Genomic DNA, 62,326 nt, shown 5'->3' with positions numbered 1-62,326 from the left:
CCCCCCCCGCTTATTGTGAGTCAGTATTTGCATATCAGAGAGAACATTCAGCCTTTGTTTTTTGAGGATTGGCTTATTTCACTTAGCATGATAGTCTCCAGTTCCATCTATTTACTGGCAAATGCCATAATTTCATTTTTATTTATGGCTGAGTAATACTCAATTGTGTATATGTACCACATTTTCTTTATCCATTCATCTGTTGAAGAGCACCTAGGTTGGTTCCATAGCTTAGCTATTGTGATTTGAGCCTCTATGAACTTTGATGTGGCCGTGTCATGATAGCATGCTGATTTTAAGTCTGAGGAGTGGGATAACTGGATCAAATGTTGGTTTCATTCCAAGTTTTCTGAGGAATCTCCATACTGCTTTCCAGAGCGGTTGCTCCCATTTGCAGTCCCACCAGCAATGCATTAGTGCACATTTTCCCCCACATCAAATTAAATTTATTGTTACTTGTATTCTTGAAAATTTCCATTCTCACTGGAGTGAGATGAAATCTCAGTGTAGTTTTAATTTGCATTTCTCTAATTGCTAGTGATGTTGAACATTTTTTCATATAATTTGTTGACTGATCGTATTTCTTCTGTTAAGTGGGAAAGAATACTCATTTGCAAAGCATATGACCACTCTTTAATTTATCTTTCTTAAGATTTGGTATTTTTATGTTTTGTATTTAGATGGGGGAAAATGAAATTCCCTTCAGTAACTATTTTCCATTTCCTCTGGTGGATATAACCATGTATGCATGCTGGGATGAATAAGGGAGAAACTCACTGTATGTGATCAGTAAATCCAGGCCACGGGATACATTTTCTTCTTAATATCAGATATGTGACAAAGAAAACCAGGCATCCAGGATGCTGGGAGCTGGGTTAAGAATCTTCAGAAAGAAAACAACTGGGTAAGGATTCTGTGATCCCTCTCAGATCATGTTCATCTTGTGCTTTAAGTAATAGACAGTTACACACAGAATGTGTAAAATGCAATTAAGATGGAGATGTGTGTCAATTTTATAATCACTGGTTCAGGAAATATATGCCTTCTCATTTCAGAACTATAAGGTTTGTCATGCCATGCAGCATGAATTATACACATTAAACTTTTCTTTACATTAATAGTTTAATTGAACAGTGTTCTGCATTTCATCTACACTAAGCTCCAATCTGCCTGTTTGCCTCCACATGAATAGCAGTTCTACCTTCAACACAAGATCCCTCCCAGAGTATTTTCCTACTCTCAGAGTTCCAAAGTTATAGTCACTCCACATGTGGTCCTATGAAAGGAATTCTGAAGATCTGAAGAAATTTTCCCTTCTTAGCCAGTGCAAGTTTCTCAAAAGTATCATGCCTCTGGACATTTGAGTTCCTGAGCAGGGTGGGCACTCTCATCCATTTCCCTGGGAGATGAAATAACACAGATGCCTGGTCTTAAAGAAGTTGCAGCAGAACTGTCTCGTTCTCTATAGCAGGGAAAGCAGAGGTGATTTCTGTTGAAAGCTGCAGAGGTCACAACTGGTCTCTGTCCCATTCTTAATGGAGGGTGGTTTTATGGAACATCCTTGAACTGTGGCCACCATGCTCATAGGGAGGAAGCAACAAATAAAGAAAAATCCATCATGATTCTGGAGGATAGAGAGACCAGCATGTCAGCAGGGCCACATTTCCTTCAAAGGCTTGAGAATCTTTTCTCAACTCTTCCAGGCATTCGCTGACTATGGTTGACTCACTCCAGATTCTACCAGTCTTCACATGGTCTCCCCCACCCCTGTGTCTCTGTGTATCTAAATCTTTCCCCCTTTTCTCTCACAAAGATGCCAATCATTAGATCTGGGGTCCACCTGAAGTCCAAGAGGATTTCATCCAGATTTTCTCAACTACTTACATATGCAAAGGCCCTGTTTCCAAATAAGGTCATATTCTGAGGTTCTGGGTGGACACAAATTTGGGGGACACCATTCAATCCTCTAAGCAACCACAGATAAAGATGTGAGTGGTACATTTTCCAGATCTGATCTTTTTTGAGCCTCATCTCCTTCATTTCTAAGTGGAGGTTGATAGTGACACTTGCCCTCACTACCTCACAGGGCTGTTAAGATTAAACAAGACAATTGATGTGACAAGTCTTTGTAAACTATTACAGGGATAATGGGACTAATAGGAAATGGAGGGACTTGGCTGCTGGCAATAAGAGTTACTGTCTTTGTTGAGTCTCTAGAGCTTGATGTGGCCGCTGGGTGACAGGCAAAGGGTGACAGGCACAGGCTCCAGACCGCTGTGGGCAGTAGCTGAGGGAACACACGTGAATGCTTAGCTGCTTTTGGTGTGTCAGGAGAGGAAGACGTGGCTTCATTTTTTATTTTCCTGAAGAGGAGAGTATGAACAGGGAAAACCTGGGACACTATGTTCAAAGGTGGCATCTGAAAACAGGGAAGCTCTGACAGTTCTTAAAAACAGAAATTGCTGGTTTGTGTTTTATTTGCTCTGTGTCATGTCATGTGAATTCCTTCTTGTGATGCCCAAGTCCTCAGAAATGTCAACTGTACTCAGGGGTGTTTTGAGAACATAGTATTTTTCTGACTTGTTTTGGAAACGATGTCAGGAGATTAGTTTTTAGCTCAGGCAGATGTGACTTGGGAAAGAAATTGCAGATGTGTGAATAGGAACCAAGACATAGAGGCTATAAGAACGTCATCCTTCACCCCATGCTCCAGAATGGGTAGAAAAGGAGGGAGAGCTTTGGTCTTAACCAAGGCATGGAATTAGAGTTGAGCCTATCTAATTCAGATTTCCTAAGGTGGGAGAGCCCCAGATGACACTGGGACACACTGCACTGGATGCAGGTATGAAGACACTGCAATGGAGTGAGGAGGGACACAGAATACTTACAAGCAGCAGAGGTAGAGGCACTGGGCTCATTTCCCTAAAAGGCAGGGTCTTCATTCTGGAGAAGCTCAGGGTCTATAAGGAGACATGGACCCATGTGGTCCACATAAGGGTTAGTGGTGAGGAGAACTGTAGACACCCAGTCTAAGGGGTAAGAGCTTTGGGCAAGAGCTGCCATGATGGCCTCCAGGAGGCTGACACTTTCTAATTGTCTTACGTGATGATTAAGAGTTGGCAGGAAGAACGAAGGAGGGGAAAATCCTTCTCATTCCTCTTGCCTTGTTTGCTGATCTATCTGTACCTCTCTTTTTCATACTATAGGGGCTCAGGGAGAGAGCTTGTGGAGAAGGCAGGGTCTAGTTGTGTCTTTACATCACACTTCAAAGATAATACCACTTCTGCCTACGGCTAATGCTTTAGTCACTTTTTCACTGCTGTGACCAAAAAACCTGACAAGAACAATTAGTGGAGGAAAAGTTTATTTGGGGGCTCACGGTTTCAGAGGTCTTAATTCATAGATGGCTGACTCCATTCTTTGGGGCCCAAGGTGAGGCAGAACATCATGGCAGAAGAGTGTGTCAGAGGAAAGTGGCTCAGAACATGGTACCAGGAAGCAGAGAGAGAGAGAGAGAGAGAGAGAGAGAGAGTGCTCTGCTCAACAAGGACAAAATATAAACCCCGAAGTAACACCCCCAGAAACCCACCTTCTCCAGTCACACCCTACCGGTCTATATTACCACCCAGTTATTCCCTATCAGTGGATTAACGCACTGATTAAGTTAAGATTCTCATAACCCAATCATTTTACCTCTGAATATTCCTGCATTGCCTCACGCATGAGCTTTTGGTGGACACCTCATATCTAAACCATAAAAGTTAACGACCAATTGCATTCAAATTGGTTGATTGTTACTTCTCAGAAGTTGACACGAAAGAAGGTACACAATTTTAATAATGGTTATCATAGAGTAAAAATAGTTACAAGGCAAAGTATAAGCAATAAAATATCTTTATAGTAAAGTAAGTCTAAAAATTCATTAGGTAGCCAAATAAATTGCATAAGAAATAAGTTGCTGAACCACTAATCACTTGCTTAACCATGAAGGAAATAGCTGCTGATGTTTCAAAAGCCTTGGAGTGCCAATTGAACAGTTCCTTCCAAATGTGGCTCATTACTTATTCAGCTTTTATTGCACCAGCTGAATCATCGGTTGTTAGAGTGGGTTCTCCTGCCACTCAGGAGAATTAGGCTTCGACACATAAAACTATGAGTGTGCATACATACATATCAGTATGAATAAAAGCATATGGTTTACAAATTCAGGTATGAGAGTTTATAAAATGTTTATACAAAGTCAATCTTCACCATTCACAAATTCTGTATTGTAACCCCCAAATCAATACTCTCAGTGCTTGCCAAGTGCTACAGTTTAAATGTGTCCCTCACAGTTCAAGTGTTGGAAATATAATCCCCATTGCAATATTGTTAAGAGCCACAGCTAAAGGGGCCCCAGCAAACTTCCAGCTGCCAGCTGATTGGCTCCTCTGCGGTGATGCTCATTGGGCTGTTTCCCCGCCCTTTCAGACCACGGAGCTGCTCATTGGGGGACTTTTTTGGCTCCGCCCACCCAACCCAGACAATCGGCCTCAAGAGCAGGAGGAGTGGGGGGTTGAGAGGCTTGTGGGAGAGGCTTGTGGGAAGCCGGTGGTGGTAGTTGGGCTCTGAGGGAATTCCTGATGAGTTCGTTCCTGCTTGATAAGTGGCTCGTGAATTGTGCCCAGTCAGACTGCAGCACAATATTGTCCAGAGGTGAGCACTTAAGAGGTGATTAGATCATGAGGATTCTGCCCCCATGAATGGATTAATACTGTTATCTTCTAGTGGGTTCACAATCACATGGCGTCCTTATGAAGGGTGAGTTCAGCCTCTCTTTTTCTTTCCCTTCCTACTCTCCCCAACCCCTTCTCTCTCTCCCTCCCCCCGCTCTCCTCTTTTCTCCCTCCTTTTATCTTTTTCTCTGTCTGTCACTCTCTCACCATGTAATGCCTTCCACACTATTATGATGCAGCAAGAAGGCCCTCGCTAGGTGCAGGCCCTTGATCTTGGACTTCCCAGCCACCTCCAGAACCACAAACCAAATATATTTCTGTTGTCTATAAATAACACAGTCTATGGGCAATACATTAGACTCTTCTGGTTACAGCATCAATAAGTGGAGTAAGACATCCATCATTCAAAATGTGTGAATTATGAAAAATTTGGGTCTCCTGGGTATTCACATTCCCAGATGAAGTTTAACAAGGCAATTCCTCTACTCCTTTGTTTCAGATCAGGATGGTGGTACATGCATATAGTCTCAGCACTTGGGAGATTGAGGTAAGAGATCCCTTGATTCCAGGAGTTCAAGATCAGCCTGGGCAACATAGTGAGACTCCATATAAACAAAACAAAACAAATTAAAAACCCCAAACAAAGCAAAACAGAAAGAAAAGAAATGATATATATGATATATACAAATGTATATATAAATGTATATTTATATATATATTCGTATGTACATATGTATAAATATAAGTATATACATACATATACACCAAGGTGTAGTTGTTCAGTTTTTACTAACCTGGTATTCATAACTTTGTAGAAATAACTTCCATGAATGATGAGAATTGCCTACTACATTTGTAAATGCACATACACACAGACATATCTTGAAAAAGGTACACATACATGTTTGCATATAAATGAGGATAGAGTGTATTTGTCCATCTTGCTATATATTATAAAATCCACACAGGTATAATCAAGAGAATATTGAGAATATTGCTAATGGCTGGTGTTTCTTCCATTTTTTTAGAAGTGAAGAAATTAGTTCTCAAAAGAGCTTTGCTCTTTATAAAAAGGGAGAAAATTGCTCCCTTTTTTTTTTGTAGGTGCATTAAGTCTGTTGGGTAAAGTCTACTTGAGTCTACTCAATAATCTACCTCTTTCAACACATTGAATAGCATCCCATTAGTCTGACCAAGTTAATGCAGCTTCAAAAGGGAAATAGTTCAGTTCTTTTCCATAAAGAACTGAAATAGTTCAGTTCTTTTCCATCATAAGTATGATGAGAACCATAATGCATTTTTTCCAGCTGTTTTTCTATATTTTGCTATTCATTGGCTAAGATTGCTAGATAAGGATTACATTATTATAGGAAAAGGATGGCCATCCATTTGGTAAAAAATGATGCCACTAACTTAATATTAGCATGAGAACTTCAGGAAATTTTCTCAAAAGTTGTAATGGGTTTGTAATATTCTATTCCTGCTTTTCCTCTAATGGCTAAGGATGGACAAAGGAACATTTTTGCATGACAGCTGAAAGGCATCAGGGCATTTAGCCAGGATCTGAGTGAACTAATGGGTCCATGATAGCTACCGATCTTCAGTCTTGACCTCTGAGGCCTTATCACATTAAACCAGTGAGCCTGTAACAAAAATTCAGAAATGAAAGTGTGGCATTTCATTAGATGCAGCCAAGGGTAAAAACTGTATTTACATTTGATGTAATAAAGAAAGAATTATTGTCTACATGTGTATAATTCTTACAAGGTGAGGATTAAAATTCTCTGTGTTCTTAATGTATTCTTAAAGTAGATTAAGTTCAAGAATAGACTCCCAAATGAATGATGGCTCAGACTAACTGCAAAGGATCCTAGGAGCTGTGGTTTCCCTATGGGTCCAGGAAGAAAAGAAGATGGTGGATTTTTGTGAGCAGGCAGCTATTTCTGGCATGGATATTGTTATTCTCTGGATCTGAAGGAGAAACATAGATCCCTCCCCATTTACCACACCACCACAGGTAGGGCAACAGATCTCAGAAGAGGAGTGGGACCATTTATAGTATTAATATCCTGGGGGAAGATGCTGGTTAGTATTCGAAAGTGAGAAGTGAAATAAAATGGTTAAAGGCAGAGGATGATCCATGGCCATCTGTCTTTTACTTTTTTTTCCTTTAAGAATTGACTAAAAACAAAAGTTGAGGTGCTTTAAAAATAGTTCCTCACATGAAAGTGAGGAACCCAAGCAACATATCTATAAAATTATGCCAGCAAGTACTAGAAGTTTCTCTCTTCTTGTATGTGGACAAATCGTGCCATTTGTGAGAGTGAGTGGACATTCTCATATATTTTTAATGCCACAGGATGCAGATATGTGCCTTAGATTTTTCCAAACAATTCATGAAATTGTGATGTGGAAGCAAGCTACCAAAGGGATCACTGGGGCATCTGGGTTGCTGGTTGGGAGTGGCCAAGATGGGGGCATTTGTGAGACTGACAGTAATAGAGGACAGCTCCAGATCACAGAAAAGAATTAGTAGTTCCAGAGCTGATGGCAGCACCTACTTCTTTACCTGGCCAGTCCTGTGGACTAGTTCTGGGCACTTTCCCTGGTAGCTAAGTCCAAATGCTTTCCCCCAGGGCCTTCCAGTATTTCTGTGAGTTTCTAATATTCCTTAAATTTCTTTTTCAACTAACTAGAATGAATGACATTGTCTTCAATTAAGAGCTTTGACCAATATAAAGAACCAGGTAGCTGTAGTAAAATCAGAACTCATTTCTTTGCATGTAGAACTATTTCCCTTTCTCAAACTCTTTACTCACATTTTCTTTCCCCACTCACATTTGTTAACAGTGCTGTGCTAAAGCGTGCAGATGAAAATTTCTGTCTACATTGTGTGGAATATTAAAGCTAGAGCAGAATGCACTTGGAAGCAGTATGTTTTTTTGGGAATTATTCAAGTAGGAGAACCTGAAGCAGGTGGTGAATTTCAGGAGAATGTGCTAGTTTAGTTCCACTGGTGCAGCTGCCCCTCCACACTGGAGAGTTCTCCTTTGGAGTTAAAGCCTGAAGCTTCTGGACTGGAATTTAATCAAGGAGGAAAATTCCTGCAGAGATAAGACTATGAAAAGAAATCACCTTCTCTTTATAAATGAATATCTCAAATTTTATTGTTTGTTCTAGAGTTAATGATTATTTGAGGCTAATGTTTCAAGAAGTTATGTATTTTCATTAAAATTTTTATAACCCAAATCATGTTCCTAGTGTAATATAGGCTTAACAGGGACAGAGATCAAGAGCACGCCATCAGGACAGGACAAGAGAAGAGAGATGGTCTTGGTTTGTGAGAGGAAACTTAGCACAGGGCAAATAGCATTTGAGTTGTTACTTGCCAGCTATGTGTGACTGTAAGCAAGTTCTCCAACTTCTCTGAGCTCCACTTCCTCCTCTGCAACCTGGGGATAATAATGGCAGGGCCTTCTTCACTGGACTGTCATCAGGCCTAATTAAAAGCATTTAATGGCTCTTTGTTGTAGGCATTGAAACCAATTCTGACTTACATGATCAGAAAAAGGTTTTTGGGGGGGTGACTGAGATGCTTACAGAATTGAGGAAGGTGAAAGAACCAGGATAGGAAAATGAGCAGGTGCTAAGGGAAGCCAAGGGAAAGAAGAGAGAACAAGGCCAACAGGAGGAATAGTTACTTGGGTGACCCCAATGGCTCCTCTACCACTGGTCTTAGTTACTGCTGTGGCCTGGTCCTGTCATAATGCCATGGAACTCTTACTTAGCTGCCCTGCCTCAGCATCCTTCCCCTCTGCATGAAGTCCTGAAGCTGAATTGAACCTGCTTATGAGAGACAACTATTAAATGTGCATGAGTTTTGCAAGCTGAGAAGTTTTTAGTTTGAAATCATCTACAGTAGGAGTTACTTTCATCATGAAAATTGGCAAACCTACAAATCAGGACTGGTTTTTGTTTTCCCAGAAAGCCAGTTTATCAGCACACTACTGCCTCGGGTACCAAACCTTGGGTATGAGCACCTACTTGCTGTGTCTAAGATATGTGACTGTGTTTAAGCTTCAAGGGGATTGGGAAGTGAGAGCTTGGCCTTTTAAGACTTTTAGGCCATCGAGAAAGAGAACCTCTCTCTTACCAACACTGCAACAGTTGGAGGATTCTCCCCCAAATGATGAAGGTTTCAATGCTGACTAGTCTTCCCAAATTTCATATAGTCACTGCAGTATGTCAAGAGCTTACCTAAATTGTGACTGTTCTTGTAACAAGTACCCAGTACTTTTTGTGTATCTTTTTCTTTATTTTCCTTCTTTTCCCCAGTTTTTACCACATTTATAACCTTTCCTTTTCTGTTTGATGTGTGATCTTAAATCCTAGCCACAACAAAAATAAAGCCTCAATCAAACCTTGCCCTAAGTTATATCTAGTAAAGGTGTAAGTTCAGTTTGGAGATTTTCAGTTTTGAATTTCTAACTGTAACATTATGTTCCCTGTTAAGGAAATGAGCTTCTCTTTTAGACAGAATTATTATTGTCTTGAAATATTCATGTTTGTTTTTGAAATAATAATAAAATAACATACAAACCAAGATAAATTTCTGAGACACTGAGAAATCTTTCTATTTGTTATCTGAAATTCTATCAGAATAATTTTTATTTAAAAACCCAAAGGTAAAGTAGTGAATCTTCTAAGTGAGAGGAGATTATAGGCAGCTAGTATTATTTTTATCCCTAATTAATAAGTGTAAGGTATCTGGCTAACCAAATGAAGGTTAGGCACAGAAAGAATAAAAGTAAAATCTTTTTCATGGAAACTGCTTCTTTGTATCAGTTGCAAATGCTAAGTGAAGTAAGCCAATCCCCAAAGGCTGAATGTTCTCTCTGATAAGTGGATGCTGATCATCCATAGGAAAAATGGAGGAACTTTGACTGGGCCAAGGGGAGGGAGGGTGGGGAGGGGGCATGGGGGCGGAAAAGATGGTGGAATGGGATGGACATCATTACCCTAGGTACATGTATGTATGTATGACTGCACATATGGTGCAACACTACATCATGTACAACCAGAGAAATGAAAAGTCATGCTGCAATTGTATACAACAAATCAAAATGCATTCTGCTGTCATAAATATCTAATTAAAATAAATAAATGAATTAAAAATCTTAAAATAAAAAACAAAACTTGGAGGTTGAGGACTTGAGAGTCTACTGGGTTGGGGGAGGACAATGCATTCCACTCTGACCTTGGTAGAATGCAGTGACTTGAGCTAGTTGTCTCCTTCCCAGGTCATTCAGTTTCCTCATCTGAAAAATAAGCTTCCATCCAGAAATTGTTTTGGCCAGCTTTCTGTTGCTGTCACCAAAACACCTGAACAATTAGGGAAAAGTTCATTTTGGTTCACAGTTTCAGAGGTTTAGCTCCTGGTTGTCTGACTCTGTAGCTCTGGGCCTGAGGCAGAATATTATGGGGGGTGGGGCTTGGCTGAGGAAAGCAGCTCAGGATATGGCCACCAGGAAAGAGGGGTGGAGCACCAGTGCTCTGCTCACTAGGGATAAAATATAATCCTTAAAGTCTTGCCCCCAGTGACCTACCTTCTCCAGCCACACTCTATCTGCTTACAGTTACCACCCAGTTAATCCATATCAGTGGATTAATCCATCGATCAGGTTACAACTCTCAATCTATTCATTTCACCTATAAACTTTCTGCCATTGTTTCATGCATGATCTTTTTTTGGGGGAACCACATATCCAAACCATAACAATTCCTTTGTAAGCCCTTCTCAAAATTTTGCTTCTTAATTACTAATTCCAATCCTACCTTTCAGTTAAAAAAATGAACTTAATTATTTTCAGTTCAGCTGGGCACTAATGGAAACTCAACACACTTCTAATCACTGAAGCCCTATTCACACCTGCATCACAGAATTCCCCTCCTTTGGTCTTTCTGGATGAGTAAAGCCTTATTTTTGGCAATGCTGGTTTGGGAGTTGCATCTCTATAGAAACCACTGCCTAGGTGAACCCTTCCCTGTGACTGAGAATCCTCTCCACATTAGCATGTCATCTTAATTGATAGAACAGGTATATCTTTCTAGATCTCTGAGTTGTTTTGTCAGTTTCCGAGTCAAATCCTAAATTAGATGCAACACCTAAAAAAGCGTGCACACTGAGAGAAGCATCAGGGTTGTCATGACAACTGGGAAATGCCATGTCTCCCCCAATATTAATTTAACTGTCATCGTGGGGTTTTACAAACCAATAATCATTATATTTTTCAACTTTGAGTAGAAATGAAGTAACATTTGGGGTTTTAAATAGTTTTAAAACTATTTGAGGTTACTGTAGGTTTCTTCCTCTGTTATAAAGCCAACCTGGGTGTTTGCAGAGTTGTGGAGTCTAGTGAGAATAGGTTCCCTTGGGACATCACTAGAGGTTCCTGAGCAACGTATGGCTGGGTCTGAAATGGTGAAGATCTAAAGCACTTACCATTTCATATTTTGGAGTACCTGTTCTCAGAACTCTGGAAACTAGTCTTATAAGATGGTTTGAAGAATAAACAGAAATGGGGGCTAGGGTTGTAGCTCAGTGATAGAGCGCTTGCCTGGCATGTGTGAGGCACTGGGTTTGATCCTCAGTACTACATAAAAATAAATAAATAAATAAATAAATAAATGTATTATGTTCATCTACAACTAAAAAAATACTTAAGAATAAACAAATGAATGGTAGCCTCCAAATGCATTGCTGGTTCTAACACTGTTACAACCAGGAATAGCTTTCATTTGATACACAACAAGAGGAATAAACTCTATAATGTGTAATGTCATTCAGTTTTTCTTCCTCTACCTCCCAATGTGTGATAATTATGAGCTCCAGGTACCCCCTGTTCTCAGAAAAACAGTGGGATGGTAAACTCTGAACATTTTCTCATGGATCAGCTACAATTACCAGTCCTACTAAGCTGAATTTCCTTGTACCGGATATGATTGAAGCAAAATGTTTGTGTGGTCTGGTTTGGAAATCCCAGCATGGTTTGGGTGCAGGTAGAATGATAGAAAATATATCTTGTTGTAAAAACGATGATATGTTGGAACTATTTATAATTTTTTTGAGAGGGAGGATACCAGGGATTGAACTCAGGAGCACTCAACCACTGAGCCACATCCCCAGCCCTATTTTGTATGTTTTTATTCAAAGACATGGTCTCACTGAGTTAGTTGCTTAGTGCCTCACCATTTCTAAGGCTGGCTTTGAACTTGCGATCCTCCTGTCTCAGCCTCCCAAGCTGGAAACTACTCATGATTTTGAATTAGGTACTTTCTTTGGAATGTTAGTAAACAAGGAAGTTTTGGTTCAGAGATGCTCAGGACTTCCTGATGTTTGCCTGTGTCACAGGTAGCTTTAGCCTCTTTCAGAAATGCCAATTCTAATTCGAACCATGTAGAGCTCCCCCATGTTCTGACAAGAGGAACACTCTCTGCTGTAAAGCGTGTGCTGTCCCTGCTCTTTAGAAAGATGGAGAAAAAGAGCCCAAATGGTACACACACTGTTTTTAATAGTTTGGGAGCAGTGTGTGCCTCTAAATTCACTTGATGCTTGCTCAATTTTCTATTTCCTGTGTAGATTCATTCTCAGATTGGAAGCAACTTTATTACCCACACATTCAGATTAATTCCTGAGTCATGCCTGGCTTCTCTTGAAAGCAGATCACAAAATCTGGCCTTTGAGAGTTGGAGTTTGACCATTTTTCAATCTAAGTGTTACAGGATAAGATGTTCTATAAAGATCAACTTTGATGAAACCACTTCTGATTTATTAGGCAGACTGAGAATTCAAAATGATGCAGAGAAAAGAAACAATAATAATGCAACAAAACCACTAGCATTTCTTAAGTGTCTGCTAGATTCTAGGCATTTTGCATATATTAACCTCATCTAATCTGCACAACAACCCTGTGAGTTTGCTTTTGTTTTCGGATGAAGGAACTTGTTTCAGAGATTAACTTGCTTATGTAACACAAACAGCCCTCAGTGGTGGAGCTAAGATGCAAATCTGAGTCAGACTGATTCTTAGCCAGAAATCCACACACTAAACAATGCTGTATCACCAGTCAAAAAGCCACATGGGATGGTATATTTTTGCTTGTGCCTGTGAGTTTAGTATTTTCAATATTTGTATTCTAGAAGACTCTGGCTGTCTATTATAGTTAAGGCAGTTGTGGAAAGGCAGGCCCTGGATGAAAAGAAGTGGAATGGTGATAAATAGAAACAATATTATGTGGAAAGGAGAGAAGATATTTCTTATTAACTAAATGAGACTAAGGCCTGGGATGTGAGAGTCTATCCTTCAGTGTTTATTGAAATGCCAACATAAGCAGAGCCCCATATTATAATCCTTAGCAAAAAGGAGTTCAGTTTTTTCAGAGATGCTCAGGACTTCCTGATGTATGACTGTGTCACAGGTAGCTTTAGCCTCTTTCAGAAAGAGGTAAATGTCAATTGGAATGTGTCAGGTAACATCTTATTGGAAAGAAGACATTTCAGAAAAATATTGGGGCCTGAAATTTCCTTTTAGAAAATCTCTAGTTTTTTGAATAAATAGGATGAAGAGAAGCATTGTAGGGCAATTATGTTGCGTAAGAAAAAGGGGTGCCATTTACATGGATTGCAAATGGTGTCCACTGGATTTGCACAAAAGGGCAGCCTTCACTGAATTTGGAGAAACACTGACAATCTTCTAGACTCAGGCATATGATGATTCTGGTTTGTTTGCTTCTCTGAGCAACTGAGTAGATGATGGTACCATTTAGAGAGATACAAAATATTAGGGAAGGAATGACATTTGGGGCAGGGCAGTAACCAAGAGTTTTCTATGGGGAGGTCAAGTTTGAGAAGTTGAGGATGCCATTGGATACACTAGGTTAAAGCTAAGGGGAAAGGTTGAAGCTAGAGGTAAATTTGGGGAGTTATCAGTGCATACAGAATCCTTAATGCCATGGGATTGAATGAGATGTTTCAGAAAGGGAGAATGGAGGAAGAAGAGAAGAGGGCCTAGAATTGGGCCCAAGTGTCCTCTAACATCTAGAAGTCAGGAAAAGGAAGAGAGCCAGCAAAGAGATTGAAATGAGCAACTACGAGTTTAATACCTAGACAAGTGCTTTAAGGAAAGTCCTGTGCTGGGCCATGTGCTGTGGAACGGCACTGAAGTCCTACTGATTCTTTCCCCTGTGGATTTTGTAATATGTCCTCTTTCCCCGCAAAACTGATGACTGTTTCTGGAAGGATCCTTTTGCATCTCAATTAAGTTTCTCACAATCCATGCTTATTGCTATTACCAGAGTGGGTTATCCCTCTAAAAGTGTAAATACTATCAGTCACATACTAGCTTAAAACTAGGCAATGGCTTTCCATTTCCCATAGAATTTATTCTAAATCCTTAATTTATTATGAGGCCCTTTTTCACCTGAAATTTTGCTCCCCACCAGCTTATCTCCCATACATCCTGAGCTGTACCCCAATGAACTGCTTCTAATGTGCATGCTCCCCCGGCCCCTACCTCCACGTAGTTACTTTGGCTGCTGCTATTCACTCTGGTGGAAATACTTCTCTCTACATCGTTCTCCTAACACTTCTTAGTATACAGAACTCAATTCCAGAGTTATCTTCTCTGTGAAAGTCTTCCTTGACTTCCCTTAAACAGAATAAGTAAGTATTTCCCATTCTACTGCCCTAAAACTTATATATCTCAATTATAGCACTATTTGTATTGCAATTGCTTATATTAGTATTATGACATCAATAACTGCACATTCCTTAAGAGTGGGAGCTGTGCCTTTTTTTTTTAACGTTCCCAGTGCTGTGTAGAGCACTTAGTTCTTATGAGAAACCTGTAACTACACTCAGAAAGCAAGACGTCAAAGTTTTCATGAGAGTCTGCATTTCTATATTGACTCTACTTCAACAAAATTTTCTGTTTCTTGGGGAACTACTTACTTACTTAAAGTCAGGGATAACTACTTACCTGGCTCTCACCTTCATGTTCTGGGGGAACACACTGCTCCATTATTCCCAGATTATGGGTCACTGGTGATTGTTCTGTTTTATGATTCACCAGAGGCTGTTTCCAACCATTTACTTGGGGCTCAAAATCATGAGTCACACAGCTAGTTCTTTACACTAGGAAAAAAAATTGTACTCACCCCATTTTTTGGAAGTTCAGAGCTCCATCATTTCAATTAAATTAATTTAGTGTTTGTCAAAGTTCCCCCAGCTACAGATTGTACCTTGAAATCTAAGAAAACGTTCTCTGTGAAGACTCCACATTTTTATTAATATAATTTTTAAAGAAAATTGCTTATATAACCCAGCCCTAATCCATCACAGATAAGATATGAGGAGGGAAAAGAAGTAGATTACATAATCTTGAAGCCAAATTAGTCTGTAGTGGAAATTTATGAAGAGCACTACCTAAGTCAGACTCTAGTGTTTAAATATGTAGCAAAAACTTTAATACTTCCCTAGCATTAGGTTCCATAATGGTAGGAATACACTTATTCCTGTCTTGTTTTCTTTTGTCTTTGCATCTCAAAAAAAAAAAAGCACAATTTCAAGAGAATCTATTGCTGAAAGATTAAGAAGATAAAGTTCAGGCTTCACAGTGTTATTTAAGCAGATATTTTTGACCTCTCAAAATTAGACCTTTTAGAGGTCAACCATTCTAATCCTTCTCTCTCTTTCATCTGGAGTAATTGAAACAAGTCAGAAGAATGAGAATCTGTCCTATTTTTAAAATCCTAGAAAATAAATCTCCATTGGTAACTCATTTCACTGTATAGCAACCTTCTGGAACTTCCTTTTCTTGTGTTCTCTAAGGGCCTCATGTTTCCACCAAAGTCCTTTGCCTTCTTCTAAACCTGGACAACACCATCCATAAAACCACATCTTCATATTGGAATGCCTTTAGCTGCCTCCAAAAGAAATGGATTCAAATGGACTTTGAGTCAACAAACTTATCATCTCTCTTTGCAGCAAGTCTGTCAGGTGGGCTCTGGGGTTGTTTGGTTTTTGACTCAAGAATATCTTTGAGGATGCACATATTTTCATCTTCCCTTGACCATCTAGAACTTGTTTCAATCTCAGTCTGTAAGCAAAATCTGGTCCATATCCAGATAGGATAAAATCCTGAGGAAGAAGAAGAATGGCCGCTTCTTCCCAAGTCTCCTTGGAAGGGAGGAAACATCTTCTAGGACTCTTTAGCAAACTTCTCTTCATGTTTCTTGGTCAGAATTGGCTATTCTTGGGCCAGGTTTTGACAAAGAAGATAAAATGTTTATAACTGACCGATCACATGGTATAAATCACTAGGGCCACTACATCTGCCTGTCATTCCATCCAGCATTTTCTTCTGACTTCTGGTCCTCTCCTGTACCTTGTGCCATGTCCTCCATTAAGCAGGGAGGAAGGACCAAGAAGAGGACAAGAGAGCAAACACATTGGAAAGCACAGATAGCCTGAGATTGTAGTGGGGATATGACTTATAAATTGGAGAACAGAATTTATGTCATATCCGCATTGATTATGTAAGGGAGTATGTTCCATTTAACACTAAAATGTTGTGACTAGACTGATAGGAAGGAACATTGGCAGTGAAGTCAGACAAATCTGTCTGTCTTTAGATGGATTCATTTAATTGTATGGAGACTAAAATTCCTTGTGTGAAAAATATAAATAATAATAGCCACCTGGTGGGATGCTATGAGTACTATACATAGTATACAAATAGTGTATCACACCTGGCACTTTACATGTAGTAAATCACAGAAGATAGTTTTCTATAATAATGAGAAGGAATTGGAGATGCTGTGAACCCCGAGAGTTAGCAGCAGGGACCACGGAAAAACTGAAGAGCCGACTGATGACCATGAGGGGGTAACTGCTAGTACTGAATGACTCGCTGTGCTAAACACTTCACTCCTGTTGCCTCACTTATCTATTATGGTCCCCATTTTACAGACGAGACTATGAAAGTCAAAAAAGCTGGTGAGTGAAAAGACCTAGTTCACGATTTGGATCTGCCTTATGCTGAAGTCCAAGCTTCTGACCAGAATATGATAATTTTTCTAGACATAAGCCCCTCCCCATGGTTACGCAGGTAGTATGTTCTCAGCAGACTAGATTAATACATACTCTAAATTTTGGATTTCTTTGCTTTCTTTATCCAATTACATTGAATCATTCAACGTGCATGAATAGTAATAATTTATTTTCATATACTGTATATTTTTTATAAAGGACATTAAACCCCTCCACATTCCCTAGACATGATTAGCTGGCACCAAAGGATTAGTAAGAAAATGTAGATTTCACCAAAGACTTTATGGAAGGCACAGAGGAGGAGGGGTCAGTTGCACACTGCACAACAAGCTATTGACAACTCTTGTTCAACCTTTCTGTTCTCCAGGTTCCTTCTTCTTCCCTGAACTTGCAGAGTGTGGGGGTTCTTCTCCCCATAGTAGAACCCCTCTCTGGGTCCTGCTCCTTTTACCATGTTCCTTTCCCCACTCTGACTTATTGTTCCTGCCTATGCAGAACACTTAGCCATTCTCCATCTTCTACCTTTGACTTATACACTCAGCCTCTCTCTGGAATCAAGTAAAAGTTCTGTTTTATGCACAAGTGAGTCTGGCATCAGCTGTATAATTTTAGTTGAGGGTCAAGAAGACCTCACTACTCAAACCTCTTAACATGCTCTCCTCTTTGAATTGGGGTATAAATGGTATCTTAGGAGTGACCTGTGAGAGGGAGGTATGGTTGAGAGGAGGCATGTCAAGCCATTATCAACAAGTGATATTTTATCTTGAATTGATTTATTGATTAACTCAGTTGCTATTTCACAGGATTCATTTCCTCAATGAAAATCTATTTCTCAGGGTATGGTATGGAAGGAGAGCCTCTGGGAAGCTGTGGGGGACATATGCAGACAGAAGAAAAGATTCACTGCCAAACATCAGTGGTGGAATGAAGCTTAGAGATGGGGCTCTCTATATAATTCCCCCCTAAATTAGTAGTTGTGTCCATGTTTGACCAACATACTAAATGTCCTTATCTATACAGAAGACCATAGTCTTGAGATAGAAGATCCAGGAGAAACTTTAAAACCTTGCTTAGCTTATATTTTCATCATGAAGAACTTGATGAACAGATTTTTGTAAGTATTGGGTATTTAAATAATACAGAATTATGTCTTAATAATTGGATATGAAGTTAATAGAAGCCCAAAAACAAAACTGAAAAAAAAAATCAGATTCCCACTTCATACCACACCTGAAATGAATTTCAGATGATTTTGATTTTGATATTTTAAAGAAAAAAATTAATGAAAGAAAATGCATGAGGTTATATTTATTGAGAATACTGAGGTAGGTTAAAAATTTCTCAACATGACACATATAAGGCAAAACTAAAACTGAAATGATCAAAATACCCTTCTATGAGTGGAAAGGGACAATCTATAAGCACATATACCAGGAGGCAGGGATGCCACAATAGGATGTAGCAGTTCATAAAAGTAGACAAGGTCAGATAATGTGAAAGGGGCCTTCATGGGGAACATGTTCCTTATGGCATAGTCCAGAGCAAATTATGGGAGAAATCAGGATCAGACTGAGTTGATCCCTAAAAGTTGGCATAAAGCTTAATTATCTTAAGAAAAAAACAGAAAAACAATTTCCAAGAGGTGTCTTTGGGTACATAAATGATGAGGGGTGATTGATCAAGAAATGGTACAAGAGATTCCGGTTTAGGAGTTAGATCACGCAGATGGAGATCTACATTGCTGGAATTCCTCATAGCCACAGAGGAGTAGAATGATAAATGTTACAAAGAAACTCAGAAAAGCACAGTTCTAAAGTCCAACCCCTTTGCAAATAGTTCTCTTAGAAGGCGTTTTTACATGCAAAGAGAATTATGTTGAGAAAAGTTAAGTATTGAGGGCAAACAGATTTTGCTGTTCAGACGTATGCCAAGATTCAAGTCATCAAGAAAATCACAACTTTTTGTATATTCCTGAAGGAATGAGCATATTCTAAAGATACATGCTTACCCATGTTTTTAGCAGCATAATTCACAATAACCAAGCCTAGGTACCCATCAACAGATGAATGGATTAACAAAATATGGTATATGTGCACAATGGGGAACTATTCAGCCATAAAGAAGAATGAAATAATGTCATTTGACAAAGGAATAAAAATGGGTAGAATTGGAGATCATCATGTTAAATGAAGTAAGCTGGACTCAGAAAATATCATATGTTTTCTTTCATAAGTAGAATCTAGAAAAAAAGATAACATGAAAGTAGAAGGGAAACAGAGAAGGAGACAGGGAAATGGGGTAGTGGGGGGTTAAAATGATCAAAGTACATAATATGCATGTATGAATATGCCACAATTATTCTGTATAATTAATATGCACTAAAAAAAGCAAAATAAAGAAAGTCAGTTTTAAACCATCAACGTCTATTAAAACTAATTGAGGAAGTTATTTATTCTTTGTTGGATTTTGTCATGAAAAATCTTCGTCTTGGTGACATTTCATATTCCTCTAGTGGCCTTGTTCTAAGAGCACAAGGAAAGACTAAGCAATTAAATTTTGATATTGAAAATTTGAAATGAATTTTCAAAAAAGCTAACAAACAAAATAGACCAAAACGATTCGGTTCAGTCTCGTACAGAAATTCTACTTCATTCTGTCATTCAGATTCCTTCATTATTAGATGCTAATCTCTTTTTAAAAATCTTAACGCCCACTTATTTCACAGTCTTCCTTTCTTCTCATCACCCATAGTAATCTACTCTGCGTCTTTCCACATTGTCCTTCCTTCTTTTTCTCCTCCCATGTAATTCTCAAACTACTCGTGAAGACTTGTCTCAAATACCTCCTCTTCCATAAAAAAATTTCACAGAGAGTTCAGCTCTTTCTATTCTCTAGGCTCAATAGCACCCTTGGTCTGATTTCTCGTTGATCAAGTAGGCTGTCCTTGTGTAGCTGTCATTTACTTCTGGCACTATCACATAATGCTGGGCATGGATATAGACCACTACATCCTCAAAAGATTGTAATGGTTTGCAGAACAGAGCTCTATGGGACTTTGCCCTCATGAACTCATTCTAGTGCTTAATGACTCCCTCTTTGTCTCCATCCAGGTAGTAGAAGAAGAGCACCTGGAAAAAAAGTAGGTACTGGCTGGATTTATTTATTTATTTATTTATTTATTTTTATTGTGACTTATTATTTTTCAATATTTGTTTTTCGATTGTAGTTGGACATAATACCTTTATTTTATTTGTTTATTTTTTATGTGGTGCTGAGGATCAAATCCAGGGCCTTGCATGTACTAGGCGAGCGCTCTACCACTGAGCTACAACCCAAGCCCTGGATTGATTTATTGATTAAAGTGACATTGCAAGACACCAGACAGTAGCTGGTCCCTTCACAGCAATGCTTTACTGAGGGTGATGGAGGACTGTGTGCAAGCCAGTGTAAACCTGGTGGAAGCCAAGGTGGCTCGTTTTTTGCTATGAGCTAGATATGAAATCAGCAGGAGTTATGCCAAGTCCAAGAAACTCTGGGAGAACGGAGGTGATAAATATGCCATCACTTGGTATGCTCAGAGTGATCCATTTCCATTGACAGCTCTACAAAGTTGGGCAATTTTTCATGACTGCCAGCTTCAAAAACCTGCTCTTCTGATTAAATGGGATTCATTAAACATATTTATGAGTGCCTGTCAAGGGTGAAGGCATTTATATCAAAAACTGGCACATAGTAGGTGCTCAGAAATCTTTCCTTTCTCATTTGCTTGGCCAATGTTGCAGTTATTTCCAAAGTTGCCCCTTTATTCCCTCTTCCCCACCTTCTGACAACATTTTTAAGGGATGAGCTTTTGGTCATGGAAAATGATAGTTCCTTCCATAGGAAGGTATGGAAAGCAATTGTAAGTGTATATTTTCATTTGTGCATCACACAAATCCAAGCAGGTGGTTATTTTTAATGTCTGTTTTTCAGATGGTAAAACTGAACCTCAGAGAACTGATTTGCTATTGGTGAATAACTCATACTTGAATTTCTTGATTAATAAATTAGGAATGAAGAGGTAGAGGGGACATCCTATTTCTTCTTTTTAAAATGTCATTGCCTTAAAAATACCAATGTTGAATGTTGTAATTTGCCTCCCAGAGATTTGATTCACCATGAGCTGAACAAGCCCAAGTCTGAAGGCCCTTCACTTAAATGGTCTTTTAAAGCCATTGGAGGGAACTCCATGATGTGTTTACAGCATCTCAAATATCTCCACTTCTTTAAAAAACCCACAGTCAGTTCTTTCTATTCTCTAGGCTCCAACAGCACCCTTGGACTGATTTGTATGTTTTTGTAGAATTTGCTAGCAAAAAGATTGAGTTATAGTCTACACCCCCCAAACTGTATAAGCCTCAGACTCCACAACCTGTCTTTGTCACTAGCAGAGCCTTGATTTTTAGCTAGGTACATTGCCACCCAATCAGAAGACTACATTTGCCTGTATTCCTTGCAGGTATGGCTACATGATCAGTTCTGGCTCATGGTACGTAAGCCAACAGGAATTTTTCTAAATAAAGAACAGAGGACAAACCTTCTTTGTTCTTCTCCCCATCCAGCTGCCTGGAACATGAGTGCAATGACTGGAGCTTTAGTGAGCATCTTAGACCACTGGAATGAAAGACCCATGCTAGGGATGGTGAAGGGCAGAACTGGAAGAAACTTGATCTCTTATAACTGATGGACTGCCATATCTATCTTGGATTTCCACCAGACTTCTTTAAGTAAAATAAATAAATTTTATAGATTAGCATCTTTATACCCTTTGGGGTAACAGAAAACCAGGAAAGTTCTCAGAGTGGCAGGAGACATTTAGTATACCTTTTCATCTTGTCTTGCCTTAAGTTGCCCAGGCTGGTCTCAAATTTCTGGGCTCAGTGATCCTTCTACTTCAGGCTTCTGAATGTTGAAACCACTGGTGTATGCCAATGCACCCATCAGATGGGACTTTTTAAAAAATATTGCTGAATAGTGTTCCATGGTATGGGGGTACCATGGTTTGTTTAACCATTTACTCATTGGAGAATATTTAAAGGACAAAGGATATTTGTTTCCAGATTGTGGCTATTACAAATAAAGATGCTATAAACAAACATGTATATAAGTTTTCATCCTCTGAGATAAATGACTAGGAATACAATTGCCAGGCCTTATGGTAGTTGCATATTTATTTTATTTAAAAATTTTTTTTGTAGTTGTAGATAGATAAAATGCCTTTATTTTGTTTATTTTTATGTTAAGCAAGTGCTCTGCCACTGAGCTACAGCCCCAGCCTGCATGTTTAATTTTTTTTTAAGAAACTGAAAAATTGATTTTCAGAGTGGCCATTTTATAATCCCAATAGTAATATAAAAGATTCAATTTTTCAGTATCTTCACCAGCATTTGGTATTGTCATTCTATTTTTGTTAGTTGTGCTAATGGGGACATAGTGATATATCATTATAACCTTAATTTGCATTTCCTTAATGACTAATCATCTTGAACATGTCTTTGTATGCTTATTTTACATCTGTATATCCTCTTTATCTAAATGTTTCTTCATGTATTTTGCCCATTTTATAATTGATCACTGTTTTTTTTGATGTTGAGTTTAGATTTTTAAAAATCCTAGATATTCTAGATATAAATTCAGATATATGGTGTGGAAATATTTTCTTTTATTGTGTAGTCATGTCAAAGAACTCTTTACTAAGTCCCCCAAATTTTCTCCTGTATAATTTTGTAAATCTTTCGTAAATTTAATTCTACATGTAAACCTAGGATCTATTTTGAGCTAACTTTATATCATGGGAGATTAGATCAATGTTTTTGCTGATGGATATCAAATTATTTTGGCATATTTTTTGAAAATTCTGTCCATTGAGTTACTTTCACACCTTTGTCAAAAATCAAGTAGCCATAAATATATGCACCAATTTATTTGTTCTCTATATTGTTCTATTAATTTATGTATTCATTCCTCTGCCAATATCACACATCCTTGATTACTTTAATTATAGAGCAAGCCTTGAGATCAGGTAAACTGATTCCTCTCACTTCATTGTTTTTTAAAAAATCAGGTCTGAACTATTCCAGTTTCTTTATCTTTCCATGTGGATTTTAGAATAATTTTGTCTATTTCTAAAAAAAAACATTTCTGAGAGATTAATAAGGGTAATGTTCAGCTGTGTATCAACTTGGAAGAATGGATTTCTGTACTATGTTGAGTCTTCTTTCAATTCAGAAAGTTGGTCTATCTATTTTCATCTTTGATTTCTTTCATGAACTTTCAGTACATAATTATGTATTAGTAGATTCATACCTAAATAACTCACTTCTTTGAACGATTATAATTTTAGATTTTTAAATTTTAGTTTTCAGAAATTTGTTACAGTATATGGAAACACAATTGATTTTTGCATGTTGATCTTGTGTTCTGTGACTTGTTGAACTTGCTTATTAGTTCTAAGATTATTTTTGTAGATTCCTTGGGGTTTTCTGTGTAGACCATCATGTCACCTGCAAATAAGAACAGATTTATTTTTTCCTTTTCAGTTCATATAAACTTTATTTCCCTTTCTTGCCTTGCCATAGTCTAAAACTTCTAACACTCTGTTGAATTTCAATGATAAGAGTGGATATTCTCACATTATGTCTGCTTTTAGGAAGAAAGTATTCATTTTTTTTTTGCCATAAAATGTACCATGGTAACTATACACATTTTGTAGATTATTTTTATTAAGATGAGGAAACTCTTGTATTCCTAGTTTTTAAAAGTCAACTTTTTATTTATTGATAAAATTGTGTAGTTTTTCTTCTTCAGTCTGTTAACATGGTAAGATCACACTCACAGATTTTTGAATATTGAACCATCCTTGCCTCTCTGAAATAAATCCCACTTGAATGTAGTATATAATTCTTTTTATATGTTGCTGCATTCTACTTGCTAATATTTTGTTAAAAATTTTTGCATCTGTATGCATGGGCGGTAGTCTGTAGGTTTTTTTTCCCACCATCTTTATTGAGTATCAGATAACACTGGCTTTATCAGTAAATTCTGAAGTGTTACATTTCCCTTATATTTTTTGCAAAAAGATTGTGTTGAACTGGTATTAATTCTTTTTTAAATATTTGGCAGGATTCTCTAATAAAATCATTTTTATTCTTGCAGGCTTTCAAAGAACACAATTTAAAAGCAGAGAATAAAGGAAAGAAACTAATACAAGTCCATGTAATAATGTAGCATGTTCATTCATTGTGAGAGAGGCACTTTGCAAGTTGTGAGCATGTTCTCTTTAGTGTCAGAGGGGTGGCATAGTTCAGAGGAAGAAGACCTTATCATGAATTGGAACAGTCAGAAAAGATCTGTTGGATGAGATGGACACAGCTCTGTGGACAATGTGAAGAGTTGGTGAAATAATTAAGAACTTGTACGATACTTTAGTAAACAGAATCAACTGTAAACGCAGTGAACCCATAATGCTTAGGACCCTGAGACAAGTATTGTCTAGGGATAGAAAGAAGTTTAAAAGGTGCTTACCCTCAGTGAGTTTTTATTTTGGGGCTTGATATATCTAACCCCTAAAATGGCAAGTCCAGCTCTTAAGAACCATAGCTTTGGGCTGGGGATGTGGCTCAAGCAGTGGCGTGCTTGCCTGGCATGCGCGGGGCTCTAGGTTCGATCCTCAGCACCACATACAAATAGAAAGATGTTGTGTCCACCGATAAATGAAAAATAAATATTAAAAAATTCTCCCTCTCTCTCTTTAAAAAAAAAAAGAACTATAGCTTCATGCCTTTGAATCTGCCACTTTATAAAATGCCCAATCCCTGCAGATTACTGAACATATAAGAACATACAGCATTCAGATCCTCCTGGGAGTGGACACTGTGGAACACTTCATCAGAACTGTAAGGAACCCTCGTGAATGAGACCCTGTCACCTTGTCATGAAGTGGTTGGGGATGAAGGGTGGCTATTATTGCATTTCTCTCACTGTTAGTGTTCTAAGTGCTCTGACAGGGCTGCCTAGGAGGAGGAATGGCACAATATTGTGACAAAATTGATTAACATTTGCAGAAGTAGACACAGCCCCCCAGGAGACTTAGAGATGCTTCGCCATGCTCTCCTCCCATCCTGCCATTGCTGCCTTCTGCCTTCCCCCTACCTTCAGATATCTGTGATGTGTCTTGGTCCCCAGATGGCCTGAAAGTTCTTGTGACACTGGGGGCATATTTTGTGACATTGTCCTTAGAAAACTCTAAAGCTGGTATACAATCCAGAGACATGTTTTTCATTTTATTCATTTTTTATTTAATGCTGTTCTTATTCTACAAAATAGAGAACTGCAAATGTCAACAATTGAATATAGTGTAAGGATTTAAAATGTAGATTTAAAAATTTATCATGGCAAATTTAAGTTCAGTGTTAAGGAAGATCCAGCATTCTATATTCAGTAGGAATTAGATCTTCCATGTTCTTTATTCTGAAATACATTATCTTGTAAGAGTTGTAAAAAAGGTATACTGCCTAAACCAGGGACGTGGAAATGTACATTCCCTGGGAATTTTCAGAAACACTGTGGGGGGCGTTTGATCAGAGTCTAGATAAGGTTTTGAATACTTTAGTAATATCCTAGAGTAAAATAACAGCTACCACTGAGCACTGGCACCAACACAGAAGTATGTATACCCCAATGGACTAGGTGCTAGAATCCCCCCATTCCTATGAATGTTGAGAGCGGTCATGGTTAGGTAATATGTACAGTATTGGTTAGCTAGTACATATTTAAATCTGATTAAAACCCAGATAAATATTTGATTCCTGTCTATAATCTTGGTCACTGCTTTTGCCATTCCTGAATATAAGATCAAGAGATTGGTATTAGTCTGTTTGTACTGCTATAACAAAATAAAATAAACTGGATAGCTTATAAACTATAGAAATTTATTTCTCAAAGTCTGAAGGAAGCTTAAGGTCAATACAGATTCAGAGTCTGGTGAGAGTCCATTTTCCTGCTCAGTTAGTACCTTCTGGCTTCATCCTCACGTGGTGGAGGGGTGGAGGGCTCTCTGGGGTTTCTCATTGATCCCTGCATGAAGGTTCTGCTCTCATGACTTAATTACCCCCACCTCCTAATACCATTACATTGGAGTAAGGATTTTGATAAATGAATTTGTGGGAGACACAAACATTCAGACGATAGGAGGGTCCAATTATTAATTTATTCTGTAAATTGTTATTTATAGTCCTATATATATGTGCCTGAGAACCTTAATTAAATGTGGACTGCTCTTTCAGGATAATCATGGTACAGATTTACAATAATTTTTATTTCTAAATCCTTCATTGATACATTGAAACCCATCCAAAGCATGAACACCTATTTCAAACTGTTCTCCAAATTAAGCTGCTTTTCTCTTCTTCTAATCACCTACTCAGAATTAAAATGCCCATGTCTTCCGGGAAGGACAACCTCATTTCTCCACTCCATGAAGTCCAAGGAGATGGTGGAGCCAAGCATCTCTCTCTTGTTTTGTTTTTTGTTTTTATATGAGTGAGATGCCAGCTCCCTGGTCTGTGCTACAGACCATGAGTGTATTTACCACATCTGAGGGAACCTTATGTACTATACCTGTATTGGCCAAAGTTACAGGTATAAAAGTTTCTCCATCCCTGGCATGGCCATTGACAGAAGAAAGTGTGAATGGTGTCGGGTGTGCTCTGTCTTAAAAGATAGAGCAGATGGGCTGCGGTTGTGACTCAATGGTAGAGCACTTGCCTAGCATATTCAAGGCACTGGGTTCAATCCTCAGCACCACATGTAAATAAATAAATAAAAGTCCATCAACAACTAATAAAAAAATACTTTAAAAAAAAGATAGAGCAGAGTGAAACAAAGGAGTGCAATGATGCCTACAGTAATTAGGATTGCAGTCTTTGAAGTGGGTTGGGAACATCTCTGGGAACAGCAAATTAATAACAATGTCTCTTTATGGTAGTACATAATAATTACAAAACTGAATATGCCATGTGGAGTTGGGTTTCCCCCCCAGTGGACTCACAACAATTGAATGATTCATTTGCTGCTGGAGCAGAATTCTTTATCCCAGATCAGTTGCATGCCTTCCTGATGACTCTTTAATAGAAAAAGTAGGCACAGAATGACAGCTGATGACAGGAGACTCAGACGCAAAGTAGAGCCATCATTGCCTGGAGCCAAACAAAAATTATATCACTTAAAAGCTCAGAGTCCAAGAGCTAATATCTGGCCTACAAAAGAACAAAGGGCAGAAAGTTGTTGCTAAAGTCATGTAGATTATAAATATCAGGAACTCAGGAGATGTGTATTTCCAGTTGAGGCTGGAAGAGTCAATATAAGTTTAAAAAAAAGAAAAGAAAGAAAGAAAAAGAAACAAAAGAAAAATAAAAGAAAAAAAAAGAAAGAAACTTTTAAAGTCAGGTAGCCTCATGAAAGTCTCAGGTGCTATACCAGTAAGACAGGCCTGGAACTAGGAATGCATAGGTAAGTGTAGACCAACAGGCATTGGAGAAAGTGACTTTGTCTCTCTAGATCTGAGCTTCCACAGCGGAAGCTCTGACGTTCATAGAGATAGATGAAAAGCTCTCCTTTCTTGGAGAAATTTCTCTCTACAAAATTACCTGCATGAAGGTGAACATCCCTGGGAGGATGGGAATGACAATTATGGTTCATTCTATCAAATGGCTTTAAAATTAAACTGCAGAAAGAAGGAAGCAGGAAATGCCACTGCGACAATAGCACATCTTCATGATGTTCTCCCCATAATTTACTCTAAATGAAGGTAGAAACCAGGACACAGAACTTTTGTTGCAGATGGAAAGAGAAAAAGGCATGCCAGTCATTTTGTTCTTAAACATGTGCATTAAAAAAAAAAAATCTTTCCCTCAGGGTTTCCATAGCTACTCCACCCCGACCCCCTCAGTTTTCATTCGCAACTTGTCTAAGGGAGAGGTCAAGGACAAGTGGCATCAGTGCCTTCTCACCCACCAGCACAGAAGAGGACATCAGAACCTGTGCCCCATGTGTTGCTGATCCACACCCCATGTCACAGAGAAGGGCAAAGCAAATCCAAACAGAATCCTTTCTACCTAAACAATCTCTCTTGTTCCTTTTAGCTTTGAAATTCTATGGAAAGCTGCCTCAAGAATGTCCTTCAAGCTAAACACAAACTAGAACATTGAAATAAAACACAATCATCTGTCATACAGTAAAAATATAGATTTTAAAAATTTCCCAAACAATGAATTTTCTAGAGCCAATTTCTTTCATAAAATGAGATCATATTTATTTTAACATTAAAACCAAAACAATTGAAAAGAATACTTTTAGATCAAAAAGACCAATCTCTCTCCTAGGGTTTCCATCCTGGATCGATTTTGGGATCCTTCAATTCTATTCTGGTGCTTGGTTACTGGTCATTACTACCAGAGGTGCATTCTGTGATCCTCCCTTGATTTTCTTGTACTGTCTCTGAAATTGTTCCTCAAGGCTATTTTGTTTCCCATAACAATTGAATTGGAATTTCAAAAGTTCCCTGTTCTTTATGTTCAGACAAGAACATTGGCAACATCTTACCAAATGTTCAGGAATGCTTGTTGACTCTCAGCCCTGAGTTTAACCTCATGCCTGGTATCTGGTTCCTGGCAGCCTCCCATATGGCCTAGGGAAAAGCTTGTCCTCAGCGAGAAACCTCAACCCCTCTGTTCCCTGCTTCCCTTCCAAGGCACAAACAACTACATGAGCAAGACAGTTTCTTCATGAGAAACTCCTCCCATGCTCCCTCTCCAGCCTTGGAACACACAAGGGCAGATGGTCTTCCATGGCCCACACAAGTCTAAATCTGTATTTGGAAGTTTTCAGATTGGGGATAGTGTATCCACTCCCTTCTTAGAGTCTACTAAAGTAAAATAAAGAAGAGAAACCATATGCTAAACCCACAACAAAGAGGATGGGAGTCAGGCTCAGTAGAAGAACTATTTAACATTCTAAATATGTCAAGTGAATGGAGGATGTAAAATGGATGGGGAAGTCATGCTTTCATATAGGGGCACATAGACAACATCGAAGCTGGTTTACCCTCACAAAACCTTGGAGAACTGCCAAATTGGAGATGTCACCTATGGTGAAAGGAAGGAATAAAGCTTGGAACTGAGAACAGGGGATTAGTTGACAAGGTATGGAAGAGACAAACTCTGCTCTCTCTAGCCCACCCTTGACACTTGAAGACCCAGTGTAGGCAACTAAGTATCTCTCCCAGGCTAGAGACTGGAGTTTCTTCTTGGGTGTGGGAGGTGGAATTAATGACTCTTGGGGAAGTATGAAGTCTAGCACCAGAAGTCTCCTCACATAAAAGATGGTTTCCCACTTGATAAAGCAAACTGTAGCAACTCAGAAATCTTTCAGATGTAGAGTTTCAGATCAGCTTTTCACTGCACTACTCTGAAATGTGAACAGCCAAACAAGGATTCTAACACATGTGAAGGAGCCCTCAGATAGCAGGGGGCCAGAGGGGGGTGGACTCAATGAAAAGAGTGAAAATGCAGAGAACAGAAGAGAACTCTACAAAAAAGAAACCACTTATCCAAACTACATGTATAAAGACATGAATTGGGTGTCAAAATACTGTCTTTACATACAAACAGAGATATGAAAAATTGTGGTATATATGTGTAATAAGAATTGTAATGCATTCTGCTGTCGTTTTTTTTAAAACCAATAAAAAAATTAAAATAAAAAATGTCCATGCTCTAAGCAGATAATTGGAAGAGGGTTGGAGTGGTATGGAGTGAGCCTGATGTCTTCTCCTATCAACAGGTACACAAAAAACTCAGTTTGACATTTAGCCAACCAGTAAGTGTGACTGCCCATCTTCTTTGTGCTAAGTTCATCCTGGACATTGATGGTAGTCAATTTTATTTTTAACGACATGTAATCAATTTTCTTCAGGGTGGTGATCAACTGCATCTCTCCGTTGCCTCTTTTACTGAGCCTAGCCAGCAAGATGAAGACTAAGAATTATGGGAATAGACTATCACCCTCTCTCAGAGACATTGAAGACAGATGCAGGAGATGAAATGCTGGAAAACATTAAAAATAAATATCACCTTTCATAATTGATGATTTATAGTTTGCAAAGCCATTTCTTGTCGCACTTTATCATCAAACAACCCTGTAAAGTAGAACATTTTCATCAGCAGCCCAAGCTGATGCTGAACCTACCAGGAAAAGACTAACACTTGCAAAGAGCTCCAGTGCCTGGTACCTAAGTGCTCAATAGGAGATAGGTGCTGCAGTGAAGGTTAGCAGCCAGAGAAATTGAAAAGTGCGGCAAAATCTGCCTTTTGTTGCCATGGCGTTTTCCCCTGTGCTTGTCTTCCTCCTTCCTTCTCCCTGTGCCTCCTTGTATGTAAATTTTTAGCTTGTGGGTGCCTTAGGTCCCCGAGGTATTATCTCACAGCTTTCAACTTCTGCTCCCTTCTCCCCAGATAAGAAGCATCCATCCCATGTCTCTTCCCTTCAGATCTTTAATACACCATGACAATGGTTGGTACTGGATCCCCAAAGTATTGTTTTAGAATCACTTAAGAGTCTTTAAAATAGATTTCTGTCCTTTTCCATACTGCAAGGCATCAATGTGAATGACAATAATTAAGATGACTCTCTAGATATTTCTGATTGTACCACACAGGCAGGTTGTTTTCAACTTTGTTGTCCCCCAAAAACTTGACACCTGAACATCCATGTAGCCCACTTAAGGGAGATTCATACTCCCCTGACTTGTAGAAATAAGTGCCAAGGATTGAAGGAATAAAAAAGGTTACATTTAAGAGTTTTTAACAACTGATCTGTGCAATAAACTTGAACTGTCTTTGAATAGAGTAAGCAGCTTTGCGTCTCTTCCACAGAAAACCCCGCCTCCTAGCCTGGCACCACAGCAGATTTCCTAGGCTGAATAGAGAATAGTCAGAGTTACAGGCAGATCCTTGGGGGAAACATTTACAGAGTATAAATCTGATTCTCATACAAGGACTGTGTGTTGTCTAGTGTAGGGTGGGTGGTGTTGCAGCGGCAATGGTAATGGTGCAGCGTAAATGTGTGTGTATAAGCACTGTCAGAATCAGAAAGAAAAGAGAGACAGTGGAATGAGTTAGCTCACCATGTATTTACATTCATTGAGCTATAAAATTTATCTCTAAAAAAAAAAAAAAAAACCACACACAGAAAACCAAAAAACAACTTTATTTTGTTGGATCCTAATCCAACCATTTTCAGCCAAATAGCACTTTGATTTTACAGGAAATAAACTCAGCATCCCATAGAGTTGGGGAATTGTGGGTTGCTACTGTGATAAAAATTAACCATCTGCTGAATATCTAAGCAAGAATTGTTACTGCCCAGATTCTAAGACAGAGCTTCCCGTAGATTCAGATGATTTCAGAAGAATTTTTATGATGAGAATTAACTCTAAATGGCCCATCTGCTGACATTCTCTGTTCCAAATTAGAGCTGCCTCGGTCACACTAATCATATATACCTCTGAGAAAAGACCTTGGAAGTTGTCAACGCCGAGTGGTGTGTGTTCTCAGTGCTTTGGTAGTTTGTGTTTTTATCCCAAGTTGCAGTATGTCAGTACTTATAGATTAAAGGAAGTGAAGTGTCAAAATGATCATTAATGGATGACCTAATTTTACACTAAGATAATCTAAAAAACATAAAGTAAGATGTTGGAATAAAGTGATTAAATACATTAAAACAAGCATGTAAAATGACAAGGAGGAAAATGATGCAGGCTTGGCCCCACCATGATGACAAGCTCAGCAGAAGGACATGGTCAGCCAGTGACCAGGGGTGGCCTGCCATAGAGGCTCCCTGACAGCTCTCTGGGATTTAGGGAGAATCTCTAAGCAGTTCAGTTCTTTCCTTTGATTACCCCTCCTCAGCCTACTTAAGGACACTCTGCAGACAGACTTATTTGTTAGACAATCAGTTTACCTAGAAAACAAGCAAACCAGATTCTATCTCCCTGAATATCTTCAGTTTTTTTCTCTCTCCTTCTTTTTCTAAATTCTGTTTTTTTTTTCCTTCAACAGTCTATTGATTATTCTTTCTCATGTGAGTAAATGTGCATGCATACTATATTATGCTATATCAATAATCACTTGGAAATTATAATTTAAGGGGGAGATCATGATGGAAAAACCAATTGGTAAAAAAAAATACTTTTAACACAAGAGGTTCTCTTTTTTAAAAAATGTATCTGACTGTGGTTTTATTGCCACCTAACAAACTACTCCCAAATTTACTGACTTCAAACAACTTTTTTGTTCTGAGTCTGAGGGTTGGTTGGTACTCGGCAGGAGGTGTTGTGCTGGGGATCATACATACTGTTGTGGTGATCATCCTGATGGGGCAGGAATATTCAAGATGGTTACATCACATGTCTGAAACCTTGGTGAGTTCAGCGGGAAGGCTGGAAATTTCTCTTTCTCTCTCTCTCTCTGACTCTCTCTCTCTGTTACTTTCTATGTATAACTAACTTGGATTTCTTAACATGATGAAAAGGCCTTCAAATGCACACATTTGTCAATCCTCTGCTTGCATCGTGATTGCTACTTCATCATCGGCCATAGACAGTGTTGGCAGGGCCTAGACAAAAGTGTGAATATGGAAGGCATAATTTTTGGAGGGGGACCACCAAATGGTTCTTTTTGCTCATCTTTCAATGGTATCACTCTATTCTGTAATTGCTAGTTTATTATCAGTCTTTAAGTGCCAGGGGTTAAATTGGATCTAAGTATCCTCAGTGGCCAGCATAGTACCTGGTCAGCCCAGGAATATGCACTGGATGAATGAACAAAGTAATGGATATGTTGAGTAGCATACTCCAATCATTGCTGGGAGATATCTCTAATTCCTACACTGCCTCCTTTCTGAGCCAGGTGTAAGGTGTCAACATATACAGAAAGAAGTGCCTTCAGCTAAGCTCTGTCTGCATTTGCCATAGCTTTACAAGTCTCTGCATCATATCTCAACTCACTGCTTTTAGTGGATATTTGAATCTTGCAAGCTGGATGGTGCAGGGTGGTTTTGCATTGAAATTTTGTATTCATATGAGTTAAGAAAAGAAGACTAACATGAACCCCAGACTTCATAGACAAGCATGAGTTTGTACAAACATGAGGAAAGCATAGGGAAGGTGGTGGATCCCAGAATGAGGTAGGCTGGGAGGACCAACCACACTGGAGCAGATGCAATGTGACCACCACAAGAAGGTGAAATTGTTTCTGACAAGATGTGATTGTGGGCTGGGGTTGTAGCTCGGTGGTAGAGCGCTTTCCTCCGTCCTGTGAAGCCCTGGGTTCAATTCTCAGCACCACACAAAAAATATTAAGTAAATAAAAAAATAAGGATATTGTGTCCATCTACAACTAAAAAAATAAAAAATAAATAAAAAGATGTGATTGTACTCCAAAGAAGCCCAGTGAGCCCACACCAGAAAATTCTCTTTAGGTATATTATTCAACTGTTTTGAAAGGGGGTTTAGCTGAAAAGATGTACAGCTTAGCTTTGAGTCTCAGCTTTGAAATGTTCTTATTTGCCTTTGTGATATGGGGTGTCAATTTCCTTCTCATGAGCTTTGAATCAAGATGGTTAGGCCAGGTCTGTAGGTTTCACTCTATGCTTCTGGTACCTGGGTCCCAGGGGATAACCAGGTGGGAAGATGGGGCTCCCAGACTCCAACCAGATCACCTCTGCTTTCATCTCCTATGCATGTATTTATGTGATCTGCATAAGACCTTGCTTGAACAAAGATTCTGCTACTAAAAAAAAAAAATTATTAAAAAAAATCCTTTTATCTCTGGAACTCTTCTCAAAATCCACTGGCTCCCTTGAATATTCAATTATGTAATTTCACTTTATCTTTCTTTCTGGGAAGAAAAAAATATGTAAATAAATTGTGTTAGAAAAGCAATGCTTGGTTTTTAGTGTTGTTTTGCGTTTATTTTGACATCTATTAGCATCTATTGTCCAGAATGTCAATTACTTTCCAGCTTAAGGATGGAAAAACTGGTTTGTAAACATCCTTTGAAAAACCCCAAGATAGTTGCTTTCCAAATTATCACCAATTTCAGAGCCTTTGGAGTCTGAAGATTAACTGTACCATTGGTTTAGTAGTCTCACCTAGTCTTCATCTCAACAGCTTGGTTTCCCAGGCTTATTAAATCAAAGACTTTTGATGTCTGAAGGACAGTCTTTTGAAGTTTATCTTCCATGCTGATTGTCAGAATTCCCTGGTGGCTGTATGAACTTGCTTTCATTCATTCATTCAACATTGACCCTACCTCAAGAATGGAATCCTAATTAGAATTAGTTATACTACATGTATGTATAATATGTCAAAATACACTCTATTGTCATGTATATCTAAAAATAACAAATAATTTTTTTTTCTTAAAAACATTGAGCTGGCACTTGCTACATACCCAGTGCTGTTCTAGGCACAGAGGGCTAGGACTGTGAACAAGACAGAGTCTCTGCCCTTGTGGAGTTTACAATCCACATGCCTGTGCAGGAGGGGAGACAGTGCACAGTTAGTAAATCAGATACTTTCAGACAATGGTTGGTGTTGTAAAGAGAAAGAACAGAGAAATAAAGGAAAGGGGGATGAACTATGTAGTTGCAGAGTCATCCGCTGGTGGTATTCTAGCAGAAAAATGAGCACCAATTGACCATTCAAAGACCCAGGGTCCTGAAGGAGTCCCAATGAGGAGAGTCCCCACTGGGCCCAGAAGGAGTCCCAGTCCTGGAAAGGGGGAGCAGCAACTGGGAAGCCTGGAGAGGGGATGGGGCTTTACATATTTGAGGTGCAGAAAGAAGGCCAGAATGCCTGAGGGAAAGAGCAGAGGGTAGGAGACAAAGTTGGAATGAGGCCAGATCACGAAAGGCCTGGGAAGGAGTCTGGATTTTATTCCAAACAAAATGAGAAAGCGACTGGTTTGAAGCTGGTGTGAAATAATTTGAAGATCATTTTTAGAAGGTCACGTGTTTGACTGAGGACCAGCTCTATGCCATTGCCCTGCTTTATCTTCTTAATAGTACTCATCGCACTCTGGAATGAACTTGCCCGCATGGGTATTTACTTGCTTGTAGTCTGTCCCCTCCACCCCACTCCAACAGAATGCAAAATCCTACAGTGACAGTTTTGTCTATTTTGTTCAGTGTGGTCCACGCAGGTGTCTAAGACAGTACCTGGCACATTGTGGGCATTAAAAATCCTTTGTGGGATGAATAAGTGAATGTGCTTGTTCATTTACATAACTGAGCCTTGAGAGGGGCATCTGTGGTACATGAGAGGGTGACAAAGTAGGAAATAGTAGGACATTTGGTAACTCTTTTCTAGCTGCATCTGAGGCCACAGGGATATTATGATTCCCTGTGCTGTCCTCTAGCAGCCTCGCATTAGATACAGGTGCAGCGTAATGTCCGTAAACACTAAGTCTGTCCCTGGAGCGTGGGAATATATGTATATCTCACCTTGAGGATGGCGAAGGATGGGGAAAGCAGACATTTGAAGTTGGGCAGGCCTGGGTCTAATTCTTCTTCTTGCCTGTGCCAGATGGATGCTTTTGAGTAAGTTATTTTAAAACCACCATCCCAACCTCAAAACTTGCTTGTAAGTATTTTCTGTGAGGAAGTTACCCTTGTCTGTGTTTCCCTTCCAATGTGAGAAGCAGCAGTCCTGCCCTGGTAACAGAGAAAGGTTTTATGCCTTTAGATTAAGACAGGCATCTTTGATGGTGCAGTTGTGTTTGACACCAGTTAAATTCCCAGCTTCATCCCACCTGCACCTTGAGCCAATGCTGAACATCAACAAGAGTATCCTAGGAAGGGCAACACAGAACCACAGGACTTGTGGGTTCTGATTCCTGAGAGTCCAAAACCAGGGATAGGGATAATAACAAATATACCACGTGCTTATTATGTACCAAGCACTGTTCTAAGCATTACTCATATCAATTAACTCAATTATGGACCATGAAAACCTACTTTCTGGGTGAAGGAATTGAATAACAAAGGTTAAATAACTCACCCTATGGCACAGGGGGGTAAGTGGAATTTGAACCCCTGGAGCTTGGCTCTAGAGCCTAAGCTCTTAGCTACCTACCCTGAAAAATGGGAAGGGGAAAAAAAATCTGCATCTATACTTGTGGTCTTGAGGGGTGCCCTAGTATCCCTTGCACCTGGGTCCTTTGGCCTGCTATCCCACAACCTTGTAGTTTCAGAGGCCAATCTGTGACACACTGCGTTTACATTCTTTTTCTAGGTTTTTTTTTTTTTTTTTTTTTAATGATGCTGGGAATCAAACCCAGGGCCTCACACATGCCAAGCAAGCATTCTATCACTGAACTACATTCCTAGCACCCTTACATTCTTCTTCTGGATAAGCAAAAAGCATGAGTTTGGATGACTGGTATCTCCCTTTCCTCCTCCTCTACATGAGAGCAGGGCCACTTTCCTCCTCAGCACACCTGTGCTGTCATCACGCACCAGTTTCTACCCAAGTGCTGTCTCATTTTGCCTCTAGTATGAGGTATGTTCATGCCACGGACACAGTGTCTGACACATAGTAGGTGCTCAATGCAAGGTCAATAAATAGAAAAAAAAGAGATAATTTCAGACAATGATCAAAACCATTATAGAAATTGAGCTCCTGCCTTCTGCAAGTCCGGGAGCTGTGCCAGGTAAAGGAGTTGACGTTCTGCTATTGGCAGAAACAGAAGCACTTTAAAGTGCAACGGCAAATTTAAACATTCAAGCATGAGGAATATTTTTATTACTGCACCTTGCCAAATGAAATTGAAGCAGATTTTGATATAAAAATTGACAGGAAGCAAAAGTGGAATGGGTAAAAATAGAAATTACCAAGCTTTGAAAGGAAGTACACAAGATGAAAATGGAATTAGATCTACCTTGACTGGAGGAGATTATATAAAAAAAGAATAAGTTGACAGTAAATTAACATGCAGCACATCTACAATCTGTCTTTAGAGGATAATAAAATATATTATTATTATCTCAGTGCAGAATTTTGGGTGAGCTTTTTGTTTTTGATTGGCTCCTGAAATGAGAGGTTTTGTTTTGCAGAGAACTCTGGTGAGGGCGCATGTGCTCATGGAGGAGCCTGTGTTACGCTTCTCTAAATTCTCCTGGATGCAACTATTTGCTTGGATGGAATTTTCTGTGAAGTTGAGGTTGTGGGATTACCTAAGGGGTTGGGGTGTTTGTGTGATGCTTGGGGGATGGGGGATGGAACATACTAGAATTGAAACCCTTAAATATCTGATAGGGTAGGGCTGGGATTGTGGCTCAGAGGTAGAGCACTTGCCTAGCATGTGTGAGGCACTGGGTTTGGTCCTCAGAACCACATAAAAATAAAAACAAATAAAATAAAGGTATTGTGTCCATCTACAACTAAGAAAATATTTTTTTTTAAGTTTCTTTAAAAAAAAGTGTCTGATAGGGCAAAACCAGAATCCAATCAGGAGGCACCAGATCTGCCATCCACACATTCACATATTTGAAAACATTTCAACAACCTATTGGCTTTTTTCATCAAATGTTAACAAGTGCATGTGCTACAATGCCCTGAAGGCCACTTATTTTTCTGTTGTTTAAACCAAGGATGGTTTTCCCTCCTTTTTCCCCTGAGAAATGAATTCATTGCTATGACCCTTTCTATTCTTTCAGCTACCATTTTTTTTTATCCTATGGCTTCTTAGTTCTTATGCTGCAAGAATTTAATTCAACTCATTATTGACTAATTCCATTCCCACTTAGAAGAGAATTTGCACTGAAAAAATAAATACTGAAAAAAAATATTAAAAAGTTCATGCAAAGACTTGTCCAGGAAGGTCCACAGAGAAGCATTATTCAGAACTAGAAACAATCCAAATGTCCATCGTCAGGGGAATGAATAAATAGAACACGGCGTATCTTCAATAAAGGAAATGAACTCTGGATGCATGCCACACATGGATAAGCATAAAGAAGTCTGTTATGTGGCAGAAGCCAGGGGCAAGAGACCACATATTGTATGACTCTATGTATGTGAAATGTCCAGAAAAGTAAATCTACAGAGACAGAAAGTAGGTTAGCTGTTGCCTGGGGCAGAAGACAGGAATGGATATGAGGATTTTTTTGTGGGGGAGTGAAGGAAATGCTCTAACACTGGAATGTGGTGATAGTACACAGGTCTAAATATGCCAGAAAAATCATTGCATGTAAGTAAGTACTTCAATAAAACTCTGAAGAAAAAAAAAAAGAGAAGAAATCTGAAGGGAGTATAGATGACAATAGATGAGCATTTGAAAGGCCAGTTCTTGCCAAGCAGGGTCAAAAGGAGGGTTGGAGCCTGAAATCCAGCATTCACATAGATGCCAGAAAGCTGAGAGCTGGCCAGGAGCTGAGAGCTCCCCAGCCAGCTTCCATGAACTGTGAGGAGCAAGGTTAGGTTCCCAGGGAGTGGCAAGTTCTGGTCCAGAAGCTGGAAAACCCTGGGGACGGATGTCTTGGCCTAACTCACTCTGTGATCAGGCGGACAGACTGGGAGTTCAGGCCATGGATCCTAAGGTGCTTGCTTTGGACTGAACTCAGGAGGGTCTTGCAGCCTTGGGGATGGCTACTGTCAAGAACAAAGCTCAGCCCTGGCTTCGTGTTCCATTAAGTAGGAGACCAGGCTTATAGCTAAAGAAAAGCCACCAAGGCAGAATCCCTACTGTAAGAACTGGAACATCAGGACACAGCTGGACTCTGCTCAAAATCAGGGTGTCTGAAGATCCTCACCAGCCCTGGGGCCAGGGGTGAAGGGGTATGATCAGGCACCAAAAGATGGCAGGTGCCAATGATCCCAAGTGGGATGCAAGTGACTAGAGTCAGTGACCATGCTAGGCCTCAGCTGAGGCTGCAAGCATTTAACGTCCCTGTGTCAGGTCCTACCTGACTAGAAGTTCTAAATGCCAGCCTCCCCTATCCCTATATGTAAAAAACTTCAAATTATCAACAATACTAATCCTTATAATGAGTGTGCAAAAGACTAACAAAATTCTGATTTTTTTCCACAATGACATTATTTTTAAAAATATACCAGCAAAGTTTTCAACTTTCCCCTTAACCCACATTCCTCACCCCCTTTCCTGCTATACGTCATCACCTTCTAATATTACCATATAATATGCTACACAGTGTGTTCACTGTTTTATTCTATGTCTGTCTCCCATTATTAAAATCTAATGGCACAAATTTATTGCTGTGTCCCCAGCAACTAGAACAATGCCTGACAAAGGAGAGCTCCATAAATATTTATTGAATGAATAAATCAGACATAAAATTCTCTCCCTGCTTCTTTTCTTTCAGTTTTGCAGATACTCTGAACACACAAGTTTCAGCTGCTGGGTAGGGAATCCAGCACTGCCTCAGCTCACAGTTCTGGGCACATGGAAGCCAGGAGCAGACCTCGTGGCTCCTGGCTTGGGAGGCTGAGGGGTACTACAGAAGTGAGGGCCAGGCTGGGCCTGAAAGAAAAGTACTGTGATGATGGTGGTCTATTTAGGTTAGGCACTAGTCTGGCCTTTGTAAATTACACCCCATGAACAATTGCTTAGCATGCCTGCTGGCTTCCAGGTTGGAGAGTTTTCATTTTGTTACTGGCAGCCCAGCCAGCCTTTGAGGCTCAGAGGGTGGGTGTCCACCTCTAGCAAACCAGCCTCACTGGAGATGCCCACAAACTGCATATAGGGAGATAGGGAATCTCTGGTTAGGATGTCTCTGGGTTCCATTCTTTCCATTTTACTTTTTTTTAATTGTTCTTTTTAGATATAGATGACAAAAGAGTGTATTTTGACATATTATACACACATGGAGTTGGTTGTACATGATGTGGAGTTACACTGGTTGTATATTCATACATGAACATAGAAAAGTTCTGGCCAATTCATTCTGCTGTCTTTCCTATTCCCATTTCTCCTCCCTTCCCTTCAAATCCCATAACCCTCTTCCCTCCACACTATTTGTATTAGCATCCACATATCAGAGAGCCATTCTTTCCATTTTAAACAACGAAAGAGAGAGGGTGGGAGAATATGTATGGTGAAATGCAGTTACTTTATTTTTTTCCCCACACTTTTTTATTGGTGCATTATAGTTGTATATAATGGTGGAATTTGTTGTTACTTTTTTGTTTTTAAAGAAAGAAGAAAAGTCTGTTTCAGTGGAAGTCCCAGGACAATTTTGAAAGACTGGGCTGAGTACTGGCTTCTGTTCCCCGCATCATGATTTCTACCCCAGTTTCTTCTCAATTTTTTGTAAATTCCTCACATTTCAGATGTTTTCCTAACTTCTCAACATTTAGCAGTGATTTGATTCCTATTTTTCTTTTAGTCAAATTAAAAGTTGGAGTGATTTTGTACCACAAGAGAAAAGATTCATTTGTGTTGAAAGAGGATGCATCCTGCATCTCTGTGGACACCAAAGATTAAATCACATATTTTCAAAATGCAGAATAACTATGATGCTCCTAAGTGTGTGTAAACACTCTCAGCCCCGAAATAACTACTTACTCTTTTCCAAATTTTAATTATGTGAGAGTTTCTTTCTTTCCTTTTTTTTTATTTATAGTTCTAGGGATTGAACCCAGGTCCTGCACATACTAGCCAGTAGTTCTACCACTGAGCTACATCACCAGTCCTTTAACTTTGAGACAGGGCCTGGAACTTGTGATCTTCCTGCCTCAGCTTCAGGAGTAGCTGGAATTACAAGCATGCACCATGACTGGATGTTTATGTAAATTTTTTAAATTGAAAAATAACATGCATTCAAAATTGAGCACAAATCCTAAGTGTGCAGCCTAATCAATTTTCATGAAGTGACCATATTTGTGTCACAGTATCTGGATCAAGAAACAATATGACCAGCTCACTAGAATCCCTCTTAAAACTCCTTCTGGTTGCTTCCCACCCTCACTCCATTACTTCTGGGGTTGTAGCAGCTTGGCCTGTTTTTGAACTTTAAAATAATTCAGTCAGACAAGATGAACTCTTTTGTGTCAGATTCTTTTGCTCAACAATATGCAGTTTTGAACCACATAATGGATCAGTTACTGATGGACCATATGTAGATGGATGAGCCCAGGTATGCAGTGGACTATACCATCCAGCTGTGTAACTACACCCTGTGATGTTCCACAATGACAAAGGCATCTACAGACATGCTTCTCAGAAGTATCCCTGCCATTGTGCAACACATTTGGAAAGATAAGTGTAGGTTCTGAAGGCTACTAGACCTGGGGTTCAGACAGGAATGCCTCAGGCCCAGCAGCAGGGCCTCCAGGGAGTTAAGAAAGATGGCGGCAAAGATGCCCGGATCTCTATTATTCCTGTAGTAGATACTTCAACCTGCTCCACTTCCCCAGCACCCTTTTGATTATATTTGGAAGTCCAGTTGGTGGGACTCATTGAAGGAGTACAATGCAGAGAGACAAAGGATGGAATCAAGGATGAACTTCAGGTCTTAGATGCTGGGCTGCTGCTATTTACTGGGAAGACTGGGGAGAAACCAGCATTTGGGGGTGTTAATCAGATGGTTTATTTTGCACATATTAAGTCGGAAATGCTTCTTAAACCAAATCCAAGTGGGACTAGAGCTCTGGGCAGTGGTCAAAGCCTAAGATAGCAATTCAGGCACCATCAGAATGTCTCTAGTCTTGTAGGGACGTGAAATGTCATTAAGGAGCATCAACTCAGCCGCTAAGTCCAAGTCCTCCCCATTTTCTCCTACCTCTTCAGTCCTTCTCCTTCCCTATAGTTGGTATCACAAAAGCTCAAATAATTGGGAAGAGAGAATCTTACTGAGAAAGGGGGAAGGTGGGAAAGGTGGGTGGAAGGGTGGTGGGACTGGCTGCTGGGAAATTCTCTTTGGCTACAAAAGGAAAAACAAAGACTTAGTATACAAGCCAGTTAGTACCAGTGCACCTAGTAATGCTTTTGCTTATCACATTTTCATTGTGGTTATTCATAATGTGCTGTCCTTGGAATTTTCTTGAAAGCAAGAAATTCCTTTTTGAGTTTCTAGAGAATGTGTAAACCAGATAGTTTAACAAAATATATTCGTGTATAAATTTCCTTTTCACCCAAAGAACTTAATCATTTATCTATATATATTTATTCCAATACTTAGCAATTTGCTGATTGTAAGGTAAATGCTTACTGAACTACTGGTGTGTGTGTGTGTGTGTGTGTGTGTGTGTGAGAGAGAGAGAGAGAGAGAGAGAGAAAGAGAGAGAGAGAGACAATAATCTCCTATATTGGAAAAACAACGGTGTTTGGAGTGGAAAAAAAGACTCATTTCAGATGAAACCCGCTTTTCATTGCTTAAGTGTTGGCCACATCTCTGGTGAGCACTTGTTTTTCCAACCAAGGATAGGATGCTGGAATGAGGCCCTGGTAGTCCCTGGTGACTAAACTAAAGGACACACATGTGCTTCCCCCTCAGATATTTTTGGCAATTAATTCACTTATATTCAATCTCCAACAGATGCAGCACTTGGGGGAAAATAACTCTTCCTTCATGCCTCGATTCTGCATCTTCTCATAATTAAACCATAAACAAAATAAAAGATGAGATGAAATATACATCATTGCCTTAAGAAGAAACAGAAATGCAAATGAAACGGCTCATCCGCAGACCGACAGCCTCCCCAGGAGTCTACAGCTTGGACTTGGACACCCTCCAGCATGTCTGTTCGCTCATTTCCTCACCCTCCTCCCACCTCTTTCAATCTCTTTGCTTTGCCCCAACTTGAGTCCCTCCATTCTCTCATCTCCGCCTGGATGGCTCTTTCTCTTTCCTTTACACTTTTATTTTCACATTTCCTGAGGACAGTGCTGTGAAGTAAGACCACATTATAAAAAGAAATGATTAATTTAGCCAGCACAAGCACAGATTGACAAGTTGAGGGGCCCTAAGCAAGTCGATTCCTGATCATCAAGATGAGGACAGGGTAGCTGCCTTTCCTTCAGGACACACACACACACACACACACACACACACAGTTGTAAACTTTAGACTCTCAGATTGAACTAGGACAAGCTTTACTCATAGATGGGGACTAAGTGGCCCAAACCCTAAACTAAATCTCCTACTTCCTCTGCTTCTAAGACTAAAATTTCTACCTGAGAATAATGTTAGGAATGCCTTACACTTGATTGGTGTTGCTGATTCCACTATTACAACTATTGTATTAAACTATACTTTTGCATACTTTGGCTCATGGCTGTGAAGTGTCCTTGTGTGCCATGCTCTGAGCTAAAGTCCTTGACAGAGCTGGAGCTTCTTACACGTGGTATAGCTGGGGTTACTGCCTGGATCCTCCTTGTATTCCAACCCAGCCAAGGCCTTTGAAGGCTCCTGTCAAAGATGGGGACATGATTGCCAGGTTGGTCCTCCATGAGCCTTGGCTTATTCATCACCAGCTTTACCAGAGAACAGATCCTGAGAACAGGGATGGGGGCCAGTAAAAGGACAAATGAGAGACCAGATGGGAGAAATATAAAAGCAGGTTCTTCAGGGAAGACCAAGTCCACAGCCTGGGTGGTCACAGCATTTTTGCCAGAAGCTGGCCTGTGACACACAATTATCCTTACAAACAAGGTAACACTGTCAGAGCTCCTCACCAGACCTCAGGAAACCCATGTCCTTGAATGGTGTCTGGCTTTAGCTCTCAAGTCTAGTCAGAATTAGGCACTGCTGTTACGGCTGGCCTCTGGGCTCTCTGAGCCCTGCTGGGGAGCACCTAATGCCTGTGTGTGGGTGTGTGAGGGCAAGGAAGTGGGATCCCTGAGGGCGCAACATACTGACCAGGCCTACAGCAGGGGGACTGGGTTATTGACTCAGTGCTGGCCTGATCCTGCGAGGCCTGAAGTTGCTTTTCTGTCAGAAACCTCCAGAATCCCCTCTTCACCCTTCTCACTCCCTCAAGGATCCAGTGCCCACGATTTCAGATGCTCTCCCTTGTCCGATCTGATTGTAGGATTTTCAGATTGAAGAACAGAGAATACCTTTGAGTTTTGCTCTGCCCAAAGGTTTCTTTCCTTTTTCCTTGTTACCCTCCCTCCCTTTCTCCCTTCCCTCTTTCCTTCCGTTCTTTGTCTTCTTTCTCCCTTGTCTCTCCCTCTGGCCTTCTCACTCTCTTTCCCGTGTTATAAACAATTAATTTGGGGGCTGGGGTTGTGGCTCAGTGGTAGAGCACTTGCTCAGTATGTGTGAGGCACTGGGTTCCATCCTTAGGACCACATTTAAAAAAAAAATAAATAAAGGTATTGTGTCCATCTATAAAAAGTATGGTAATAATTGGGAGACCACGAGGATGAGCTGGCTCTGGACCTTAGCTCCTACATAAGCAAGCTGAAGCCCAACTCAGTGTACAGTCAAAGGAAACTTAGGCTTAAGCAATCCAAAACCACCCAACTGTTCTTGAATTGGGGATTTTCCACTTTAATCAAACAAGTAAATTTTCTTTGCCCTGCTTCTAAAACACCTTATCAAAGTTTCTCTTGCCCCCTCTGTAGAATGACGAACCACTGTGGCTGGGTGCTGCTCACTTCATAAATCATTGCATGCTCAAATAAACACTTCAAAGTTTTCTTATGCCCAAGTTTATCTTTTAAAACGTGTATCTTCTTTTATTATCGGATCTATCTCATGTGTGCGGCGTATGCAAGAATTCTTGCAAAGGAAGTTTCTCTCATACTGATCACCACTTTGGTATGATCGGCTATGTGGTAAAAATTTGAACTCGCAAAAGGGATTTCCCACATTACTGTATGTCTAAAGACTTCTCTTTTTTTGGTGGATTTTTGGTGTCTGCTGGGATTTATGTACTAGGGCATGGCTTTCTGTCCCAGATCATCTGTAGATTTGCCATGTAACCCAAGGCTTCCCCACACTGCTGGCTCATTTGTAATACTTGCCCTGTGGGTACCAGGGCTGCCTCCCTCTTCAAAGAAGCCAGCCTTCTCCACTTCCCACTCTTTTGCTCAGTAAGATATGCTTTGTAACTGACCATTTTTTCCCCATTCGTAAGTTTAAATGGTTTCTCTGTGGTAAGAATTTTCTAATGTCCAGTTAGGTGAGAGGTCTGCCTAAAGGCTTTCCCAGAGAGATCACATTTAAATAGTTCCTGCCCAGCTGATAATTTTTGATGTTGAACAAAGATAAAATTCTTATAAAAGCTTTCCCATGCTCATGACACAATTAGGTAGGTGTACATTTTCATATGCTTTTTATGACGGGATTTTTTTCAGCATGAATTTCCACATTCATTACACACATAAGATTACTTCATTTTCTCAAATTCTGACATTTTCTGATAGGGACACACATTAAAAATTATGATTATACTCAGCCTTAAAAAAGAATGAAATCATGGAATTTTCTGGTAAATGGATGGAAATGGAGAGCATCATTCTGGGTGAAATAAGCCAGACTCAGAAAGTCAGGGTCAAAAGATTTCTCCCATATGTGGAGGCTAGAACAAAATAGGAGTGGTGGTGGAGAGGGAGTCCATGAAAATAAAAAGGAGAACAGCGGAGTAGAGGAAAGGAGTAGAGGGAAAGGGAAGAGAGATGGGAAAAGGGAGGGACCATGGAATGAAACTGACAGAATTATGCTATTTACATATATGAATATACTACAGTGAATTTTACATACATATGTAACAAATTTAAAATCAATAGATAAATAGAAGGAAGACCAGTAGAGTAGAAGGGGAACAGAGAATAGGAAGAAGAAAAGAGAAGGAGAAACACTGGGAAGTGAAATAGAGCAAATTATATTCCATGAATATATGATTATGTCAAAATGAACCCTATTATTATGTAGAATTATAATACATTAATAACAACATTTAAAAATTTCTTATAGGGTCTTCCTTTCAGAATGTTGACATTTTTTCCTCCAGTGTTTTTTCTCAATATTTTCTGGTGGGGACTTTTCTTGGCTGACCTCTGCTGTGCAGGAAGCTCCTGCCTGGGAAGGAACTTTTTCTGCTTTTTACCCTTCTGCTGTCTTTCTAAGCAGCTTTTACCTTCAAGGGACCCTCTGATGGTCTGGCTCACATTCTCTGCTGCATAGACACATATTCTGCAGCAGTGGCTCCTTCTTGGTCTCGGGGTTGACATCTGACACAGTGGATCAGAAATCCTAACAACATCAAGGCTTGGGTGGATCAGTATCAGAAACTCTCTCCTTAGCTCTTTGGGAAAGCCCCAGGATTCAGTGTTCTCGCAATTTAGAAATCACAGCACTTAGGTGACTGGAAATGCCAGTGAGGCCCAGGTTGTGGGATTTTTCAGTGTCTCATCTCTGAGAGTTCCCTGTGGGCAGGATTCAGACACAATCTTTCTTCTCAGTCCTAAAATTTTAAGGAATCCCAGGACAATTCATTTCCATTGTGCAGAGACCAGTTCCCAGATGACAGCTGGCTGTAGCCTGGCTGAGAGGACAATAGTCAGTACAGGAAATCCTGGACTTTTCCAGAAGCTTAGAGGATCAGGTGTAGCAATGTGCCTGAGTCCTGGTAATAACTGGCCTCCTGACTGCAGGGTGTGGACACTGGGATTGGAGGGAGCATGGATGCCCTGAGGTTTCTCTCTCCAGGAGGTTTGAATTTTAAGAGGGACCCAAACCTCAGCTATGGGGATCAGGTTCTAACGGGGCATCTCAGCTAGAACCAGCAGGGGGCATTGCATTCCTTCTGGTAGCAGCACTGCTTAAATTACCTATTCCACCTGTGTGCACCTCTCCTCTGAGGAATCACAGGTGCAAAACTGAAGAGCTGAGCTACTCTGGAGTCCTAAGTTTGGAACCCTGGCCAATCTCTCCCATTGCTAAGATCTTGGGGACTCTCAAGAGTTCACTGGGGCTAGACAGCTTCTGCCTTTCTCATGGATTGCTGGGGAGGTAACAGGAACTATTTAAGGAAAAAAAGGAAATCTGTGGAGCTGAATTTTGCAGGGGTGTATATGTGCAAATTGGGTGCTTTTTGTAATGCTGACCATATTCTATTTGAATCATTTAGCACTATTATCTGCTGCACATTCTGACTGGTGAGCATTGTGGGAAAATATAGCCCAGCATGGCTGGAGATGGGAAATAGAATGAGCAGGATATTGTACACAGCGGCTTAATTGAGATAATTCCATGATGCATTTTGGTGACTTCTAAGGACAACACTAAGATAAAACATAAAAGGCTCTGTGTAATTGTTCATTTCATTGGTTCCAGATAGGTATGTAAGAGCTGGGAAATGGGTTGAGACAAATAGTCTCAGAGGTCCAGGCAGGGGTTCTCTGCTATTCTTTGAGAAGGGGAACAACATCCTTGGCGATCACAGGCCTGTTGCTAAAACCTGGGCACAGACAGGATGAAAGCCAGATGGGGAGTGCCAGAAACACCCTGTATTCACTTCTTACAGCTGCTGTAACAAATTATTAGAAAGTTGGTATGCTAAACAGTACAAATTTATTCTCTTGCAGCTTTGGAAGGGATAAATCCTAAGTCAGTTTCCCTGGACGAATGTCAAGGTGTCAGCAGGACTGGCTCCTTCCAGAAGCTGGGACTCCTGTGCCCTGTTACACAGGTTCTGGTGCTGCCTTGACTTCTGTCTCCCTCCTCCACCTCCAAAGTGCAGCCCTCCAATCTCTGCTTCCATGATTACATCACCTCTGCCTCTGACCCCTCTGTGTCCTTCTTTAAAGGACTCTGTGACGACACTGGGTTGTCTGGATAATCCAGGATAATCTCCTACTCTCAACGTCCTTAATTGAATTAAACCTATAAAGGCCCATTTGCAGGCAACATTCCAGAGAGTAGGACTTGGACTTATTTGGGAGGCTGTTACTCACCCATCACGCAACATACCCTTTACTTGCTGGCAGAAGATCAGGAGAAAGAACTGACCAATAAGAGCAGAATGGAGTCTTCAAGACAGCAAAGAGGCTCCAGGCCAGGTCACCTCATTTTAATTTCCTAATGATCAATTTACCCAATTTCTATATTTTAATAGTATTCAAAGCTTGTTTTTTGAATGCTTTTAATGTCATTAAAATTTTTTTTTTCAATTCATAGTATCTCTTGTGGATTCCTTAAGTGGTTTATCAGCCTTAATTTTGAAATTTTAGCGATTTTAAATTGAATCAAACAAATTAAATCCTATTAGGTCAAATTAGATTAAAATCGTAAAGGCTAAGACCAAGGGATGCAGTTCTAACCAGGAACTTTCAAGTAAGAAACAGGTAATGGGGCTGTTTTTAAATTAAATTTTTTTAAAAATACCCCCCAAAATCGTTAGAAGCCAAACCATCCTGTTATAAATGATGACATTTTAAATTTTTAACAAGAATCGATTTGGGATAAAATGAGCAGAGGCAGTATAAGGGCAGTGACGATCCTAGAAGACTGAATTATAATGATTTTTTATGTCCATCCTCCAGTTGCACAGTCTCTGAATGTAAATGTAAAATTGTCATAAAAGGATTTTGTTTTAATGATTTTTGAACATCCTAAAAAAGCTAAAAAGACTAGTAAAGTAAGAATGAACAGGAAGCTTTAGGTGCAACCATATCACACAGTAAGTTTGAATTCTTCAACTATTAGAAAAGTTAGGCTGATAAAATACTGCAATATAACAGCCAACTTGAAAAACGGACAGAATAGCCACAAATATGATAAAATGTTGGCCAAACCAAAGTGAGCACTGATATTTGAGTTATGAAATAATTTTTGAGTTGTTAATACAGTTTAAAAACACTGAAAGATTCATTTAACCTGTTGCTGCTGCAAAGAGAAAATGAAACCTTATCAGTGAAAACTATAGAAACAGGTAATGTCCTCCCAAACAACTAAAACTGGCACATTGGAGACAAATTACTACAAATTCATAACTAAGTAGGAGAAGCAACTTTTTAAAGTAAAATGATACATTTGGTGAAGTGATGGATTTGACAAATGGCTTTTTGGCAAGCTGGGCTCTCCATTATTTGAGCTTCAATAACCTGTCCTGCCTCCCTTGGCAATGGGGCTTTCTAGTAGGACACACGGGGACTCAGTGTGTCGGGAAGGGAAGGCAAGGGCTGCCCTTGTTTCTCTGCTCGTTTCTGGGCTCTGCTGCTGGTGAAATGGAGGTGCCTGGGCAGTTTTCCAGGGAGAGGTGTGGCCTCTCCTAAGGGTGAACCTCTCCCTCCGTGGTACCCTCCCGTCCCAGGAGTGCTTCTGGCACAGATCTGACACTTCAGTTGCAGCTGTGTCTCTGTTTGTCTCCATCACCCGGACCTTAACTTTCTTGGGCAACGACAGTCCCTTATCCAACTTTTTCTCCCTACCACTGAGCTTAGTGCTTGCAGCGTTCATTGAATGAATGGATGGATGAGCAACAGACTTAAAAAAAAAAAAAGTCATTTCTCCAGGAGTTTATTCCTGGCTTCTTCCATCTGTGTTCAGTGTTCCTGTGCTTCCCTCCGCTGTGGCAAAATCACACCTGTTTCCTTGTCCACCTCTCCTCACTAAAGCCAGGGGGGCTCTTCACCGCTATATCCCCACCCCCACCCCCCTCCCTAGCAGCCGTGAGCCCTCAGCCCATGGTGACCTAACTACTTAATGACCTAAAGTGAGCCCCCAAAGATCAGAAAGCAATTCTTTGTATACAGTCCCATCACAGTGACATTCCAAACTCCTTTTTAAGTATAAAGATCTTTTTGGATGGAGACTTATTCCCATTCAAATTATTGTTTTAGCTCTTATCTTTTGGCTGATAGGCAACCAATTTCTTCAATGGCTTTTTCGGGACCTGCTTCATGTCACCATCCTAAGCAACAGGACCAATTACTTTGTGAACCAAGCAGACAAACTTTATTTATGAACATTATATTTCATAACGTCTTCTATTTCTGTTTTCTTTCTAAAAATAACATTATGGGAAATAACTACTCCTATATTTTTAAATGTCTCCCATATGTATAACATGAATGGAATTTCCCAGGCTATCCTTTCTATTTATTGCTGAAATACATTAAAAAAATTTTTAATTGCTCAGTTCATCCATGAATACTCAGAAATAATTCATCATTGCTTCACATGTTTTCTCATTTCTGTTTGCACAGAAATGAATTATTTATTAACCTTTTAAATTTTGTTCGACTCTCCCTTGCCTTTTGCATTTTTCATTTAATATTTGAAAATGCTGTATTGGTTCTTGTAGTAATGAAGAGGGCAGGATTTTGTCATAATGAAATATGGAAAAGCTGCTGATGTAAAGCCCAAGTCTCATTTAGATGAATCAAGATGATGATTTCAGATTTCTATAAATATTTTCTGGACATTTTCCCAAAGGCCTTTTCTATGCAGCCTCTTTTCCTGTTCCTGTAGAGAAATGTGCATAGTTCTTGAGAGCACTCCACACACACCTGTTAGTGTCACTTGTTTCCTTTCTTCACTAGAATACAAATATCTTGCATCTGTAACCCAGGGTCTAGCACACTGTGGACGCTTGATCAGTGTCACTCAGTGAAGGAGTGAGTTCAAGGTGCCACTTTCATCTCCCTTTTAACAATAATTTACTATTCCCCCATTGCCCAGTATCTGACTTCCTGCAATTTCAGTTACCTGTAGTCAACTACAATTTGAAAAGATCAAATTCATGACTTAAATAACTTCTATTACAGCACATTGTTAAAATTGTTTTATTTTATTATTATTGTTGCTAATCTCTTAATTTACTAATTAAATTTTATCACAGGCTTATATGTATAAGAAAAAGCATGGTACATATGAAGTTTGGTACTGTCTGAGGTTTCAGATATCCACTAGGGGTCTTGGAACATATTCCCCATGGGTAGGGGAGATTTCTGGACCAACAACTCATGCTCATGACTACATTCTTTGGGACAACAGTAAGCCAACCTCTCTTCATAGTTATTTCATAATCTCACTGGAGGTCTTTCCATAGTACAATCTAATATATTTATTAACAATGTAATATATTTATTGACTATGTATTTTTCATTTTTACATAAATTTATTTTTAGCTGATACATAAAACATAAAAATTGTACTTATTTATGGGGTACCATGTTGAAGTTTTGATAATTGTAAGTATTGTATAATATTGTCTTCCCTTTTATCTGTAAGAAAATTATCAGAGATTTAAGTAAATTAGCTCTTCCAAGGTTAGAAGCAATCACAAACCCATAGCTAATTAGCTTGGAAGTCTGTATTTTAATGTAATTCTCCTTTGCTAAGGCATTTCAGTTCACCCTAACTTGAAACTGATTAAAAAGATCCTCTACTAGTGTTCTTTCCATGTAGGACATGCATGGCTGCACCCTGTGGACATAACACCTGGCAAGTGGCCTGGAAACTGAAGCCAGGCTAAGGGTAGGGAACACGTGTAGGAAACCAGGGAGACACACACACACACACACACACACACAGATGAAAAAAAAAAAGTGGTGTCTTTGGTGCTAGGTGGAAATGAAAGTGAAATTGTGATCTAATCATTATGACATTCCTAGAAATGCATCCCTAAGCTCTCCAGTGAGTATACACTGATGATAAATGAAAATGCCCATTGTTTTTCTAGGTGAATGCTGATCCAACGATTTGAGCAAATCAAGGATAAAAAGAAAAAAAATGAGAATTTAAGCAACCATGCAAACCAAAGCATCTCAGCCTCAGTGCTATTGATATTCTAGGTTGTGTTATGGTTGAATTGTGCTCCCCTAAAATTCATATGTTGAAGTCCTAACCCTCAATAACTCAGAATGTAACCTTATTTACAAATAGGATCTTTAGAGGGGAAATCAAATTAAAAAGAAGTCATTAGGCGGGGGTACAGTGGCACACACCTGTAATCCCAGCAGCTAGGGAGGGTGAGATAGGGGGATCTTGAGTTCAAGCCAACCTCATCAACAGTGAGGCTCTAAGCAACTCAGTGAGACCCTGTCTATAAATAAAATACAAAATAGGGGTGAGGATGGGGCTCAGTGGTTGAGTGCCCCTGAGTTCAATCCCTGGGACCAAAAAAAAAAAAGTGTCCTTATAAAAAGAGGAGATTTGGACACAGAAACACACAGGAAAGTGACATGAAAGTACAGAAGAAAATAGCCACCTACAAGCCAAAGAGAGAGGCAGAACAGTGAGACAATAATTTTTTATTGCTAAAGTCAACCAAACTGTAGAACTTTGTTTTGGCAGCCCTAGAAGACCAAAACTGGCAAGATAACTCTTTGCAGGTGGGTGGGGTGGGTCCATCCTGTGCATTATAAGATGTTTAGCAGAGTTTCTGTCCTGACCTACTAGATGCAGTAGCATCTCCTTGTATCCACTTAAGACAACCCAAAATGCCTCCAGAAGTCACCAAATATCCCTGGGGCAAGTAAAGCTAGACTTTCTGTGGTCTGGAAGCAGTTGCTGGTTTCATCCATTACAGGCATCTCCACGGACAACTCTGCAGCACTCTCCAGGGCCTGATTCTCCAAGCAGAGCAATATACATAATTTGGAACATTTAATTTCATCTGAACAGGGACCACTTAAAAATCATGCATACAATGGGAAAATTTCTAATCAACTGAAGGTCTACAGAACCTAGAGAAGTAGACCATAAAATGTCACACCAAATTATGTCACTTTGGCATAGGATTATTTGGAGTTGAAAGCATTCAAGATTCAATAAATGCAGAAAGAAGGTTTTTGTTGTTGTTTGTGGGTTTTTTTCTTTTCTTTTCTTTTTCTTTTTCTTTTTTTTTTTTTGGAATTTCCCTTACTAAAAGCAGAAACTCCTGAGAAACAAGAGCTGCACTAAATGCTCTCTCCTGCCCAAGTTGTATGGACACAAAGAAGCTGGGAAGTTGGTACCAAAATGGACATGTGTAAATAAAAGTTACTAAAATAGACTTTATCTGCCAGTGGTTTCCCCCATAGATTTACTTCCTCATAGTCTGCTGCTTGTGGAAACCCAAAGCTCTTTTCCTTTGCTGTGTGACATTCCCACTGTTTATTCTTCTGTGTTAAAAATTTCATGTAAGCTCTCGAGCCTATCTGCTTCTCTGGGTCTTCACTTATTTTCTGGAGCAGACTCACCCTCCTGTAGAAATTGACATACAATAAAATGTGCATGCCTTTCTCCTGTTAATTTGTCTTTTCCTCTTTTCCCCAGTCTACTTTGTAGGGGCCCAGGCAATGGACCTCAGAGGGTAGAGGGGAAAAAAGTTTTTCACTCCTAGGATCCTAAATCCCTTAGTTCTTCTCAAGGAAAACTTAAGGGATTTCATTTTCCTTACATTTGGACAGTGGCTGAGCCTGAAGACAAAGGCATTTGTAGATGTCACCCTTTTGTAAAAGGGCTAGTCTTGCCATTGTGAAAAGCAATTAAAGAAGGAAAATGATGCTTCTGTTCTATAGGAAATCAAGAGAAATGTACTGCTTCAGTAAAATAGCCACAGGAAAAGGATCTAAGGACATACACAGTTGAGAAGTGACTATTGCAATACACCATCCAAAAGGCCTGAATCTATTACTATTTATTTACATGCAGGTAGTTAGTTGTAATGAATGGAGCAGAACAGAAACAATAGCAGCAAGCATATTAGTGATGCGGTGAAATCCTTTTCACATCCATTAATTCCAAGGGGTTTCTAAAAGGTCACATCCATAGAGCTTCCATAATTATATTTTCCTCACAGCAAGAACTCTTCCTAATGGCGATGCCATAAGCTGCAATCAGGTGGTGAATTTATCTCCAGCAGGTCAATGTATCATTTGTTAATAGTTGAAGCATGCTTTTCAGGTCTAGATTAAAAAATCTGAAAGAGATCCTTTAAGGTAGGTCCACTTATTTATTTCACTCCAAGATCTATCTGATATTACTAATCCATAATCAATTATGCATTACTGGTTTTTATTTTTTCTCCTATCTTAAGTGTCTTTGTTTCTTCTTCTCATGTAGGTGTATACGTGTGCTAGTAGTTTCTCTATGTCTTTGTTTTGTCCTAAGTTGGAATGGAAAATAACTAAAAAGACTGAGCCATTCCAATTCCCTCCATCTCTTTGAGTTGGGGGTTCTAAGACATGGCCTTGGTGTCCTTCAGTTATCACTTACATCCCTGCCCTGGTGGGAAATAGAAGGGTCACAGCAGCGGAAGTCAGAGGGCTCCATCTCTCCTAGGTCCTGGCCATGTGCTGAGCTCCCATTCCTCATCTCTGAAACAGATGTGCTGATCCCTGCCTGGCCTCCTCATAGGATTATGAGAATCACATATGACAGTACATGGGAAAGTTGTTTGTCAACTAGCAAGTGTTTCACCACGAAAGACATCACAGTAAATGTGTGTGTGGTCAAAGGCATATGATGGTTTTTTGTGGGGGAGAATTGCTGGCCCAAATCTTCTGGGAGCAAGTAGAATTCTGGAAGAACCCAGGGTGACTTAAAGAAAGATCTGTCTCTTTGGATCAACAGGATTGGATTTGGAATTCTGAAGTACAGGCTTATGTCTCTTTAGTTCTCAGAGAATTGTTTACCAAAACTTCATCACCTACAGTAGAGGAATTGCTCAACACAGAGACAATCTAATTTTACATTACTCATAGGAATGGCTTTACTTCATAGTACGTGAAACAAAATGTTCCAGAGTTCTTAGCTGCTTCATGGGCAGGATACTTGCTTAAGGGGATCTTTAAATGCAATAGGCATTTTCCAAGCTTTACTGAGAATCCAGATCGAAGATAAGGAGGAAAACGGCAACAGTAGGAAGACCAGGCCACTGTGGGTTTGGGTGAAGAAGGATACTCACTTAGGAGAAGCCTCAGGCCTCAGGCTGTGTCCTCCACAGGACTCACTGACCCTGCTCAGAATTTCCAGTGTGGGTCAGTTTTCCCTATCCAATCCTTCCTCCCGTGCAGTAGTGTTCAGTGAAAATATTACTGCTGTTACCCCTTCACCGTTTTATCTAGCACTCCCCCAGAAGATGGGCAAGGGACTCTTCTTTTCCCCATTTTATGACACAAGAAGGTAGAAAATATACTGTGGTAGTCAACTTTTTTGTTGCTGTGAGCCAAAGACCTGACAAGAACAATTTTGGAGGAAGAAGAGTTTATTTGGGGCTCACAGTTTCAGAGGTCTCAGTCCATGCATGGCTGAATCCATTGCTCAGGGACTGAGATTAGGCAGAACATCATGCAGAAGGGTGTGGCAGAGGAAAGCAGCTCAGGACATGGCAATCAGGAAGCAGAGAGAGACAAATTCAGCTCACCAGGGACAAAATATATACCTCCAAATGCTCACCCCCAGTGATCTACCTCTTCCAGATATACCCATCTGCTTACAATTACTGCCCAGTTAATCTATTCATGTGAATTAATGCATGAATCAGGTTAAGGCTTTCATAACCCAACCATTTGATCTCTAAACTTTCTTGCACTGTCTTAAGTATGAACTTTTGGGGGACACCTCATCTCTAAAACAAAACAGACACTAAAAGCGGGATCTTGAGGGCTGGGGATGTGGCTCAAGCGGTAGCATGCTCTCCTGCCATGCGTGCGGCCCTGGGTTCGATCCTCAGCACCACATACCAACAAAGATGTTGTGTCCACCAAAGATTTAAAATAAATAAATAAATATTTAAAAAAAAAATTCTCTCTCTCTCTCTCTCTCTCTCTAAAAAAAAAAAAAGCAGGATCTCAAAAAAATATTTGTATACCTATATTCAGAGCAGCATCTGCTCACTGTAAGCAAAAGATAAAAACAACCCAGGTGTTCATTGATAGGCAAACGGATTTTTTTTTTAAAAAAGTAGTACATGCATTATGTATTACTCAGCCTTGAAAAAGAAGGACATTCTGACATATGCTACCACATAGATAAAACATTTATGCTTAAAGAAACTGTGCTAGTTACAAAAAAGACAAGTGCTGTATGATGCCACTTATATGAAGGGTCTAGAATAATCAAATTCATAAAACAGATCAAAATAGGGGCAGGCAGGGGATTTATGAGGAGTTGTTTTAATGGATGCAGAATTTCCCTTTTACAAGATGAAAAAGTCCTAGACTTGGCTGTACAACAGTGTGAAGATACTTAACACTACTGATCTTAGCCCCAGAAAGGTGTGAGATGGTTAGTTTCCTGTTACTTGGATTTTTATCACAAGTAGAAACAAAAATTTTAATACCCCCCCCCCCAAAAAAAAACACTAGTGCAAAGTCAAAGAATCAGGGTTCATATATCTGAATGGCACTTGTGACTTAAAGGCAGCTGGCTCCGTTGCATATGCAGAATTGAAAAGGGGGAAAATAACAACAACACAAAAAGAAGGACTACAGTGACTCCATCTTCCTTTGTTCCACATTTTCAAAATAGTGGCTAAAGAAATGATAAACATTTGAAGTGATGCTACCTGACACTGTATTTGTATATTGAAATGTCACACTGTGTCCCCATAAACATGTATAATTATTATGTGTCAATTAAAAATAAAAATATATTTAAAAGTAGCATAGAGTTCAGCATTTGGATGCCTGCAGCACTGAAGTCCTTTCTAAGTGGCGGAAATAAGGGATATTTCATTTCCTTTTCTTTGTGTTCCTCTGTATCTTCCTCAAATTTCTATGATTATGGATGGCCTTTATAATTGGAGGAGAACGTGCCGAGGATCTATTACATCAGCAGATGGTATGCAAACATCTGAGATGCTTGGGTAAATGATATTTGACAAGGTTCCTCAGGGTGGGAAGCCCTACCGTTTCCTGTGGGCCATGGGCCAATTCCAGGAAGACCTGGTCCCATCACATGGCTGCTCTAGTTCAAGGAAGGAAAAGGGACTATAGATGGCAAATGACTTTCCACAAGCTCCAAACCCTTCATCAAGTCAGAACTGGAAATCAAGTGTCAAGCCTCTGCTGCTCCAGTGTCCTTTGCCTTACTTCACTGAGAGCCGTTGTACTTGTTGTACCAGTAATGTCAGGGTTCCATGCAGCTCAGCTGGGCTCAGGCCTCCATTTCTCACCCTCAGCACTGCAGGCATTCGGGCAGGATAGTTCTTTGCTGAAGCAGGCTGTCCTGTGTGTTGTCGGATGTCCAGCAGCATCCCTGGACAGTCATCCCCAGCCCCCTGTGTGACAGCCTCAGGTATATCCAGACATTGCCAAATGTCTCTTGGGAGACACAGTCAGCCACAGTTAAGAACCATTGATTTACTCTTGGTGAAAATTCATGTACTCAGAGCAGATTTTTCTTTTGAATCTTTGCCTTACCTGTTTGTAGGACCGGACTTGGAGTCTGAGAAGTTCATGAGAAAAGCCAAAGAATCCTGATTTAAAAAAAAAAAATCTCTGGCTTGTTCCTTGACCCTTGCTGCAGCTCAGCCTCACTCATGCTGCAACCCTGTGGAGAGAAATCCTGGGGACAGAGTAAGAGGCTGCAGTGATGGCTGAAGTTTCCTGAGACATCCAGCCTGGCTTTCTGGTGACTCACCAGCATACCTGCTCCCTAGACCCCTGTCCTGACTCCATCCTGTCATAGGGCAGCCCTTGCCCATTTCTCTCTTGCCTGTTGACAGCCATGTCCTCTCTCTGGGTAACCCTAATGTCAGAGGTGGAGAGGAGCCACCTGAGAGTACTGTCCTGGGACTGGAGGCAGCATTGTACTTGCACAGAAAGCCTGGTTCCCTTGTCTTGAAATTGTTGTGTTGTGGGAGACCAACCTCACACGTGACTGAGTTATACTCCCCAGCTGGGTGCTGAGGCGCTCAGTCACAGAAATGTGGCAGAGCTTTCCCCACCATTCTTGGGTTGGTGTCTCGTGCATGGATGTGTCTTGCTACAGTCCCATGGGTGGAGCTATGCTCACCTGTTCTTTTGTAATATTACCCCTTGCCCTGTTTAGGATAGAATCTTCCATGGAAGTGCCTTGGTGTGTCCCCTTCTCTTACTGTGCCTTTGGGTGTGGCCTACCTAGATGTTAGTCACCCTGCTGACAGTGGACATCATGAAGATAGATTCAGCCCCCTGAAACCTGACCACTTGCCTCATCTGAATAGCTTCTCCTCAATAAAAGAGGTCAGCGCGTGCTCTTGCTCTCTTTCTTCCTGTGGACCCTTAAGGTCAGAGGAGCCGTCACAGTGACCCCAAAGATAAAGGTACTTGTGTCTCTTGTGTGGTTATTTTGCGCAGCCCAGTTAGCCCAGTTCAACCGGAGTGACCCCTGAGCCTTTTAGTCATGAACAGAAACCCAGCAGTGTGTCCTTCTTGGTAAGATTGTGAGAAAAAAAAAAAATGACAGTACGTATGTCAAGTGCCTGTCTCCTTGTAGTCATCGCGTCACTGTGATTTTGAGTAAGACACTTAACCTTTCAGTGTCCTCATCTGAAAAAGAAAGGGGTTGGTTAGACTAACTGTGAAGGTTTTCTTCAAAGTTGGCTTTCAAAGCCTGGTTCTTTCAACTGAACAATGGGATAGCTAATAACTCCTTACAAAGTTGCAGTGAAAAGTGGAGGATTGTGGGAAATTCTTTGCATACCGTCTGTCATTCATGTCAGCATGTGGTGGGCGTGGTCAGCTGGTGAGAGGACTGTGGGCAGGTGGGGCCTGCTAGCCAGATGGATCACACAGCGCTAGGTCAGCTCAGACCTTCTGTGCATGAGAGCCCAGGGCGAGATGGTCCTATCTCCATTTGCTGTTTTCTGTGAGTCTCCATAAGGGGGCAGTGAGGAAGGAACTGTGGACCCATGTCATTTCTCCACAAAGAAACTAATTTTCTCATTTTTAGAGGGTTCAGGAGGCTAAAGTAGTGGTGATAACTGTTATGGGTGATTAAAGGTTGTTCCAAAAAATTTTAACAGGTCAAATTCTCAGCATGAGAATGAAAAAACTTGAGACAAGCAGAAATGAATCCTAGTAGTTCTAATGAGTGTTGTTCTGATTCATAATTTTTTGGCTCTAATGGCCATTAACCAGGTGGCACCCAGCATCCTTTACCTTCTGTGAAAATAGTAGTGCAATTACCATTAGCAGTATTAATACTGCTACTGCTGTTGCTGATGACGACGATGAGGATGCTAGAATCCCTCAGCTGCTGTGTTAAGGACTTTCTATATGTTCACATTTTGAATACTATAACAGTATTACCAATAGGCATTATCATTCTGTCTTACAAGGTTAGAGGCCAAAGAGGTTCAACATTGGCCCCAAATTTTCCAGTAAAGACCTGTGGAGCTGACCTCAAAGTCTAAAAGTGGGAGATGGACAAGAAAGGGTGACACTGATCTTGCACGGCTGCAGCCAACAGTGATGGGGAAAACTTCTCCTTCAGTTTCCTCTCTGGACTTGTGCTTCCATCATTTAAAACTAGTTTTTTTTATATTGCTGAATCATTCTCCATTGTGGTAACAAATATTTAGTATTGGTCAAACTTTTTGTTAAATCTTTATGATTCAGAGGAAAGCAGAAACCATTTGAAATAGGCGTCAGGAACCTGGGCCTCTTAACAGGTTCTATTTTTTGCTAGTTTGGCATCTGCAGTCAAAGAATTTGCTTTTCTCCAAATGGAGAGACAATGTTTCTTCATCTGTAAATAGTAATCAATGATTTCTCTGTGGCTTGGTTATGAAGTTATATTGATAAAATAAGCCTAAAAGTTCCTTGTAAAGAGTAAACTCACATAAAAAGATAAAGTATTCATTGTCATGTGGGGGGGGGAGAATCTTTTATTTCAATTTTTTTAACCATATCAATACTAGTTTACATCATCATTATTCACATGCATGATGATAGGAAAGAGATCCATAACCTCTTCATGTAGAAGTAGAGTTTCATACTTTCATGGAAATCCTTCCAGACCTCTGATTAAAATGAAGGATGCTTTTGTTTTTTTACCTATAATTTTGTAAGACTGATTTTTACTGATGCTGGGCTGATGAAGTGGAGCAGTGAGAGAGTTCAAAGGCAATAGGTTGTCAAGAACGGTAGGTTGAAGGGAAGCAGTGGACAGATCTACTCTTAAGCCACCAAGCTGGCGGCTAGGTGGGAAGTCAGATAAAGCAGGAAAAATATAGAAAATACTTTGAATACTTTACTAAAGTTATATGTACTTTCATTTGACAGTATTTTAAAGGGGTGAGGTCTCTTAACATATGTGACACCTAATAGGAGTTCTGTGTGGATATTTAGAGAGTAAAAATTGACTCAGCATCATAGGTGTCTAGTTCCAAAGTGGTTAAAGTAGGGCCAGAATGCAAAAACAGTTGGGGAACCATCTGAGTTCAGAATTAGTCTACATTTAACAGAATTCCCAATTATTTTATACTTGTCTTATCCATAATCAGCTGTAAGAGTCTGTTTTGTTTTGTTTGTAAAGTTTCTTTCCTTTCCTGCTCATCAGGTTTTATACAATGGCAATTTGGTTTTATACAATGGTCCTTTCTTAGTCATATTTCATTGGTTTACATAATTACAAAAACAAGTACAACTGGCAAAACTAGTTTGTGGACAAACAGATCTGCCTTTTGGTAAACATAAACTGTGGGAGCAGAAGTGCCCCTGGGACATTAGACCTGCCCCCTGGCCACTGCCCTCCCTTTGCCCCTCAGCACATGTTGAATTGAAAGCCAGGCACATTGTCAACCCAGTCTCAAGGATTGCTCATATGCTGCAAAAAAAAAAAAAAAAAAAAATGGTGTCCATTACGTGCTTGGCTGCAAGTAACAAAAGCCCTGACTGAAGTGTGTATGTGTGTGTGTGTGTGTGTGTGTTTTAATTTTCTTCTTGTGTATGTGTCTCTTCAGATAAGGAGATGTATCATTTCAAATAACAGGAAGGTTAAAGCTAAAAGAGTCTTGAGAGTTGATTCAAAGTTTCGACAGCATCATCAAGTCCCAGATGATCTCCACATCTCTACTTTTCGTCCTCAGCATCAGCTTTGTCCCAGGACTAGGGCTAACTCCTTCCCTTTTCCTCGTGTAGGATGCATGAGGAAAAACAGGTGTCACCCATGGAATCCATCCTTCCCTTCTTCTGCTTGGCCCATGTTGGGCCCCATGCTCACTCCTAGAGCAATCAATCCTCATCACCAAGGGAATGGCATGTGCCAATTGGTTTAGAATATTAGTGTCCTTTCCTGGAACTGGGGATGGGCACTGTTTCCCAGTCCTGTGGCTCTCATGAGCTGTGTGAATGCCTGAACAAAGCCAGGTCCTCGGTGGAGGAAAAAGGGAGGAAAAGATAGTGGCTCCTGTAATAATAAGCTCTCCTCACTTCATCATGGCCCCAAGCTGACCCTGTCCCCTCAGAGGCCGGGAATGTCCATCTCCAGACAATCTTCTTGGTCAATATGGTATCACCCACCTACTCTGTGCAGCTAAAAGGGACAAAATGAGGGCTGGGGTTGTGGCTCAGCTGTAGATTGCTCGCCTAGGACATGCAAGGCCCTGGGTTCGATCCTTAGCATCACATAAAAATAAAATAAAGATATTGTGTCCATCTACAACTAAAAAAAGAATGAATTTTTTTTTTTAAAGTGACAAAATGAAACTGCAGAAACTAGTCTCACTTTAGTTCACAACCACAAATGTGATGGGCTCTCCCAGGTCCCCGGAGACCTGTCTCCATTTCCCTTGTTTGTTGTTCTGCAAGGAAGGAAGCGTTTCACAGATCTGTCCCCTCGAAGCTCCAGTCCCTGCTTCCTCTTCTCATGCTCTCACTGATGTCTTTCTCTCAAACTTCACTGAGGAAGTAGAAGCCGTGGACTAGATCCTCCCTCATCACAGACTCTGCCTTCCCTCTGTCCCCATGGGTGGCCTGGCTCCTCCCTCAGGCCCAACTTGCCTTCCACTTGTGCTGGGACCCCAGCCCCACTCACTTCTCGAACCCTATCTGGCATCCATCCTTATTTCTCCATCTCTATCAGCATAAAAAGGAACTAGAATCCTGCATCTTCAAAAACCTGTTCTATGACTTTTTCCCTCCTAGAAGAGTCTTGCTCTCCCACAGCAAAACGTCTTTAGAGTGTTATCTGGAATCTCCTCTTTCCCAGGCCTGGTCATCCCACCTCACTGTAGTGAGCTGCTTGCCCTATCACACCTCTAAAGTTTCTAATCAAAGCGATTCTTGACTTTACTACATTTGTTTGACTTGACCACTGGGCACTTTCTCCAACTTCTTGCTTTCTCCTCTCAACTTCTATAAGCACACCCCTTCCTATGCAGATTTGCCTCCTAAATCACTTGCTGTTTCTCAATCTCCTATTTTTGGGGACACCCAAACTTGATTTGGGACCTTCTTTCCCCCCTTTCTTCCCCTCCTTTCTCTTCCCTAATATCTCTTCCCCTTTCTTCCCATCTT

At 40.0% G+C, this 62,326-nt stretch overlaps 1 long non-coding RNA gene across 2 annotated transcripts; it reads left to right on the top strand.

Annotated features, from left to right (window-relative positions):
* The first annotated feature begins 4,568 nt into the window (after window positions 1-4,568).
* Window positions 4,569-30,440, top strand: LOC125616651. Of its 2 annotated transcripts, XR_007347385.1 has the most exons (6): window positions 4,569-4,695; window positions 5,215-5,262; window positions 6,525-6,732; window positions 19,934-19,962; window positions 24,018-24,757; window positions 29,835-30,440. It is a non-coding gene; the product is annotated as an uncharacterized LOC125616651 (long non-coding RNA). The 2 variants fall into 2 exon arrangements; XR_007347386.1 differs by lacking the exons at window positions 19,934-19,962; window positions 24,018-24,757; window positions 29,835-30,440 and adding an exon at window positions 7,566-7,964.
* The last annotated feature ends 31,886 nt before the right edge of the window (window positions 30,441-62,326 follow it).

Source organism: Marmota marmota, unplaced genomic scaffold, assembly GCF_001458135.2.
Source record: "Marmota marmota marmota unplaced genomic scaffold, marMar, whole genome shotgun sequence".
NCBI lineage: Eukaryota > Metazoa > Chordata > Mammalia > Rodentia > Sciuridae > Marmota > Marmota marmota.
The sequence above is the reverse complement of the archived record's forward strand: the minus strand, read 5'-3'. Positions and strand labels throughout refer to the sequence as shown.